The 62,315-nt window shown below is 37.6% G+C and overlaps 3 protein-coding genes across 3 annotated transcripts; all 3 read left to right on the top strand.

Moving 5' to 3' along the window:
* The first annotated feature begins 11,290 nt into the window (after positions 1-11,290).
* Positions 11,291-22,763, top strand: LOC116246051 (DNA (cytosine-5)-methyltransferase 1B-like). Its single transcript, XM_031617739.2, has 11 exons — positions 11,291-11,602; positions 11,752-14,699; positions 15,772-15,936; positions 16,101-16,290; positions 16,372-16,483; positions 16,845-16,992; positions 17,085-17,282; positions 17,828-18,106; positions 20,384-20,545; positions 20,834-21,052; positions 22,514-22,763. Exons 1-11 carry the CDS (start codon positions 11,509-11,511, stop codon positions 22,643-22,645), a joined length of 4,647 nt encoding a protein of 1,548 aa, XP_031473599.1. The 5' UTR covers positions 11,291-11,508; the 3' UTR covers positions 22,646-22,763.
* Positions 22,764-33,244: 10,481 nt separating this feature from the next.
* Positions 33,245-35,483, top strand: LOC116245626 (gibberellin 20 oxidase 3-like). Its single transcript, XM_031617085.2, has 3 exons — positions 33,245-33,712; positions 34,106-34,427; positions 35,089-35,483. Exons 1-3 carry the CDS (start codon positions 33,276-33,278, stop codon positions 35,380-35,382), a joined length of 1,053 nt encoding a protein of 350 aa, XP_031472945.1. The 5' UTR covers positions 33,245-33,275; the 3' UTR covers positions 35,383-35,483.
* A 21,061-nt stretch (positions 35,484-56,544) lies between these two features.
* LOC116245627 (gibberellin 20 oxidase 3-like) lies at positions 56,545-59,231 on the top strand. Its single transcript, XM_031617086.2, has 3 exons — positions 56,545-56,981; positions 57,315-57,636; positions 58,838-59,231. The coding sequence occupies exons 1-3, from the start codon at positions 56,545-56,547 to the stop codon at positions 59,093-59,095; spliced, it is 1,017 nt and encodes a 338-aa protein (XP_031472946.1). The 3' UTR covers positions 59,096-59,231.
* The last annotated feature ends 3,084 nt before the right edge of the window (positions 59,232-62,315 follow it).

The raw sequence follows: 62,315 nt of genomic DNA on the forward strand, positions 1-62,315 counted from the left end.
TCAATTGCCTACCAGTCACTAGCCCGAGCTGATGCACCAAAATCCCTGAGGACAAAATTTAGAGACTAGATTCTACCAATTAGGGTTTTTGAGTGTGGATCTTAGTTTGATGACCTATGAATTTCACACTGAATCTCTTGTTTTGATTAAAAAACAACATAATGCATAGTATCATTGAAATATTAAAATCGAACATGCCCTTAACAAGTGGCATATATAAAATGTTTTTGCAGGCAATAGCGGGGCTATGTGGGAGTTGGCGCGGGCCACTGCCTACCCCAAACCTTCTAGATCTCATTGAAAATGAGGCTGGACGTTTAGCTACATGCAGTGCCGACACGTAGGGGTGAACAACGCTCAAGCTCGGCTCGTGAACGAGTCGAGCTCGAGTTCATGAGTAGACTCGTTCAAATAATTGAGTTGAGTTCGAGCTCAACACATAACTGCCGAGTCGAGCTCGAGCCTTAATCAAGTTGATATTTTCAAACGAGTTTACGAGTTTGTCGAGCCTTAATCGAGTTAAGTTCAAGATCAACACATAACGATGAATATCAATTTTATTCAAACAAGTTTGTCGAACTCGAACTTAATACGTAATGATGAATATCAATTTTATTCAAACGAGTTTGTCGAGCCTTAATCGAGTCAAACTTGAACTCAACACGTAACTGCCGAGTCAAACTTGAGGTTTCATTAGTTGAGCTAAGCTGGAGTTGACTGAACTTGGGCTCGACGTGTTCTCCTCTGCCGATACGAGAACCGAGCATGTAAAGCACTTCAGCCAAAAAAATCCTAACTCCCCATTGTTTACAGGACGAGAATCTCGAAATATATTTGAAATTTTAATATGAGATTCACATTTTCGATTTTACACTAACTACTACTTCTAAATTTTTTTTTTCCCCTTTCTTTTCAAGGGATAAGGGAAAGAAGTGGATTTGATTTGAGCAAAAGCTTAGGGATGTCAAACAAGACATGGTTAGGTATGGTATCGCCAAATGCGCTCTTAAAAGTTTGGTGTTTATAACTTTATTAGACACTTCGACAGGGACGCCTTCATCGTTTACTTGATCAAGTTGCATCTGAAATTCACCCATTTCATACTCAACGTCATTAAAGGACATAGCAAGATTTTGGATTGGCAGAATGATTTTAGTCACGAAGACTTCCCAATATCTTAGTTCTGGCAAGTTTGTCTTGTATGGGACTCATCTTAAATCCATTGTTATAAAAAATTATAGAGTTGCAAGTAAGATAAGTGGGCAATTTGTGAATTACAAATCAGTAAAACGGGGAGGGATTAGATTTTAAACTTTAAGGGGCACCCACATGTAAATAAGTGAAAACTTAAGCAGATACAGATGTAAATATCCCAACTTGTGTAGGCTTGTGTGGGCAATTGTATACACCATCACCGGCTCCCGCTCTCTTCACACACTCACACATATATATTAAGATAGAGAGAGAGAAAATTGTAGGAGGTAGATAGCTAAAGAACAAACTCAGTTTTTGATATTTGTCATATAGGCGTTCGAGAGAAAAATGAGAATAAAAAGGTGATGGAGCATTTTTATCACATAGTATTAGTTGACATTATTGTTATTTTTTCTCTCTCAACCACCAATGTGAAAAAGATTAAAAAGCTGAAAATTATATATATTGTGTGTGTGTGTGTGTAAGTGATTGGTAATTACCATACCAGTTGGGTAAAAGACAAAAATTAAGGCATCTTAAATTTGCGTTAAGAAGTATTTAAAAAGAAATGTGAACCTCCTAGTGTATTATTTATAAACACTGATTTAATGTAAATGATGTTTAGTTCAAGCTATTTTTTTTATATTATGAGAGCTGTTTATTTTCAATTTATCAAAAAAAAAAAGCATTACTAAAGTAAAAAAAATGAGTAACTTAATTGTATTTCTCGCCAAAATGACTCTTAAGTTCATATCTATAAGGTTTAGAATGTAAAATAAATGCTTTAATATTTAATTTTAATAGGACTAGCTTTTTCTTTTACGCAAGTGAGCTGGTATTTAGCAATTTTCATGTGTTATATATACAGTCTCTTTCACTGTCCAACTCCATGGGGTCACAATTGGTGATAGAGGACTTGGCTTCTCTTGTCTTATCATGTGTCAATTATTGCCAAATCGGTGGAAGCTCATGCATCTGGCAGTATTTCATGTGATCATTGTAGCTGCTTCCACAACATGCCCATCAAGCAATATAAGATGCATTTTAATATATATATATATATATATATATATGTATCATATTTGCACTTTGGGAAATGGCAGTCTGATTTGGCCTAGTTGCTTTTATCTTTTTCTTTTATTTTCCGTTTCCTTTTTAGCGGCGCTTTCCATTTTCTATAAACTATTTCTGCTTATATTAGCATACCTTTATTTGTAAAGCATGCTAATGTTGGTTAGTTTCGTAGAAAGACATCTAACGATATGGCAACGATAAAAACGGAAATTAGGCACACCTAACCTTTCTCACGGTTAATGAAAATGTTTACTGTATTTTTTCTGTAAAATTAATTGTTAAATCAGTAGCAATAAAATTTTGTTGTAATTATTAGTCTTTTCAATAATATAAACAGTTAAATGTGCCCTTTTTTATTGACAATTCTTAAAGTGTGTATTTCAATATTTTCCCCAAGTCACGATATCACATTCATCTTTATATATATATATATATATATATACTTTGGGTTGGAACTCAACGGCTGTGCACCAGGCCAGGTCAGGCTGGTGCTCATGCCTGAAACCTGGACTCAACCGCAGTTTGGGCCTAGGCTCTGCTTGACCTGATTAAAATAAAATATATAAGAAATATATAATTTTAATTTATAAATATATCTAATTATAATAAAAATTTTCAAATAAAATAACATTTTAAATAAACTCGGGTTAAGAGAGGTTCGGTAAGTAAGACGGAGTGATGGATGCGTGATTGTGAAGTTCAAACATAGCATCAGTCGTTACCTATTTAATAAAAATGATCAAGAACTTTATTCTTTTATATACATGCTTTTCTTTTATTGATTTCACTTATTTCAAACAAGTTTTTGTTTCTAAAAGTATTTTTTACGTTTCTTTATTAAGTAGAAATATTTAAAAATTGTAAAAATGCAACAAAATGCTGAAATATGAAGAATATTTTGAATAATGCCACGAGTCATCCGGATCCAAATAAAGTCCAGATGCTCCTCCACGGGGAATCGGTGGATGGGTATTTATGTCATTTTCTCTTCGGGAGCCAGCGACTTATTGTTTGTCGATGGGCACCGTCGGTGGCGAAAACTCCGATGGGCGGGCGGCCCACCTTCTTCTGTGGGACCCGCCCATGCGCGTGACCGACGGCGGAAAGAAAATTAAAATATCGGAAAATGTTCACGATAATTTGAACATCCGATTTCGGAAAATATCGGCCCGTGTTCCTCGACCCGTTGCTTTCATTTTACAAACAAACAAATCGATATTTACAATTTAGTTCGTGAAGAATTTATTATTTTCGCCGACACCGGCTATCTCTCTCTCTCTCTCCTCCTGATTAAGATAAATAATTGATTTAGCGAGGTATATATGAAAAGTCGACCAACATGAAGGAATATTTTTTGCCACATTTATTTATGACATAAGCAAAAAAGCAAAGTGGGGACACTCTTTTATCAAATTTGGAGTTCTATATTGGCAAGTTATAGAGTGACGTGCCTACAACATGAATGATCTCGATATCACTCATATATTATTGTTACAAAATTTATATAAATAAGGGTGAGTTCAGTCAATTCCAGCTCGGCTCAACTAATGAAATCTGATGTTTGATTAAACTCCATCTTGAGAATAGCATGATGGAAGCAACTCGAGCTCGACTCGATTAAGGCTCAACAAACTGGTTTGAATAGAATTGATATCCATCGTTATGTGTTGAGCTCGAAGTCGACTCACTTAAGACTCGAGAAACTCAAATAAGACTCAAGCTTAACTCGACAGTTACATGTTAAACTCGAATTCATTCAAACGAGTCTACTCATGAACCCGAGCTCGACTCGTTAAGCAAATGACTCAGCTTGAATTCGTCCATGAGCCGAGCTTTAACGAGTCAAGCTCGAGTAGTTGTTCACCCCTAAATTAACTATTGACAAATACATATTTTGCATTGTTGGCAATCAATATAGGAGATTAATATAATGACATATATTTAAAACATGATATTGCTCAGTCATTGGATTTTATGATTTATCAATAAGTTTTAATTGTTTTATTTTAGATAAAATCATCTTGAGAGTCCAACCGAATATCAATTAATCAACAACCGCTCTCTTAATCTCTCATTCGTATATTAGAATAGTCTTAGTATCATTTTTTTCAAAAGAAAACAAGGAGGGCCTGTGCACCTCCCTTCTTTTTCTCTCCGCGTTAGGTAAGATTATTGAATCCGGTCCATTTTCAAGTCTGCCCACAAGTGCTGCTCGATCTAATATGAGCAGTATCGGGTCATACCCAAGTCATTGACTGGCCTAACTAAAGCAACATATGGATTTGATATAGATTGCATAAATAACCGAACCGCCTTAAATCAGTTGACTATGGAATAATTAATTAGAATATATTCGCGATTGAAAAGAGCTAATCCAATCGGATTCAGATCTGAATCCAGTTTTACTTGAATACCCAATGAATAATTTGGATCTTAGCTTCATTTATTAATATGGACCTCCGAATTTCAATATTCAAATCTATATGTGTCGTTGGAATTCCATTCCAAATGTACAAAAATTGCAATGCCAAGTCCATTAAGAAGGTGTAACAGCAGTTATGTCATTCCATCATTTGCAGGTGGAATGAGCAAAAAAGTTACTTTGCTGCATTTCATCTGCGATGTTAAAATACAACCTGCTCTTAATACTCAAATTGAATATCTTGCAGTTTTAAGAGGATCGAGTAAAATATAGTGACACATTTCATATATTTAAAATTAAAATTGAAATTTAAATAAGCTTGGGCATTGCGTCAGATAAATCTAGTTGTTAATATTTAGGTACTTGCGCGGCCAGTCTGCCTTTAACGCTTTGTTTGGATGGAGGGAAAAAAAATGAAAGGGACATGTAAAAAAAAAATGAAAAGAAATAAGTGATTATAAAACTTGTTTGGATAGAAATGAAAGTTGAAAAAATCATATTTGGAAAGAAAATGATAAATATTATATTACTTTACAATAATGCCACTAATATTCAATTATAGAAGTGTACATGGAACACAATGAACAACGACAACCCACTGTCCAATGGTGGCGATGGGGACTTGGGCGATGGTCGATATGGCCTGAACGAAAAATATTACCATCAAAGTCTTGAACAGTGGTGGAAAGAGAGAGAAAGATAGAGTCGGTGCTTATGGGAGTCTTAACCGGGGAGAGAGAGCCATGCAATGTCAAGGATATACACGGTACGAATAGCTTTTTTTTTCTTCTCAATCTTTTCAATTTTAGAGAATTAGATTCATATTAAAGCATTATTTTCATTCCCTTCTTTTACAACCAAACAACATTTTTATTTATTTTTAATTAATTAACCAAACAAGGATTGATTGTTCAATATTTCCCAAGGCCCAGCCCAGATGCCTGATTTTTGGTGCCCAGTATGGTAAACCACTAAAATACAATTAATTTACATTAAAAAAGAAAACTTGTCGTAAAAACAAAATTGAAAATGAAAAAACCTAAAAAAAAACTATACGAGAAGTTTTTTAGTAAATTACCAAAATGTTATTCTTCCTTTAATATACAACAATGTAACTTTCCCTCTTGCCTAACAAATCTCAAATCTTGTCAAGCCACGTGTCTCAAGAGTGACATGTGACAACCATGCTCGAGATTCAGACCTGTCTCTCGGGGCACGTGATGGTTTCGTTCGTCCTTTTTTTTTATATAATGCCACATAAAAACATACGTCAATAAGATTTTTTTTTTTTTTTAAATTAGAAAATGAGATCATTGTTGGGTACTTCACGAGTAGCCTTCAAACCTTAAAGCTTAAACAAATCTCTCTTTCCGTTTTATATATTCACTTGGAAGGCAAGAACATGCAGAGCAGGTAATGGAGAAGATCTATCAGGTACATGTTTGACTTGAAACGGAAACCTTTGTTCCTTCCAACGCGCACAACAGCGGCACCAAACGCGTCTCCGCATGTGCAGCAATAGCATTCAAACGGCGATCGGATGGTACATATCTCTTGTGTGCATGTGTATTTTATTTCAAAGAAACTTGTATAAGGAAACCCATAATAAGGCCACCTTGCGTGATGATGTGATTGACAGAATTTTTGTCCTCTTAAAATAATATATATGAAAAGTTCTTCGATCATCCTTACAGGGCCACGGAAAGGGAGGCTTCAGGCTATTGTTTCTTTTTGATGTTCGAAAAAAAAAAATACACTTATATTATTGAAAAATTTTAATTTGGTATATGTAAACATTTTGAAAAGTATAATTTTGGAAATACTATTTAACCTGTCTAGCTTCGCCCTTAGCAATAAGTGGAGATACTAGCAAAGGCGGAGTTATGATTTTTTTAAGGGCGGGCTAAACGGTTCGTGAGTCAGGCCAAAAAGAACGACAGGTCGGGACAAACTAAAAAAATTTAATTTTTTCAATATAATTTTTTTTTGTTGATGAAGGCCATCTGATTCAATAATTAATTGAAAAGTTGAAGTCAGTCAGGGTCCTATACTCACTCTCTCATTGAACATGCCGTGCATGTGGTGGACTTTATGCAGCTTACTGATGGGCCGGACAGAGTGTTTGCGGGTTTAATCACTCTGAGACATTTCAATTTCAGCAGCTACTTTGATACATGGGAAGAGATCACGCTGTGGCTTTCAGTCACTGGAGATCCCACATTAAACGCATGCCTGTTAACCCTCGCGAAGCTAAAGAATTAAACTAAAACTAAAACTAGTAGAGCAATTCCTTGTTTATTTGCTCTTTCATCCTCTCTCTCTCTCCCTAAAACTCTGGCTCCATCTAGTTTTCTCTGCTGTCGATTTAGATCGAGAGAAAGAGATTGTGAGTGTGTGTGTGTGGGGGAGGGGGAGAGAGAGATAGAGAGAGAGCCGATAAAATGAGCATTCATAGCAAAATTTTGAGACAATAAGCCATTTAAGTATATGAACAAACCGCAAAAACAAGAATAAAAGACAAATATACAAGACAATCGCACAGTGAAACGAAAATAAAAAGAGATGGAAAGAGAGTGGCTAGATGGCATAGCACAGTCACCCCACTGCAAACGAAAGACGACACCGTATCCAAAAATCAAAATGCACATCCTCCTTTACCAGAGAGAGAGATGAAAGAAAACAACAGACCGACAATCACAATAGCCGCAAGAAGCATTAACGTTGACATTGATTTATTGGAGTCGGTGTTCAAATTCTCTCTCTCCCACTCTCTACATCTATTGTTTATTTATATTTTTGATTCCATATATTGATCATTTTGAACTAAAATAGAACTATTTCTGGAATATTCACAGTGTATAATATCATACACTATGTATAATATCATAACTCTTAATAGTCACACATACGTCTACATGATTGGAGTTGTCAAAACATTTAATAATTTAATAAGGAGAAAAATAAAGAGAGTGTGAAACCATAATTCTCAAGTTTAGCTAACTTCCAACGCCAACCAAGTGGATATGAAAGTGAAGGGCCCACCTGCATGGATGGCCACCTAACTTAGGTGGTTGGATATGCATGAAATCCCGAACCCAAGTTTGGGTAGGGTGCAATTGTCTCAAGTCTGGTCAAGCCCAACAAATCCGTAGTTCTTAGTTCAGCGAACTTGACTACCCAACGACTTTTTTTTTTTTTTCTCTTTACAAGTCTTTGTAATTTGTACGTTGAGAGATAAGGGGTTGGGTGGAGGCTTCGGCCTTTTATCAAGTAAATTGGATTTAACATTTGGGGATCTTTGCCCTTTGTGTCTAATTTAGATCTAAATTTCATGAATGCAAAATTTTAAAATATTTGCTTCAAGTTCACCAAGCGACTAGGGTTTACTCGAGCAAGTTATAGTGCAGTCTTTCATTGTTAATCCAATTGCAAAATCAGCAAGTTTGAGTGCATTATAAGAATTTTTAGTGCACATTTAACATAAAAAAATTAAGATAAAATGCTTGTTTGGGACCGGGTAAAGATCAAATATAAGATATAATATAATGTTTAATACAACAAAAAAACCCTAACTGTGCCAACCTAGAAAGAACCATTATATTTACTCGTATTATTTCTATGTGATTAAATACCAATGAAGTCCAGTGTTTGACTAAAGTTGACATGATTAAGCAGCAACATAAGGCTGTCGAACTCTAGAATTGAGGGAGTGAGAGAAAGAAAAAAAAAAACTTCATTTACATAGATCTAAGAGGTCATTTGAACACAAAAAACCAAGTCATCATCATCATTGAGATGGTGTTTGATGGTTTAGAATTTTGATTAAAGAATTAAAATTTCAGGAACATAGTTCATCCTCAAACTGAGATAGAATCAAAATTCCAAGGTTCAGTTTTCAAATTCTGGAAAAAAAATAACTTATTTTGTTTAATAATCTAATTTATTAGAATTTGAGCATTTGTAATTGTAACATTTTATGATCCTTAGGTATATCAAAAACCCTCTAGGTGTCTTGACACCTGATTGAAGACCTAGTTGAGTGTCAAACCGATTTTTTTGTCTGCCGCACAGGAAAAATCATGTGCATCGATTGAAAATCGTACGGGGAAGGGAAGTTTAACGCGCCGTATGGTGAGTGCATCAAATGCCAAAATATTTCCCTCGCAAAATTTGTACGAACACGGAGAATTTAACTCGCAAAGAAGTCCAACGTCTAAGAGGTCGGACTTTTTACTGCAGAGAATTTAACCAATTCGCTGCCTCTCCTCTGTCACTCTCTCCTTCCTCTTCTCTCACTCTCTCCTTCCTCTCCTCTCTCGCTCTCTCTTTCCTCTTCTCTCTCGCTACCTCTCCTCTCTCGCTCTCTCCCGCTGCCTCTCCTCTCTCGCTCTGTCGTTCCCCTCCTTTATCACTGCCTCTCTTTTCTCACTCTTTTGTTCCTCTCCTCTCTCGCTCTCTCGTTACCATGCAAAAAACTACTATATGCACTAAACACAGTTAATTTTACATTGTAAAAAACTTCCCTCAATCAAACAAGGCCTCAAATTGAGAGAAGGTAAAATTTCATCATGTATTTTTTTCAGCATTCTTTTTCATGATAATTTTGCCACGTTAAATTATTCATTGCCCAAACAGGGCCTTAAAGAAAAAATTGTGTTTGGGTGACACCAAAACTAGGTTTGTGAGAGATTAAATGTCCCTAAAACATGGATATGACAAAACCTGGTTTTGTATAAAGGAGTAAAAAACTTGAACACTCCACCAAGTAAATTTTTAAAATTCATTAAAAAACTTGGTTTTCATAAAACTATGTTTTTAAAAATTTGGATTATAAAAGGGTGTCATCCAAACGCCCCCCCTTTCTTTTTTTTTTTTTAATTAAAAGAAAAGCGGGTTTTAGAAGGTCATTTTTTTATCATTTGTGTATTTTGTACTGGCTTAACAGAATGTTACCAGTAGCTAGTAAGGTCATTTTTCTTCCCAAAATGATGAGAAAAGAAAAAGGAAAGGATTTTTTTTCCCATTTTGTTATTATATTTTTAAAAATATTATAAAAAGGTGTGTAACATTTGAGCAGATAACAAATCATTTCCCTTATTCTAAAAGTTATTAACAAACATGCACTCAACTTTTGAAGATTTTTTTTTTTAAAAACTGCATTCCTTGTTCAAAGAATGTTAATATAAAACAACAAAAATGCCTTCCCTAAAGAAAAAAAATATTATGTTGTTCAAGAGAATGGCCCTTTAAAAGATGTATTTTGACATGTTAGATCAAAAGGTAATGTTCTTACTGGTAAGTGGCGCTTTGAGAAATTTTGTCTTATGATTTATGATTTATTATTTTATATATATTATGTTTGGCCATAGCAAGAAGCTGAAGATAATTTGCACAAACAAATTGTTGACGTTTTGTATTTTTTTTACTATGGGTAACAATTTAATTAGTTTAAATCATTCACATATATCGCTAACGGGTTTTAAACAGCGGGCATTTCCTGAGGTACTTTCGGGCAAAGCTGAAAATCTTGGAAAAAATTGGCAATAAACAAATCCAAAATATGATGAAAAAAAAATGAAAAAAATACAAAAATAACATGAAAAAAAATGATAAAAAAACGATTGTTTAGTAATGATATACATGAAGACAATAATAAAACTTAAGTTTTAAACTTTAAAGCAAAAACTAGGCAGACAAAACGTGATAAAGTTGCAGAAATTTCTTTTGGAGTTTTTTTTTTTGTTTGGTTGTAATAAACGAGAAAAAGACGAGCTTCATTTTATGTTTTCATCGAGCCTTTTTCAAAAAAGTTGGATTTTATGTGATAATGGCTTGAACAAGACCTCAAGTGATGCAAATACTTGTTGTTGTCTATTTTCTTGTCATGCTTAATACTTGGCAAATTTACTATCATAATCTTATTTTCGAATATTTGTTTTATAGATACAAATAAAAATCACAACATAATGTTTTTTTGAATCAATTACTCTTTCAGATTGGACTAACAATTATCTGTTCTAATCATTTTTGCAATTTGATTTTTTTTTTCAGTCTATCTACAAGAGATCGAAAGAGAGATGCGAAACCGGAAAAAAATGTAGTTTGTGGAATTTATTTTTTGAAATTAAGAAATTATTGTTTGTACAAGCCATCAATACCGATTTTTAAAAGTGGATTATAACCATCCAATTATTTTGTTAGCTAATTTTATTTCGTGGTAATTATTTATTAGGAAATAAAAAATATACCTGGCTTTATTTCATGTACCCCATAAAATAAGTAGCCAAAGAATGAAAACATTCAAAATTATGAAGACCTGCAATTTACCTTGACCATCATAAAAAGCATGACTACACACATATATTATTTAATATTAATATTCAAAGGAATAAAACAATTAATTGTTAATTAAATGAGACATAAATTTACATATTAGTTTGCTTTATATATATATATATATATATATATATATATATATATATATAGAGAGAGAGAGAGAGAGAGAGAGAGAGAGAGAGAGAGAGAGAGTTAACCAAAATTCAAAAAGGCGCGGCACTTCGTTAGCGGGGAAGAGGCGGAGTTTTTAAATCCGGAAATTTCGGCTCCCGCTGGCGGGAAACGCGACCCAACGGTCACACACAGAAAGAGAGAGAGCTCTGTCATGAACTCGATCGTCTCTCTTTACTGTTCTTCCTTTCCGTGCTTCTTCCCGTTCTCGATTTCTTCCGTCCGATCTCGAGTCTAGGGCTTCCGACGGAGCCCTAGTTCGGATTTATCCCCAAATCCGTTCTGGGGAGGTTGAATCGATCGACGGAAAGATGGGATCGGCGACGGCGATCGATTTGAGCCTCACGAAAGTGGATAAAACTACCAAATCCGGCAGCTGCGGTCGCCAGAGTTCTACGCGTTCAGGTAAAGCCCTTACTCAGTTTCTTTGCTCGCAGCAGCCTCGCTTCTTCCTTTGGATTTTGTTTCATCGTTCGTGCGTGTTTTGTTAGTCGCTTTCTTAGGGTTTTTTGTGCGTTTTGCTTTTATTGTTTATGCAATGGGGCGGAGAACAGGAGGGAAGAAGAAGTCCTCGAAGACGTCGCGGATTTCTGGCAGTAAGCGGACGTCTGAGGCGGCTTCGTTGGAGACGGTTCTTCCCCGGAAGACGCCTAGCCGGGCCGCGGCCATCGCTTCGCTGCAGAACCTCAAGGAGAAATCCATCCGGTTGCCGGAGAAGCCCGACCTTATCGTCGCCAAGACGGACCGGGTAGTTGAGGATGAAGTTACTGCCTTAAGGTTGACGGTTGATGGACCTGAGGATGATTCCGGCCTTCCCCAGAGGGGCCTATTTGATTTCATCATCCATGACGAGGATGGAGTTGCTCAGCCATTGGAGATGCTCGAAGTGCAGGATCTCTTCGTTTCTAGTCTCGTCCTCCCACAAGGCAAGGGGTCTGCCGATCGATCTTTGGGGGTCATGTGCGAGGGTTTTGGGCGGATAGAGATGTGGTCAATATCTGGATTTGAGACGGGATCACCAACCGTCTGGGTCGGCACCGAGGTTGCTGAGTACTCATGCCTCAAGCCGGCAGGCCTTTACAAGAGGAATTTCGACTTGTTCTTTGACAAGGCCTTGCTGTGTGTTGAAGTGTTCAAGAAGCTCTCGAAGTCATTTGGAGGAGATCCAAGTATAGGGTTGGAGGAATTGATTGCCGGCACCATCCGGTCGTTGACGGTGAACAAGAGTTTCTCTGGTGGGAACCCAACAAGGGAGTTCATCGTTTCCCAGGGGGAGTTTGTGTTCAATCAATTAGCGGGACTCGACGAAGATGAGTCTATGATTATGGCAACTATCCAAAATGGCCGTTTCTCAGAGATGCCTGCATTGATTGCATTGCGAGACGAGTGCAGGCAACTTGGATTTTCGTCATTTAGACCTGCAGGGAGCATAAAAATTAGTGAAAATTCCACTGGTGGTTCAGTTGATGAGGAGATGGACGAGAGTGAGAAAATGGCTAGGTTACTGCATGAAGAGGAGCTATGGAAGGCGATGAGGCACAAAAATGTGAAATGTCGTGGTCGTTCTAGAAAGAACGAGTACTATATAAAGATCAACGAATCTGAGATAGCTGCGGATTATCCACTGCCTGCATTTTACAAAGCGTCCGCGGACGAGACTGATGAGTATCTGTTCTTTGAGGATGATGTTTACATGTTCACTCCTGATATGCTCCCTCGGCGGACTTTACATGATTGGGCTCTTTACAATTCCGACTCAAGATTGGTTCCACTGGAGGTTTTGCCCATGCAGCAAGGAACTGAATCTGATGTGCTTATTTTTGGCTCTGGTTACATGCTAGATGATGATGGAAATGGGTTCTGTGACTATGAAGGAAGTGGTACTGGAGGATCAGATGCAGGTAGCGTGAAGGGGATTCCCGTTTATCTCAGTGCTATCAAGGAATGGATGATTGAATTTGGTGGGTCAATGCTATTTGTATCAATCAGGACCGATGGTGCATGGTATCGACTAGGGAAGCCATCAAAGCAGTACGCTCCATGGTTCCAACCTGTTGTCAAGATTGCCAGGGTTGCCATCTCCATTATCAAAATGCTAAAGAATGAAAGCCGGGTATCCCGCCTTTCCTTTTCTGATGTTGTCAAGAAAGTTGCTGAGTTGGACAAGTCTGATCCTGCTTTCGTTTTAAGCAGTCCACAAGCAGTCGAGAGATTCGTGGTTGTGCATGGACAAGTAATCCTTCAACAATTTGCTGAATTTCCTGATGAGACGATTAGAAAAAGTGCATTCATCAATGGTCTCTTGACAAAGATGGAGCAGATGCGCCACACCAAGCTGGCGATGAAGAAGGTGACATTGAAGAGGGAAGCTAATCAGAATCCTGTTGCTGGGTTGAAGCTGGACAGCGTCAGACGGAAGACAATGCAGGCAACTACGACAAAGTTGATCAATCGGATTTGGGGTGAATATTATTCAAATTACATGCCTGAGGAGGACGCCCAGAAAGGTGCAGCAGTGGATGAAGCGAAGCCAGGGGAGGAGGAGGAAATGGAAGAAAACGAGGATGATGAGGATGAAGAGGAGATAGCTGATCTGGCGCCAAAAGCATGTCTGAAGCCTTCTCCTTCATTAAAGTCATCAAGAACCAAGTCCAGAGCTAGTTTGGCCGAGTGGAAGGGAGTCTCAGTTGGAAATCTGAAATCCGGCGAATCACTTTATCGTGAGGCAATCGTTCGTGGGATTGCCATTGCTGCTGGTGGTGCTCTGCTGGGGGGAATTGATGACAGGTTGCTTATAGTGTTTATTGAGTACATGTTTGAGAAAGCCAATGGCTTGAAGATGATACATGGCAGGCTTCTGCAGAGAGGCTCTGAAACTGTGCTTGGTAATGCAGCAAATGGAAGAGAGCTGTTCTTGACAAATGAATGTGTAGACATAGAACTTGAAGATGTGAAGGAGACAGTAGTGGTGGAACTTCGACGAAGACCTTGGGGGCATGAACACCGAAGGGAGAATGCTGATGCAGATAGACTTGACAGGTTGAGAGCAGAAGAGAGAGAAAAGAAGGGCTTGCCTACAGAATATTACTGCAGGAGCCTCTATGCACCAGATAGAGGTGCTTTCTTCTGTGTGCCTTATGATACAATGGGATTAGGGAATGGTTCTTGCTATGCTTGCAGTTTCAGAGAGGCTTGTGTTGAAGACTTCAGCATACTTGCTGGAAAGTCAGGTTTTCTTCACAAGGGAGTGCGATACTCAGTCAATGATTTTCTGTATGTAAATCCACAAGAATTTTCAGCAGAGGCAGAGTTGGACCAGGAGAAGTTTAAGGCAGGTAGGAATGTTGGTCTGAGAGCATATGTGGTTTGCCAGTTCTTGGGGATAGAAGTCTGCAGTGGGTCGAAGCATGCCGATGCAAAGTCTACAAAGATCAAAGTTCGGAGATTTTTCAGGCCAGAAGATGTTGGGCAGGAGAAAGCATATGTTGCAGATATCAGAGAAGTATGATCTATGGACTATACTTTCTTATTTGGCTTGTGACTTACATGAGAGTGTTCTTGGTTGTCAAAACCACCGATGTCTGTGCAACTGGTCAATTTGTAGGAGACTGGGCTTGGGCCTGAAAGATGCCTGGGCCTAGTTGGGCAACTATTTCACCCACTAGATCCCAACTGGTCATTGACGGATAGTTGATTGTTTGGGCCCACCACAATTTACATTTGATTATTTTTTTTTTGCAAATTTTTATTTGCCATTTCATTGGGTAGAATAACTTTTAGTAAGACTTGCCATACTTTTTTTTGTCTTGTTTTTTGGAATGGATTCTCTCTCTCTCTCCCTTTCTCCATATGTATGTATGTATGCTGTGTGTATGCATATTATCCAAAGCCAGCCAGCTCACATGAGGACCATGCGATCCATTGTGATGGACATTTAAAAAAAATGAGAAAAAGGTGATGCCTAATGGATATTTTCAACACCTTTTTTCAATCTTGTTTTTTCTTCTAGTCCATCCTAATAGTTTGGATGACCCTTATGAGGAGCTGGGTGACCTTGGTTAGTTGAGTCACCATTCACTCTCTCTCCCCCTCTCTCTGCACACACACACACACACACACACACACATCATTGTAAATATATTTTAGGTCTCCTAATCACGATTAGTCTTTTAGAGCCTTGACTGTGGCTTTCAGTTTTGACAATTTATGTTAGCTCATTTGTTTGGTTTTTCCTAATGATCGGTATAGACCATGGCCATAGCTTGCATTTTTTGACATGCATGATTGTGTATTAGATGAGAGAAATTTTGCTTTTTAAGGTTTAAAATTCATTTCAATGTGAGGGGATGAGTTTTACTTGTTGCATTGCATTTATCTGCATAAAACCAAGAAATATATCTTCTTTATTGTTGGATGGATAACCAGAAATGAGTTTCTTGTGATTTTATTAATATTAGCATGCTTTGATGTCTTGAACTTTTGGAAAAGCTTTGGAATTTGATGTCTTTGTAGTTAGTACTCACAATGTGCTTTATTTACAAATCAAAACTGAACTTTCTCTGTTGCTCTTTAAGGTTTACTATAGCAATGAGACACGAACCATCCCAGCAGAGAGTGTTGAGGGGAAATGTGAGGTCAGAAAGCAGCATAGTCTCCCTGATACGCATGCTCCTGCCATCTTTGACCATGTATTCTTTTGCCACTGTATCTATGATCGTGCCAATGGCTCGCTCAAGCAGGTAAAATTTTTGCTCAGCATATTTACTGACTCTAATTGAACTTCACCCTTGGCTAATGTGCTTTATCTACTAATGTTTAAGCTTGGTCCAGATACTGGGCTTTTCCCTTCTGATTAGGTGGTTTTGTTTCAATAATGTCATAGTTGCTGCTTGCCTTTTTGCAGTTGCCTGCCTCTGTGCGGTTTGAGTCCTCTAAGGCCAAGGCGAAAGACAAAGGAAAAGGCATTCAGGGAGAAGAAGAAAGACAGGCAAGTGGCAAAGATGTAGAGGGAGATATTGAAACATCAGAAAGGTTGGCTACCCTTGATATTTTTGCTGGCTGTGGTGGTCTGTCTGAGGGGTTGCAGCAGTCAGGTAATTCTTTGAGGAAGAAACCTATGACATTGTTCAGTTGTCTTTTGTGAGTTGCAGAATAATTTTTCTGTTGTGAATCAGGGGTTTCATTAACTAAGTGGGCTATTGAGTATGATGATGCTGCTGCTGAAGCATTCAAGCTTAACCACAGAGAAGCACAAGTTTTCAACAAAAACTGCAATGGGATACTGAGGTGACTTAACTCCCCTGTGCTTTTTTTGATTTTTCTTTCTTTCTTTCTTTATTAGAGGTTGCTGGAAAAAGGAAGGTAATGCACACTGCTAAGTTAACTGTTACATGTTCTTTATTTCTGTTTGGTAAATACTGTGCTACCATTTATTGAAAGGGAGATTTGAGATTTTACATATGTGCTCAGCTGTCTTTGAATTTTCCTGATCCTCAGCTGGATCTGTGTATGTTGTTCGATATACCTACATTTCAAATTTTGTACTGCTATCCATGTATTAGATTATATTAACTTATAAGTGCATCAAAACGAGCACACTCGAAAAATCCTATTTTTGTTCCACAGTCATTTCAAAGTCTTTTGGCAGGGCAATAATGGAAAGGTGTGGTGATAAAGATGACTGCGTTTCTACTCCTGACGCAGCTGACCTTGCAGCCAAACTGAGTGAGGAACAGAAGGAAAACCTGCCTCTTCCTGGTCAAGTGGGCTTCATTAATGGTGGCCCTCCTTGTCAGGTTTCTATTTTTGTTTTTCTTAAGTCATTTGTTGATCTTGTTCTCCATATACTTATGGGAAATGGAGCGAGTGCTGATATGTTTTTTTCCAGGGCTTCTCTGGAATGAATCGTTTCAATCAAAGCACCTGGAGTAAGGTCCAATGTGAAATGATCTTGGCATTCCTCTCCTTTGCTGATTACTTCCGGCCAAGGTTCTTTTTGCTGGAGAATGTAAGAAACTTCGTTTCTTTCAACAAGGGGCAGACGTTCAGATTAACATTAGCCTCACTTTTGGAGATGGGCTATCAGGTGAAAATTATATTTGTTACTAAATGTTAACATAGGATTTCAGCAGGGAGTCAGATAGCGCTTAGGGCAAGACTTCAACTATGCGGTACACACCAACTAGTGAATTACAATTGGTTCCAGCTTCCTAGTCAGCATAAGTTTGTAGCCGCTTATAATAAGCAGTTGGATCTCCAGCAGTAGACAAATATGCTCTAAATTATGTTGCACCAGCCAGTCTGATGTGTGCTGGTCCGGTGGCCCTACAAATATGCAGGACTGCTATGGATAAAGTTCTTGCTAAAATATAACACAAGTCTTGGGGAACCAAAATACCTTGTGAATATGTTAGTGGTCAATTCTACAAGTTCTTATCAACAACAGCTTGAACATATCTCTAGATGCATTATACTTCTCCCTCATACATCTTTAGGCATGCATTATCTTACGGACATCTATTCTTCAAGAAAATTTCAGTGGTCATCCCGAGATTTAACTTCATCTTGGATGCTTTCTCTTAAATGATTCAATCAAGCTTTTGACTTTGGAAATGTTTTCTCTTCCTTCAGGTAAGATTTGGTATCCTGGAGGCTGGTACGTATGGTGTTGCTCAGTCTCGTAAACGTGCATTCATTTGGGCAGCTTCTCCAAAAGAGACATTACCAGAATGGCCTGAACCTATGCATGTATTTTCAAGTGCTCAACTGAAAATAACACTTACTGAAGGCTCGTACTATGCTGCTGTGAAAAGTACAGCAGGTGGGGCACCTTTAAGATCCATAACTGTAAAGGACACAATTGGAGATCTACCTCCTGTTTCAAATGGAGCAAGCGATCAGAAGATTATGGTAAGTGCATTCTGGACAATATTTTTCTTTTTCATTCTTCAAAAGGAGCATTACACCTCATTTTGTGTTTGATTTTCAGTTATAAGTTTTCACTTCTAAATAGCTTTTGCTAAATTGACTAGCTTTCATCTACTCCATGCATTTATTTTGTGCACACTGTTCTCTTTTGTTTTGTCTGTTTGCACTTTGCACGTATATTCATGTGTGATGCTGCATGTGTCTGGTGATGAAATGCTAAATAAGTTCTACAAATCAAAATTAATGACATTCTAATTCCTTCTTTTAGTACCTCAATAGTCAAAAGCATGCTTAGGCAGGTGCTGGGCACCATGCCTGATAACCAGTCAATTTACCAAGGCACCATTGTAGCTGTGGATTCAAATTTTAAAATTTTGTAAAGTGTAAAATTGGGGAAAAAAATATAAAGAGAAATCAAGCCCTCCCTCCCTCTTTCTCTCTCTCTCTCTCTCTCTCTCTCTCTATGCTATTGCTGCCACTGCCCTTCCATCCATTGTTGCCATTGCACTACTGTATTCAGTTTCCTTTCTGTTGTCTCCCTTCTTCCTTCGCTTCTTCAATTGTTTTTCCTTGTTATATATGTGAGAACTTGAGTCAATACGGATTGATGATCCTACAAATATCACTATGGAAGTGTAGTGGTCCATAATGACTCCCAAGATCACAACCTAGCTTTGATACAATGTGAGATATCTCCAGAATCTGTTCACAACAGGTCAGAAGGAAGAGAAAAAGACTGAAAGCCACACCTTCCAATGTTGGAATTGGTGACTGCTATATCATTGTAGAGGACAATACCTTAATATGAAAGTATCAAATATACAACTGGACAAGTTTGCCCTATAAAAGATGAATATCTACAGGATACCAAACCAAACATATTTAATATTGATTGGACTGAGTTCAGATCCATATCCAATTATAACAACAAACATAAGACATAATGATATACGTGTTCATGACATGTTCCTATGTATTTTGGTTGGCCTCTTCCTATTTCAATGTCGATAGCCTAGGGCTGCTTACTGCTTTTGACTACTAGTCATATTACTCATGATATTAGCCATATGACTGCAGATATGTTCCGTAAACAGTTAAATGATACTGGTCATGGATTGTATGTATTTTACATGGAACTTGACAAGACCAGCATTTTTAAATAGCTTGGTTATGGTTAATGTTTTTGAGGATGGGTACTTTTGATTGCACTATTGTTCACATACTGCAAAAACCCTTAAAGCATCACGTCACTAGTTTGAAAGAGCACACCATAGTGAATACACGAAGGTATGTTTTGAAATGCTTATAGGAAAGGTGAATCAGTAGGATATGTATAAATGGACACAAGCATGAGAACGTATTTGATTATTGGATCAAACTACTTCTGGTGGTACTATAAGATTATGTGTCCCTGTGGATATCAATATGTCAGGTACTCTTTGGATTGTTTTCTTAATTCTTCCCAAGATAAAAATCCAAAGGTTAGCAACTAACATGGGTTCGACTCTCTTAAATGTCTAATGGATGTGGATATGGCTTTTGCACTCAGATCCCTATGTGTCAGATTTGTTGAAAAAAGTGAGTGCGATATTTCAGATGCACTCCAAGCCCAATTGTTAGTATTGACTACATTTGTATTCTACCAAATCCAATTAAATGTAGACCATTGATCTGGATTCCAACTGTTAACTACACATATCCGAAGGCTTTCTATAAGACTTCAGGGTCATTTACAACTTGTAGACTAACCATGTCCATCAATAGGTAAAGCTTTTGAACTATTGCAATTCATCCTCCTAGGCTCACATTTGAATGTTTCTGAAAAAGTATGCTGTAAGTGTAAGAGTACAGGATGTTTATTTATCTACTTGTTAAAGTGAACCAAAGCATGTTACTTACTGCGAGTTGAGGCCTGTTTCCAGAATCATTAGGACGCTGAATTATATTCTGAACTTAGTTAGACAATTTATCTCAATCTACAGTGGTTACTTTAGTTTCTTATTTGATTTAAAAATGAACCGGAGTAATATTCTCTATCTACTTGTTTAAGTGAACTAGATCATGCCACTCATTGTGAGTTGAAGTCGTCTGTTTTTAGAGTCACTGAGAAGTAAAAGTCTATTCTTCACTTAATTACATAGTGTATGTCAATCTACAATGATTACTCTAGTTTTTTATTTAATTTAAAAATGAATTCTCTTAATTTTCTGTCTGGAACTTGCTCTTACAAATAACTTTTTTTTTTGGGTTTATCAATAGTATGGAAATGCTCCAGTTTCATGGTTCCAGAAACAAGTACGCGGTGAAATGACTACTCTGGTTGATCACATATCAAAGGAGATGAATGAATTAAACTTGATTCGATGCCAAAGGATTCCAAAGCGACCTGGTGCTGACTGGCATGATTTGCCTGATGAAAAGGTTAAACTTTGTTTCCTACTAAGACACAACATGTACCCAATGGATTCACCCGGTTTGGTGGTTAGGATTTAGTGGAGGCGGCCCGAGGTTTTTGGCTAACCATGCCTTCTCATGCAAGCTTTATAGTGATACAGTTTTCAAAGCTTCAATCCTTGGCCCTATAACATCTAATCAAGCCTCTCTCCTTTGCCATGGGGAACATGACTAGATGTCATCATTTGATGATGTTCAAGTGGACCAATAACCACTGGATCATTCTGAAATTTTCTCTCTCTTCATCTGGTGCAGGTAAAATTGTCTTCAGGGCAATTGGCTGATCTTATCCCATGGTGTCTCCCTCATACAGCTAAAAGGCATAACCAGTGGAAGGGACTGTATGGAAGATTAGATTGGGAGGGTAACTTCCCAACTTCCATTACTGATCCCCAGCCTATGGGAAAAGTGGGCATGTGTTTCCATCCAGAACAAGACAGAATACTAACTGTCCGTGAATGTGCCAGGTCGCAGGTAACACAAAGCATTTCTACTCATTTTATAGTAGTTGACATTAATATAAAGCACCGCACTTTAAACACAATTTCTGTTTCCGTGACATAATAACTTAGTATAGCAATCGAAAAAATACATTTTGTGATTCAGTCAAGGTTCTGCATAAACCTGTTTGTGGATGGTTTGGTCATAGTCAATCAAGATTGTACAGCTTCATGCATGCAAGCATTTCACAATGAAATTCGTAGAAGCTAACTGGTGTGTGAATACAAGAGCTATGGATTAGAATAGCCATTCTAGAATGTTCCAAAGAGTTTTCATGGCATGGTTTCATTGAATATAGAATGTGCCTAAATTGTAAAAGGAAGTAAGAAGTAGGATACAAGTCTGTCAAGGCCCTACAAGGTTTAATTGGGATTAGTCTAGAGTCAAGACTAGTCTGTCCAAGTTGATCAACTGAAATAAAATTAATAAACATATACAAACCAGCATTTCAAGTGCCAAAAGTAACAACAAACTTAAAAACGTCCCTCCCAACAAACATATACATACATATATATATGTATGTATGTGTAGAAGTGGGGAGACCGAGACAGATGTATGCGAAAACACTAAGTATATGCATAAGCATGTGTTAACAACATAGCTATAAATATCATTCTTGCTTTTTCAAGGGCGAGGTTTTTCTTGGGTATTTTTTCTCAAAGTTGCTTTTCTTGGTTCCTTTTGTTTTCTATCATTTCTCCCATTAATTTGTGGCTGTGGTTAACAAATACGTTAAAAAACCTAGGCACACCAACAAGCATTAAAACATGTATATTAATAGGTTTACAGGTAAAACACATATCAGATATATATATATATATATGATATGTGTTTTACCTGTAAACCCATTAATGCCGCAAGAGCGGTACCAAATCGAGGCAAACTCTAAATACTAGATATGACCCCAAAACAAAATAACAGGGGTCAAGGTCGGCCAGTGAGACGATGGGGGATAAGCTTCATCGTCGAGAGGGAAACAGCCTGGATCACCAGCTAAGGCCCCTAAATGACCGCTCAGTGATAAAGGAGGTAGGGGTGCAGAGACAGCCAGGAGGTTTGCCTAGAAGCAGCCACCCTTAAAAGAGTGCGTAATAGCTCACTGATCGAGCGCTCTTGCGCCGAAGATGAACAGGGCTATATCTATATATATATATATATATATATATATATATATATATATATATATATATATATATATATATATATATATATATATACTGTTGGGAAAAAAACTTAAAAAATTAGAAGCGACCTGATTGGGAAGGGAAAAAACCAAATAATGACTTAGTAGCTGGACTACCTAATTGGTTGACTAGGCCTGAAAGTGGATAAACACAAGTACATGCTGAATTATAAACACAAGTACATGCTGAATTACTTGCCCATGGAGGAATTTCTAGGTCTTAATTATGCTTCTTGGTTGTTTATGTGCAGGGTTTCTTGGATAAATATGTTTTCTGGGGAACTGTCCAAAACAAGCATAGGCAGATTGGTAATGCAGTACCACCTCCACTGGCATATGCACTTGGTCGAAAGCTGAAGGAAGTGGTGGATAGAAGGCACTGAAGATCCAAGTGCTTATATGTAAATTTTTCACAAAATTAAATGTAATTTGACAATTGAACTTATCAATTGTACTTATTCTCCAACTAAATTGTGCATATGAAGCTTTTCTTTTCCTTCATATATGACCAGTGATTGATATTTTCAATGTTGTAATTTATTTTTTGGAAATGAACGACCAAGATACTTTACAATCACTTCTATTAGATATGTTTAAAAATCAAGATGGAGGCAAGTTTTAAAAATTAGTTTGAAAAAAGATGATTTTAATCCCATATTTTTCAAAATAGACATGTATAGTATGATACGGGGTATATAGCACTGTATCATATGATACAAGCTGTGTATTGCACAATGCACATACGATATTTCATGATATGCAGTGTTTTTGTGTAGGTAACATGTTACTTGCACCCGGACAACTCATGGCTTTGGAATGTGAAATACAGATCACCTAATTTTGTACTCAACCTGTACATTCATATCTAATCATCCCTGGTCTGTGCAATACAATAGCTGCTTTCTTTTAAGTTGATTATTTTCCAAAAGAAAAAAAAAGAACCTTTAGTCACCTATCTTCATTACCAAAGCTTTTTGTACAGTCAACATCTTTCGATTTTTTTTTCTTGGGAGATTAATGAAAACTCAGGTGCTTCTATAATTTCTATAAAAACCAAAACGTTTTCCAAATTGTTTGTGGTGAAAACATGGTTGGTTAGAACTCAGTTTAGTGCAGGCTTGTCTTCGTGTTGTGCTTTCACAATAATGTCAAATTATTTACCCTTCCCGTGAGGGCATGCACAATATTCCCAACATTTACATGATGTTTTCTTAACTTTCATTTTCTTTCGTTTCAAAATCGAGGCACACCTTTTGAGAGTGTGCACAAATTACCATGCCTTATGAGTCAACATCACCACATGCATGAAGAGAGATTCCACAGCTTGAAGCCAGTAGTTAAGTGATTCCAGTCACTGCCCATGATGTTTTCGAATCGCTGCCAATAATGTGTGGGGTTCTATCAAGTACTGTTGAGCACACCAAACGCACAGTGCTTTTATAAGGGAGAAAACATTTGATTATTGGGTTTGAGTGATAGATTCTGTCTCCCTTATACTGTGGTGATGCGCAGTGACATCTGCTTTCCTGCACATTGCTCTTATTATATATGTAATGCATTAAGTGATCTCAAGAATATGATTGGACATGGAAGCCTTTAAGTGGAGAATGGAGATTGAGAATTTCGAGGGAGAGAAGCAAAAAAAAAAAAGTGAAAGTAAGCATAGGAACTCACAAATTTGGAAGGCCTTATCTGCCACTGTGCCTTTTGCATAGGGGTGGAGCCAAAAAATTTTCATGAGGGCAGCTGATGTATAGTTTTAACATCTTAACATATGCCAAGATGTAAATTTTCAATTTTTTGTATAGAATAAATTTATTTTTTAAAAACATTACAGCCAATTTGAACTTTTGGACCCTGAAACTTCTACTAAAAATTACTCTCCAGTCTCCATCACATTGGTGAAGCTAGAATTTTTTGACTTGAGTCAATTGCATGAAAGAGAGCATTCAGTATAATTGAACCCAACTTTGTATTGAAAAATAAGTGGGTCCATGTGGCAGTTAATTTCTCGTTCATGCCTATACCTAGATTAAGTCCGATCTGCTGGATCAGGTTTGCACCGGCCCGTCCTGACCCATATTCGTATGAGTGGAGGAAGGTGTGGGCAATTGTCCACATGAAGCTACAAAAAAAAAAAACTTATTTTTATATTGATACCTCAGGGTAATTTTTCTCATTTACATAGTTGATGCATCTCAAAAAGTTATATTATATTGTTCAGGGCCAATAATACAGGCAATTTAGGCTTCTCAAGACGTATGTCACATTGGTAGTTAATTTTCTTTCCTTTTCACTAGTCAAAAGAGGGACATGAGCAACCCAATCGGTCGGTAAACAAAAAAAGCAATGCCCAATAATATCGTAGAGAAAGGTACAGCATCTGATGTAGTTTTTTTGAACAGAAAGGAAAAGATGGATGTCGATGGTACAAAGAGTGAAACTAAAGGAAAATGATGGATGTTGATATGAGCACAGCAATCATCTAGATCCTTTAGCTCCCCATGAAATTGACTTCTGCTATTTTGGCAAGTATGATTGATACACCTCAACCCAGATTGGGATATGCCTAGAAGAGCTCCATTTTTGTTAGATGGTAGCCAATCTAGAGAGAGAGAGAGAGAGAGAGAGAGAGAGAGAGAGATTTGCATGCATGTGACTGGGTCCCCTTCCATTCCAATCTATGTGGGCAGTACATTTGTGACCACAATATATAGTAATGGCTTTTACTGTACTTCTTCTCCAATTGCTTTAGATATTACACTAGAGTGGCAAACCACAAAAGCGACCTTTTATGACAACTAAAGTGGTGCAACTTGAGGGTAGGAATGTTAATGGGTAGTCTGTAGTTGGGATCTAGGGCTGAACGTTCTACAGCCGAGCTCGGCTCGACTCGCTGGACGATGTCAGTTCGTGGTCCGCATGGTAGACTGAGTTGGAACTCAAAAATGACTCATATAGGCTCATTCTCCAATGCCCATTAAATGACAATTTTTTTTTGTTTAATTAGGCTCATTTAACCAAATCTATTGAACATCAAACAAAATCATAAATAAATATTACATCGAGTCGAGTTGAGTCGAGCTTATTCGAGTCGAGTCAAGACAACTCGACTTAGCCTTTAACCTTTTTATGACCTCGAGAGCGACGACTTGTTTAGCAAAATAGTCGGCTCGAACTCAAGAGGAGCTTTAACTAGTAGAGCTCGAGTTGCTCGGCTTAGCATTGTTCAGCCCTATGGGGACTCATTATTGCATCTCGACGTAAGTTAGGCCTGGAGTTTCTGATTTTTTTTAAGTCCTTTAGTTATACGGAAGAATATTCTAGATTGGATTTGATCTTATGATTTGGCTATTTTGTTTGTAATGAAACTATATAGACGGTTAGTCCATGTGCATGAACATGTATTCACACATATCTTATTGTTATTATTGTTTGAAATACGACTAAGTATGGCCAAGTGGTTCATAGTTGATTTAACTACTTAATTTTTAGTCTTATATCTGAAGTAATTCAGTACATAAATTTTAGGCCATTAGACTGTCCAATTCTTCACCTAACATTGTGATGCTTATAAAGAAGTCTTGGAACTTCAAGTTGGCATGGTGGAACGATCTTCAAAAACAAGCGGGTAGTCATACTGCAGATTGATACTATGAGTCAATTTTATGTGCAAGCTGATGTTGTGAAGGCGTTTAACGAAAAGTAAACAGTGTACACAATACAAATTTCAAGAACACCATATTCTTGCTCATGAATGTTAATATAATGCCATCATGGATGTTCTTGGTTGTGAATTTAAAACTTAAATGCTAGATACATAATCACACTACATTTTTTAAAGCAAGAGCATATTCTTTTAAAAAATGTATTCAAAAAATGCATTAATCTTGTTCTTACCAAACGCCCTTTAAATGTACCGCTGATCCCCAGTATCAAGAGAAGACAATTAAAGGCGTGCTTTCAATGTTGATCTTAGAAAAATTTAGATTTGCTTTCCCTTTGAACTCTCTTGAGCAAGACAAAAAATAATTCGGTTTAATTTGGGAAATTATGCCCTTCAAACATAAGGATCCGAACACGAATTCAAGTAACATGGTCAACTTGGATAATTGGAACATAACCAGAATAATATCTGACTCGAGTTGGCAGCTAAATCACATGGACACTTTAGTATTGTCTATGTACCTTTTTTGTCGTACCTGTACTTAAATTGGGCACTTAAATACACTTGAACACTTTTTAGCTAGAAGGTATGCAAACTATTTAATTATACTTGATTTAATTTTTTTTCTAGCTCAGTTTCGGTTCTGTTTTTAGAGTTATTGTTCGTTAATATATAATGTTCTCACTTGTTTACTTAAATGTTGCTTTCATTTTATTTTTTTTTGCTATTTTACTATTTTACACACACACATATATATATATATCTTCATATGCACACTTTTTAAAGTTACTATTTATATATATATATATCTCTGTAATGTGAATGGTACCGGTGTGACTTAGGTGACAGTTTTAATTTACAGAATAATATATGATTATTTGCAGAAATGAGATATGTTCTGGCCTTAAAGATGTTGAATATAATCAATATTCTGTATCTTAACCTTGTGGTACTTCTATGATCAAAGCATGTGCAAATTAGATGAAATTTCCACACATCTGTCGGGAAAAAATCGTGAATAAGATCTCTTCACGTCAATTCGTCATGGTAAGAACGTGGTAGGATCAAAAGATATTGGGGATACATTGACTCCGTATATAACATGAACTCCCGATGGTCATGTCAACCACATCTTGCACGTCGGCCATGGAAATGACATTCATGCACGGTGGTCATGTATCAATCGCCCTATCCATGCTCCTTTTTTATGTCGAAATCTTTACATGTCATGGCCCACCATGCGTCTCAAACATCATAAGAGAAACACGGTTGATGGTGGATTCCACATAAGCATGTCATGGTGGTCCTATCATGAACTTTTTTCTTAACCCTAAACCATAGTGATTTTTGTGTCATGTTGGCCCACCATGTCAACCATGGTAAGAGAAAGCACGGTTTGATGGATGACATGCATGCTGAAAAAAAGCCACCACGATTGAACACCTGCAAAAGAAGAAGAAGAGCAGACCTTAACTATGAGATGCACTCCATTAAGCTCCTTATGTCATTCATAGGACCAACTTTCATGTTAGGTAGCTCCTATGGCAGGGTTTATGAAGATTAGGGTTTACCTCAATCGACTAAACAGTTGAAGAATTTAGATGAATTGGTCACATGAATCAGCCGAGTACCTCGTGTGGGTTGGCTCATTAGCTTCACGGTAAAAGTTAGTTGACGGGTGAGTACGCATGAGAAGTATTTCATCCTACCATTCAAAACAAGTTAAAAATTTACATGTAAAATTTTAAAAAATTTCACTTATCTTATATAAAAATTTTGAAAAATGGTATTTCAGTCCATGTCGAAATTTAGAAACTTTAATTCCGCCATACTCATAAAAAATTTCTAGCTCTGCCCTCGTTGAAATCTACTGGCTATCACATGACCAAACAAAAACATTATCAATGCACTTATTAAGAGGGTTTCTAGCATTGGAATTTAAAAAAACACATGACATATATATATATATATATATATATATATATATATATATATATATATATATATATATATATATATATATATAAACACGTCCTTGGATGTGGTTTTATTTTTCATAATTAATATAGTTCATGCGTACACAGGTGCAGAATCCATGAAAATATATAAATGCAAAAATCATGAAATTTTGATTTTTTTTGAGTTTCCTACTTCCCGTGCCAGCCAGCCGGCCCCTAACGTGAGATTCTGCTGCTTGTCTACCGTAACTTAGATTAGTAACCTGGCCCTTAAGACAATGGTGGAGCCACCTTGTGGCTGCTCTGGGCAGTTGCGGACACCAGTCTACAGAAATTGCTTTAATTATATATATGAACTTTATTAATTTTCACTTTCTTATATATATGACTGCCCTTTAATTAAAGTACCAGTGCCCCCTTAGCCAAAAATATCTGATCCGTTACTGTCTTAGGCATAGGCCTAAGGCCTATGCCTGTTCAAATTTGTGTATGGAATTGGATGCCCATGGGAGTGAAATTGGTTTTTTGAGAAATCATAAAAGTTTGATGCTTACATTGGAATTTACAAGCCGAAAAACACAAATAATTAACTCAAACAATTCTCTGCGGATACCTTTCTCTTATATAGAGTGCTCACTGTTCTTTATCAATAAATGTGCAAAGAAGACGCAGTTGGCATCATGTATTTAACAACGACATGTTGGAATCTAATATTTCGCTCTCAATGTTGTCAGGTTTGATGGAATGTAATATTCCTTTCAGTGTTAGATTTATCAAAAAATATGAAGCCATATTGTACGTACGCTGTCATGTTTTAAGATCTCTCTTTCTTTCGGGCAACTTTCGTCATTAGTTTTTGGCAGATTTAACCATATAAATGAATGCAAATGGTTTAAAATATACTTTTAATTAACAGCAAATCATCAAAATCTAATTATCGATAGATCAGAATTCATAATAAAATGTTATTCGTTGCTAAATCAAATAAACTAATACATCACTCATGTCTCTACTTTATAGTTGAATGTTCTTCATTGAGTATCAAATATCTATAATATATCAGTAAAGAAACAACTCATTAAAATTAAATATTAAAGCATGACAACATCTATCACCAAATTTTAGGCAAGTCAAGCTAGCTTTTGATAAAATTAGGCTCTTTACTGCAGTGGCAGAGCCAGAAATTTTTGGCTATGGGGCACTATATACTAGTACCTTGGGCTGGCGTGGGCAGCGCCCATGCCAGCCCCACGCTGGCTCCGCTACTGCTATAAGCAGTTGAGTTTCTTTCTCGTGCGTGTGGAATGCCCATAATTTTAATTTTATGGAAAGGAAAACGGAAGCCGAAGCCGGTACATGCAAGAACAAACTTGAAATAAAACAAGCAAAAACATGGAGCTATCTTGGGCCACGCTGGCTCCGCTACTGCCTTGCTGGCCCTATGGGTAATCGACAAGATATGTCTACAAAAAATTTCTATTTTCATATTAATATTTCAGGAAAATTTTTATTTATTTACATATTGGTACTACTTATTTTTTTTTACAACTAGTATCCCTTAACTAAAATTTTCTGGTTACAGCCCCGCTTACTAGGTTCATCCAGAACGGATTGGGCTGAGTGGGCTGGGCTCAGTTGACTATTGAAGTACAGTTAATTTCGCAGAAAATGTCTAAAATTCTGGAGATCGCCCCCCCCCCCCACATATATATATATATATATATATATATAGAGAGAGAGAGAGAGAGAGAGAGAGAGAGAGAGAGGTGGTTTTAACCAAATTTTGATGTTGTTTTGAGGACGAGCAGGTGGGATCTAGGGAAGGTGAACCTGACTCGCTCTGTTGTTCCCAGTGTGGTGGCTTTTATTGGATTAAGTTGTTTCTTAACTTTTCTTCTGTGGGCCATCTTTTCTCTCTCTCCTGTGCAAGATCCTTTCCCTACTAAAAGAACAATACTGGAAAGCCCCTGCTTTCTAGAACTCGGACACCGCTGCTTCTTGGCCACTGGGTCCTTAGCATGCCAGCTTAGTGAGCACTGGGTTCAAGTGCCGTGCGCACCTAAGGTTTCTCGAGCTTGGGCTTGAACTCACAGAGATACTTATAGCCAACAACGTAAAGTAGCTAAGATCCTATAGCCAATAACGTAAAGTAGCTAAGATCCAGGACAACCAAAAACTTAATAACAAGATGTCACAGGAATCGTATATATTGATGTAGATAAAACACCAGGATCCACCTTGGTAGAGAGCCTATCTCCCTACGAACCTTCATTGGGACATCACACTAATTCTGAACCATTTGCAATTAGGGCTGTACAACAAGTCGAGCCCTCGACTTGAACTCGCTCCAAAAAACTCGACTCAAGCTCAACTTGTTTATAAATGAGTCGGGTTCCAGTTGAAAGTTATATCCAAAATGTTAAACAAGTCGGTTAGAATTGTAAGAACTTGACTTGTTTAAACTCGGTATAGCTCGACTACGGAAAACTGGTTCATTATAGTTGAATTAGTTAAATGAGTTAAACAAGTCGACTAGTTAAAGAAAAGAACAAGATAAGCTAACATAAACAAGTTAAATGAGTTAAGCAAGCCGAGTTCAAACCAGGCTCGACTCGACTCCTGTGCAGCCCAGTTTACAACCTTATGTGGGTCAAGTCAACATGCTAAAAGGGTAATTTTGTCATTTTATTCATGAAAAGGGGGTGGCATGCTGTCAACTAGTCCTACTCCTGCCCAATGGAGCTACACCTACACATACTTTTCCAAAAGGACAGGTATGTCCCTGAATCTGTTTGCATCAGCGCCTATTCTCACAGTAGCCAGGGACCCACAAAGTCTGCAACTGGAGCAAGCTTGGCCCACCACATGCATCTTCAGATGACCCAAAATCCCAAATCCATAAACTACATTGGTTGGGTATCTCCAGTCCACATCAGACTTGGATCATCAAGTTAGTCCAGTCCATATCAGAAGTTGGATAAAAATGCAAGCATAACTCTACATAGATATATTCACCGATCTTTATGGATCAGACACATATCATAACCTAATACAAAGCGGCCGAATCCTGGAGTTTTAAGCGAGTCAAATCTTCAGTCTTATCAGATTCTAGATCGAGTGAGTGCAGATAGACACACGAAAATGTGCACTCAGAACGGCTCTGGCCATATGGTAGGAGACACCATGGCTCATTGGTGCACATTTTCCAAAGCTGGTTATATGCTTATTATCCAGGCAATTAAAATGACAAAAATGCCTTCAAAATATGAAAAGAGAGTCCTTATGAGCTGACAGGTTGCTTGATATTTGGCCCGGACTTGGCCCAAGTCTGGCCTTAAATTTGGGAATTGGGTCGATTTGACTTGAGTAATCCCGAAATATCCTTTTGGATATTCTTCAATCTCCAGTTTATTCACGGAACATGTAAAGCAGATGAATAATCATTTGTTTCTGAAAAAGTTCTAGAATTTCTTACGAATCCTATAAGATCAATTCGTTTTTTTTTGTCTCCATGGTTAGAACTTCATTGATTTCTAATGCTACTGAAAGGTTCACAAAAAATTGTTGAAGAAACAACAAAATGCTTTTTCTTTACAACGTGGTAATAAAAAACCTAACATAATCACACTAAACTAAATAACGAACTGAGAGTGGACGCATACATTATTGCTAGCTTACCAAGTCAATATAAATACCTTTTTTTTTTACTGTTCAACAATAGGGTCCGTCCAAAAGAGGATCATAAAACTTAGGTAATCTCATCAATCACTCTTTCATCATGGGCAGTAAAAGAGGATAAAGGTTAGAATTCATGATAAATTTACTATTTATTTTTCCTTCGTCACATCACGTTTATTTCGATTTTTTCTTATCATTGTATCTTGGTACCTGGCAAAAATGGAAACTAAGGATTCAAACGTACAACCAATTAGTTAACAGCCGACTGCTTTACCACTGAGCTATTGAGGAACAACAGGAGATTAAATCTCTTAGAGTTTAACTCCCGTTCTCAACCCATGACCAATATGAGCCCCAAGCTTCCTTTGTAACTCCAGAAACTTTTTGGTAGTGGCTTGGTTCCATGCCTCATTTCATAGAGAACCTCAATGTGGCTCTATTTCATTAAATTCCATCCGTATCCCAATTTCATTGAGTTCCCTTTCTTTGATTTGAATGTCATTCAATCAAGAAGATGATATAATTGACATAGCAGATGTCATTTCTAGTCTATCTGTTTTTATTTTTTATATTGTATAATATACTATTATAATTAAGTATACTTGCATGTTATATTATATTTTTTTATATATTATGTTACATTTTTCATACATATTTTATTACAATCAGGCCCAGCCCTATCCTTAAGCATAAAATGAAAGTAACAAGTCATTTTTCCATTTCCTCAGCTGGGGAAAAAAATGGTTTGTGTGGAGGCCCTCACAACTGTTTGCCATGAGTTGAACACAAACCACAGACTAAGCATGCTATTTTCAGGTGCGTATCTTTTTTCTTTCAATGTATTCTAAGTAAATTTCTATTAGGCAAAGAAAAGAAGGGGAAGATGTTTAGGTGTGTGCACGGTACACAGCTTTCTGACATGTGGACTCTTCGCAGGTGGCCATAGGTCACTTTTAAGGGACAGACATGCCTGCGCACCTTTCTGTTAATGTGTACATGATTATGCATATAACTACCTTAGATAAAAAGGAGAATCTGGAGTTCTATGTCATTTCTAAACAAAGGGTTCCGCTAAGACTGGATTATGTCCAACTTAAATACATGGCCAAGTGGATAAGCGAGCCAATTTCTCAAAGGGCACTTGATCCCACTCTCACAACTTGGCCCATTTGCTGCATTATGAGGCAGACACAAGATTGTCTTGTCAAGGATTAGCCAACACAAGCTGTCCACTTGTCTAAAATTTGGAAATCCTGTTGATGAGTTAGATCCACTATTCACCTTGTAAAAGTATATCACATAGGTTGTGTTTGACAGTCTTGAATCTAGACTGATCTAAAATCTTTTTTATACGAGACCTTTAAAAGTAAACAAATATTAGATTTTTCCATTATGTAAAATGATAATTTGAGAACTTTAAATAAGTGGCCAGCAACGGTGGGTCTGACCTCAAATCGTTGGATTCGACATTCTCGAGGATCTCAAACACACACATATATATATATATATATATATATATATTTTATAAGCATCTCTCACTACAGAGTCACTACACAAATCCCAAAGTAAACAAAGCACAAAGGAAGGCAGGACACTTGTGTCAAGGGCATGAATGTCATTACATAGAGAAAAGAGGGGCAGTAATGAGATGAAGGCCCCTATATAAGCCCCCCTGTATATCTTTCACTCCCACCCCAAGGAACACAAACAATGGCTCCAATTTCTCATGCAAAGCTGCCAGAAGCCTTCGTATGGCCAGAAAGAGATCGGCCGGCCTTCGCAGCGGGGCAGCCGCTCAACGAGCCGGTGATCGACCTCGCCGGGTTCCTCGCCGGTGATGAGGCCTCGACTCAGCTTGCTGCCGAGCTCGTCAGCTCGGCCTGCCGGAAACACGGTTTCTTCCAGGTGATAAACCATGGAGTGGACACAGAGCTCACATCTGCGGCACTTCATCACATGGATGAGTTTTTCAGGCAGCCGCAGCATGAGAAAAAGAGGGTGAGGGGCTTCTCCGATGGTCATTCCCACCGTTTCGCTTCCAAATTGCCTTGGAAGGAGACGCTCTCCTTCCCCTTCCAGGCCTCTGATCCAACGCTTGTGCTGGACCATTTCCAAGCCACCATGGGCCATCATTCTTTCTCATCAGGGTAAGCACATATATATATATAGATATATATTATACATACATGCACTAGTAAAACCATATATATATATCTATATATATATATCTATATATATCTATCTATCTATATATATATATATATATATATGGTCAATACACTAAAAAAGGAACTCAGCAGTTGGGCATGTGCTACTTTTTCTGTTTTTTGTCTGATATGTAAGAGTGGGGGAGATGTAACAGAGGAAGAGTTTATTGTGTGCAGTGGATGATGATCTGGTGACTGATTATCTTTCTTGGTAGTGCTATTTCTGGATATATTGGTTCCAGATATATACAAATAGGTGCACAAAGATACCAATTGTAGCATGTTGGTTTAGAATTTCTGTTCATTTCGAGAAGTCTGCTGCGTTTGGTGCAGGTTGGCATTCAAGGAGTACTGTGAAGCGATGACAGAGCTTTCATTGAACGTATCAGAACTGCTGGCCATCAGTTTAGGGCTGGAGAGGATGAGTTTCAGAAGGTTCTTCGAAGACAGTTCGTCAATAATGAGATGCAATTACTACCCTGCCTGTGAGAAGCCGGAGCTCACTCTGGGGACAGGGCCCCATTGTGATCCAACCTCTCTCACCATTCTTCACCAGGACCATGTTGGAGGGCTCGAGGTCTTTGCTGATGGAAAATGGCATCTGGTCTCCCCTAAGCCTGCTGCTTTGGTCATCAACATTGGTGATACTTTCATGGTACATTGCTTACCTTATTTTTTTTTCCCTTTTTCTGTCATTAGGATAGTTCTTTGAATATTCTGTCACAAGAAAAAGAATAAGAAGAAATAAACTCCTCCTGCCAAAAGATGGGAACAAATTAGACTTCGATAAGACTAGATATAAAATATATGTGTCGACATAGACAGGTGTCAAACTGATTCACCTCCAAGAATATACTGCGGTACCAAACATGGTAGCAATACACATAGTTTCTTTGACTATAGAATTGCATGCTTGTAGTTCCTTTAAACAAAAGAACAAATAAAAATGTGTTGCTGTTTTGGACTGTATAAGCTGGTTGGCTCTTGTCATAGACACCAACTGTCCGTCTGTCTACTGAATTTAGTTGTTATATGCCATGATTGGGAGAAAAACCAGAAAAAAATTTATAAACTAATACTACATGATGAAAATACCTATCACATTTTTTCCTTTATTTTTCTCTCAACAATTCATCACTATAAATTAGATGATCTTTATAAGTGACCTAGTAGCTGAAGTCATCAATATTCTTTTGTACTAGATGCCAACGTGGGTGGCTCCCTGCATATGTATAAGACAAGAAAAACATGCAAGGTTTGATGCAAGATTGAATACTAAGATAAAGATGGTACTTAAAATTAATTACTTTTGACAGGCATTGACGAATGGGAAGTACAAAAGCTGCCTGCACCGGGCGGTGGTGAAGAAGGAGAGCGAGAGGAGGTCGTTGGCTTTCTTCCTCTGTCCCAACAAGGAGAAGACGGTGGGGCCGCCGGAGGAGCTGCTGCGCCGGGACGGCTGGAGGAGGGCGTATCCGGACTTTACCTGGGCAGCCCTCTTCGACTTCACTCAGAAGCATTATAGAGCGGACACGAACACCCTTGACGCTTTCAGCTCTTGGATGTGCCCTGAATTAAGTCCTTTCACTAAACAATATACTTCGAGTTAACTATTTTCTACCTTATTTCACCTCAATATGCTGTTGTATGTGTATGTTGAAGTGAGAAATTTTCTCTTCAATTATATAACCTCTCTCTCTCTCTCTCTCTCTCTCTCTCTCTCTTAGTGGATGACACTACTCGGGTGAAAAAAAAGTACCCTGAAGGCCTCCAAATTCTTTAAATCCAGAGTTCACGGTTGCGTTGGCATCAATAATAACAACAATATACCTTACTTAGGTAAAATTTTCTACCACTTGAGATGTAGAAGGATAGTGCGTACATGAATCAAATTAGATACATACAATTTCACATGTCCCTAGACCGACCAGCTAATTGTGCCCCTTTCTTAGTAGCCGGAGCCCATTCTCTTGCAACAAACCCCTTTCAATTGCTTTCTCTCATGTACCCGAAGGGGTTGTTTAAGGGGTCAATTCTTTGTATTGCAAAAGAAGAAACCACGAACTTGCAAGTTGAAGCGTGACACATTTGAAGACAATAATTGCATACGTTGGTTGATTGTGATAAGAGCAAAAGCTGCTTAAGTAAATGGTGTCCATGGACATATATGCGTATATGGTCTAGATGATTGGATTTGAGGGAGGATATATAATTGACCTTAGACCAGGTTTCTTAATATATATAAAATCTGCCTTTTAAATTCCGAAAACTGTAGAGTTTGCAACTTTTGGCTTTGACTGTAGACCATGTTTCTTAATATATATAAAATCTGCCTTTCAAATTCTGAAAACTGTAGAGTTCGCAACTTTTGGCTTTTGAACTTTCGTCGTGTATGCATATGATTAAAAGCGTAAAGTTGATATGCAAAGGACCATTGCATTCCTGTACAGTCTTTTACATATATATATATGCAAGCTTTTACTATGTCCCAACTATATGAGGCACCGTTGTATGCCCTCCTGGGCACTGTGGATGGACCCCGTATTGCAGGACGCACAAGGACCGGGGCAGAGCTACAAGTTTTTTATTTTTTTTCAGTGGGGAGACTATATTTTAAAAAATCTGACTGATTCCCCTGCCCACGGCGGGCTCTACTCCTGCCAACAGCAGTGGCCCTGGTGCATGCTATGCAACTACATCATTTTCAGTACACTAAAGCTTATCTAAATGTCATTGTTGTCATGACCCCACAGAAAGACAAACATTGTCTCTTACCTTAAGGTTTTTATTTTTATTCATATATATATATAGATACTTTTTTGGGTAGGGTGAGTGGTTCGTTTCTACCACTCAAAAGAAAGGCAACTGTCTCCCTCTTATGCTTATCACCCCAAGGTTCATAGAGCTGACATCGGGACCTGTTATGGTCTAGAGGATGAGAACAATGGGTCGTTATAGCGTTCACTAATTTTGAATCTCATACCCCTTTGAAGTAGACTGCCTTGTTGACCAGTGTGCTACAACCCCTCGGGGTTATAGGGTCTCATTTAATAGAAAAAGATGACATTGAAATGTGAACGAGCCAAATTTGGATATTGTATAGGTTGGATTTGGTATACTTTGAAAAACCAAACCCCGGCCTTAAATAGCGGAGTACAGTTATATGTTATGGTTCCTAGTAAAAAGCAAGTATTATAACTATCTTTACTAAAAGAGGAATTTTAAAAAATTTTCTCCCAAAAAAAAATTACCAAAAATACCCATATGGTAAAGCGTAGGAACATGCTTCCCATGTTAAGGACATGGCATGGGAAGTGCCTTCCTTTAAACAACCTCATCCCCATGCAATGACGTAAAGTACCACTCCAGCAAAAATAGCACATAATTTTGAACAGTTTGGAAATTAGAGATGTTCGGTATAGGGATGGGAAATTAAAGTGTCTTTTTAATTTGGTGATTGTGTGTGGTCAATGAGAAGTAAAAACAGATGGAGACAAGACAATAAGTTGCAAAAATAATTTTGTTTTCTTCTTTACTTATTATTATTGTTATTTAAACTTATGTAAGCATATTAACAGACAATAGCATGTGGAGTGTTGCAAATCATCCAAGCATTTTAGACATGCTACCATTTGCATGTGCTCAACTTGTAATCACTAATGTATCATGAGTATAAAGATGTTAAGGGATCAGATTGGAATCAATTATACACTTAACCATATACATTTTCAGATATTCATATATTAGAATTCGAATTCTGATTCAAATACGAACAAAGAAAACTCATATCTAAATCAGAAATCCGATCTCACAATCTGAATCCGATCCGAATCCAAATCCAACTTTTACGTTCACATCCAAGTTCGAATCCAAATTTTGAACCGAATCTGACCGATTCTCAAAACATAAAAACATTGGATATATGATATTTATTCAAAACTAAATCTAATCCGATCCCATTTGTTAATCGGATAACCTATTTTTTTCCATATCCAATTTTATCGAAACTGTTCGGTCCGATATCCGATATAAATAGATATATTGACACACTTGGAGCTGAATTTTTTCTGATTTCCTGCCGCGCCATTCTTCCCAGGTTAGAAAAGAGGTGTCCTCGACTATTCAAATCTCTTAGCTAAATAGGCGTGCTTGTAAGAGGATGTAATTGGACTGTGGTCATCCAATTGAAATCTGGATTTGGATCTATGCTTAAATACTGGTTTAGATATGAGTTTAGGTTTGGAAATGGGGTTGATTTGGGTTTGAACATGGTTCAAAACTGGGATTGAAGATCTCATTTGGGTTTTGGATATTTTTGAAATGGATTTCGATTTGAGTTTGATTAAAAATTATAGGTTTGGATCAGGTCTAGGGAATGGATCTCAAGTAGGTTGAAGGTATGGAAGCAGGTTCTATCCGGGAACCACTCGGTTGCTTATCATACGTGCATCACTGGGTGAGTCCTCCATCTTTTCCTCAATCAATGGTGTGGGGCCTCTAGTGTGGTTCTTCCAAATGGCAGCAAGTATTATTGCCGCCACATGGTCAGGCTAATGGCCACATTGGTTTCTGCTTTGGCCAACATTGGTTTTGCTTTTGATGGCTGCCAGCAGAGGTGGAGTCAGAAATTTTTCATGAAAAGGGCTGAATTATAGTTTCACAATTTTAACAGGAGTTGAAATATAAATTTTCAAAGTTTTTATATAAAATAAATGATTTTTTTAAAAAATTTAGACATAAGTTTTTAATTTTTTTTGGGCCCCTGCCGCCCACTGGCTCCACCTGGCCTGCCGGTGAATATTGAAATCCGGGGCTTCACCTCTCTGATAGAGTCTTCGCCAACCATGGGGTGCTTCTTTGCTCTCATTTGAAATATGGTTATCTCCTCCGATACAGATCTTTTTGTTAGATTACTGTTGATTTTTAGCAACCACGCTTTGATGGAATCCATACTTTCTTGCATCCGATGATATCTTCAGTCACACATTCATGCATATCAAAACGGAGATCTGATACCAATTTGATGCAAAAATTTTGAGTTTTCCTTCTCCAAAATCTAAATTAAACTGAAAAATTTGAAAGAACTGTGATAATAAAACAAATGAAAGAGAAAGGAAATACCACAAAAAAGGTTTTATTAAACTGAGGACTGAATATAAATATTAAGAAGAAGGGCTACTGCGACTATAAAGCCCCTTTATATAGGCGAAAAAGAGAATTCAAGAATCTGGATCAAAATAAAATCAAACAACAAACATAAACCAAATTGATAACTGTATCTCTTCTGCTTCCGCTCTTGCGTCAGACCTACACCAACTCTAAAGTTCTAAACATGTCCAAGTGAATATTATTTTGTAAAATTTAGAAAGAGCATTAGTTTCTCATAATTGAGCGCAAGTTTCATTACAGGAGGAAAACCTTAGTGGCCTGTCTAAAGGAAGCTTCTATTCAGAAACCTGGTTTTGACATCCAAACTAGTTGCCACAGTATTCTGTGTGTTTGTGTATGATGAATGTTGAAGCCTGATAAATAAAAGAAGTTGGGCTCCACTGGGCCGCAGCCCATGACCACAGCTGGGCCTGACTGCCTGAAACCTGAATCCAAGGCTGGCCCGGGCCCTTAGAATATATCTTAATATGATTTAATATATATATATAATCAATTATAATATATATATAAAATAATGTTGAAAAATAAACTATCGGGCCTAGTTGGGCTGGCCCAGTGCCCAAAACACTCGTATGCCCTCAGAATGTGGCTTTCTTTGAAACCCATGGGTGTCATCAGTTTCCCATGTAAGCCAAAACACTCTCAGGCCCTCAGAATGTGGCTTCCTAACCTCATATGCTCCCGGGTCAGAAACAGATGAAGTCTTTCAACATGTTCTCGATTTTCGGTACAATATGCAACCAAAAAAAAAAATTTCAAAATAATAATAATCACCACCCGGGTAAGAGCCGAAGCCCCTTCCTCTCCAGATCCTGGAACCAGGCTATGGCTGCGCTTGGATTGGATAATATGCTTGACTCTTTGGTATACCTCAGGGTTGCTCTCAAAAAATAGTTGATGTACCTCAACTCGCACATTGAATTGCTCTACCTTCCTTCATTGGGTTTCTCACGATTAGTGGTATAAGTGCTTAGTTTAGTTTCGTATTGAATATTGTAAGAAATTATTAAGGACTTAATAAGGGGTTATTTAAGTAATTGGTTGTCATGGTTCATAGTTACTTTTTTTTATTTTCGGGCTGAAACCAAAACTGTTGAGAGCAGGTTGCTAGATTGTTAATGGTATCAACACACACATGCGTATGCCTTAAAGGCGTGAATTATAATGCATTATTTTCAGAGTTTAGTCACGTATTGAAGATTATTTTATTTCTCAATCAGAATTTAGTCAGGTTATGTGCATGACTGTTTTCCTATTTCTTAACATTTTTTTTCCGGCTTAAACCGACTGTTAGACGGTAAATTGGAATCGGCCAGCCAGACTGTTATGGTACCCATGCTAGCTTGAACCAACAATCAGTCGCCGACCAGCTGCCAATCCCAAGCCGGTCAGCTAGCCTCCGTCGGAACAATGCACGGACTAAACTCAAGTGATTAGAGAACAATAACACTAGAGCCATCACGAGTTGTTTCTTTTGGTTGGACCATTTTCATCCGAGGATATTCTCTAATCTTTCAAGCAAAATTCTGAATTAAATGAAATTAGGGCCCCATTATTCATCAATCTACCAAATTTAGGTTTATGGACCCTTGCAATAATAATGCAGCAGGGTATGTATATATATATATATATAGCAACCTAGCCAACTTTAGTTTCCAAATTAAGAGGACACATATTAGTGGATTAACCTGAATATGGAATAATATTAGACCATATGGGTCCAACTGACGTTGGACACGGTAGGAGCTATATATGGCTCTCATTTATCCTTTTGCACTCCAAGATGATCCAGGTTAGACCGAAAGGCAACCTAGTTATTGCTGAGTAATTTGTCTTCTCATATACAGAACATACTGCATATCCAGGTCATGCAGAACCAAGTGGATCTATGCTTTTTGCAAAATAATTGAATTTGGATGTATTGCGCCCCTTGTTTCTTATGCCCTCTTCTGCTTATTATTCATTATTCCAAACGGCTCAGGAACTTAAGCTCGTCAATTTGTTGATCTTTGGAGGAGCAATATTTTGAATTCTAACAGTTTGTTTTAATAGGCCGACCCCTACTGTATTGGTCAATTGTTGTTGTCTCTTTCACACACACACACATGTATATATACTTATATAGTATTACCCAACCATCTAATTGAGGCTGTCTATTTGATGCAGATGAATGGTTAAGAGAAAAACATAGAGAAAAAAGTGGGAACTGATACTATATGTTGAAATGCCCATCACTTTGTTTTCTCTTATTTTTCTCTTAACCATCCATTATGATGGATTAACGACATTGGTTAGATGGCTGAGTGAATCTAAAAAAGTAGAGACACCATTCAATATATATATATATATATATATATATATATATATATATATATATATATATATATATATAATGACTCTAGTTATTCAATATCACCTAGCTATCTAACAAAGGCTGCCAATTTGATGTAGATAGATGGTTGAGAGAAAAACATAGAGAAAAAAGTGAGAGCTGATACTAGATGTCAAAAATGCCCATCACCTTTTTCTTCTTGTTTTTATTCTTCACCGTCTGCCATGATAGATCTGACGGATTCGACAGCCTTGGTTAGATGGCTGAATGAATATAAAATGACAGAGTTATATAATATATATATATATATATATATATATATATAATATATATATATATATATATATATATATATATATATATATATATATATATATATATATATATATATATATATATATATATATATATATATATATATATATATATATATATATATATATATTACGAGAAACTAATAGGTGATAGACATTTAATTTGATGCTACATGGATAAAAAAACAATCTCAACGTTAATATTTACCACGTTGGCTGTTGGCAAAAAAACAATAAAAAAATGTGTGATTTAATAGTAGATGATAAAAATGTCCCTCAACTTTTTCTCATTATTTTTTTCTCAACCACCTAATTTGAAAAAGATTAAGGGATGATATTATTTCTTGTCTGACTAGCAGATAAGTAATCCACAAATTGAATATTGCCCTCGAAATGTGGTGCGTGACTAATTGATGCAACATTAATTTATAAGCTTGGATTGGATTGATTAAATTCTTCAACGTTAATTTATAAGCTTCCGGTATAAAAATGTCCCTCTGCGAATTTTCAAATTAAATTTGGATCTGTTCCCTGTTTTGTAGGGGCTTATTATTTCCAACCTTCTTTCTTTTTGATTTGAATGGAGATCTACATCTAGCTGTTTCTAAGTTTTCCCTTTTATAGGTTCTAAATGTGAAAATACAAGTGCCTGTCCCACTAAGGACCCAATTAATCTGTAAGCATGCTGACAGCTAGTTGGCTTGGATTAAAGCTTCCAGGTTTAAAGAGGTCTGCCTCAATGATTGACATGCGTCCATTAATTAGTGCAAAGGTAGAATAGGAAAGTTTTTCACATACTGATGATCAGTTTTTTTTTTACTTGTCTTCTCACCAACAATCACCAACAATTGAAGGAGACTACAAGTTCTCTAAGGGGCTAGCATAATTTTAGTGGCAGGGGCTGATAATCGGTTAGTTACTATTTCAAATCCCTAAGACATCAATCCTTTGTCCTGCAAAGAAAGCCCTTGACATACAAGTTAAAGTTTGGTGGAGACAGTGCCATAGGACACCAAAAAGCATGCTTTGTACCATAAAGGGCAAAGAGTTGGGTGAGAGTTTTGACCGTCTTTTAGGTGGTGAGAGTAAATACTATATATATATACATGAAATTTGGTAAAAACCCACTTAGGTAAAATCTAGACATATTAAAATTAAATAAGGTTTCTTTAATTGGATGACTAATTTTTTTTTTTTGCAAAAAAATGGGCATTAACGACGAGATATGGTGCAATATTAAGGGCATGGTTAGCAAACTCATCGAGCCATATGCTTGAGTCGGTTAGAATCATGTACTTACTGCATCATAAGTGGAGGTTCCTGCAGACTTACCTTCTTCATCTATTTATAGAAAATACACACTATAAAAGTTTATGATCTAATCCAGCCAAATCATCGAATTAATTCTTCGCTCCGATGCCCCAGTTTTTAACCAACTTGAGTCCGAGTCACCATTGAATTTTCCAACCATGATTGAATGTTTATACTATTTCTATCAGCTGTTTAGCATTTAGTGACAGATATTATTAAATTTTAGCCTTCTCTATCTCTCCCTCTCTCACACACACAGGTACAAGAGTTCAAATATGCTTTATACCATACGTGATGTTGCTATATGGTTAAAAAATAAATTGAGTTACTGACATCATCATTACTAAAATACTGTGAACTGTTCCTGCACCATAGACCCTTACCAATGCTCCTACAACAGCTAATTTTTCGTGATTAATTTTTAATATTTAACAATTCAGGAACGTCCGGGCAGATTTCAACTCTCCCAAACATATGTGTGTATGAATGTGTGCACATTTGTGTGAAAAGACAAAAAGAGACATCGCCAAACGTTTGTCATAGATGCCAATTGTTATGCAGTGTTGCTGCGTGTAGATCTCAATTATTAGCTAGCAATGCTGCGGTATGAACTTGTGCTGAAACCACTCTGCTGGACATTACGCCCCCTACTTTATTCTTATAAAGACTGGTAAACCAAAACAAACAATGAAAACCAGTAGGAAGTTAGCATAACTTTTGCTACTTCCAAAACTGGGGCCTCATCCAAAACTCTCATTATTATATAGCTATCGGTTTTGATGGGTAGTGCAACCGGTCGGGTTATTCTGATGGTATTGAAGAGTAGTATTGATCTTGAGATAAGAGTTGTCATTATAAGGCCAAGTGGACCGGTTCTTGTCCCCCTTTCTTCTCCCCTCTCTCTCACTCTCTCTTTCCGTCAAGCTTATCATAGATGAAAAAAAAACTATATCCCCTAAGCCTTGAAGCTAAACAGCCACAGGTTTTTTAAGAAAGAAAAACCTGATCATTTGAGAAGCCTCTTTCAATGTCACATTGTATCAGAGCATTTTCAGGAATTTAAGATGCCAACTTTTAATCAATCTGATCTTTCAGATACTGTAAATTATTTTTGCCAATGCATGTGTCTCTCTATGAAATGTCATTTTCAACTTCTCAAGTGTACACTTCTGTATATAAAACGGCGTATGTACTATTGGCAACATTCCACTCTTAGTTACAACCAGTTGCATCTATATGCATCATTCCTTGCCGACAGGTTGGCTAAGCAACTGTGTTTATTGGAGCACCCAATGAACAGCCGACTGTAGCTTATTCTGGCACCGAAGTTGAATACTGTGCAATAGCCTCTACGGTAATAGAGATTCAAACATAATTTTATACTCGTGGACCTTAATATTAGGGGTCATTTAGAAATTAAAGGCTCATACTAGATCAATTTGGTGACAAGATTTCGTTCCGTGTTAATTCATAATAGGTTTAAGGACATTTTCATCACTTCCGGGTGAGCAGGAGTACGCTGAGACCGAATCCCCACCCTTCCCCCATCTGCACATTTTCATCACTTCATTTGTGAGAAGGTCTTGAGTTAAGCTTTTAAAATATGTTAAAGGACATTTTTTATAAAGTATGTGATCATCATAAGAACTCTTTATCTTATCGGAACGGAAAATCCAAGCATCAGGCCTCTTAGCTTTATGCTCAATAATTTCTTGCCACTTGCTATATGTATGTGGGGGAGCCATAGCTGATCAAGGCTCTAGCTCATCCAAGTTGACAATGAGGCCAACGTTAGAAAGGCTTCAGATTTGTGTCTAGTGATAAGGCTATTCTCCAGGGAAATGATAGGGCCAATTATACTCAAACCAAAGAAGATTTGTGTTACAATGTTGAGGTCACTATGCCGAGTTCAAGGACTTGCTGTGTGTTTGGGATCGGATGCAGCATTCAAAAACCTTTCTCATTTAAAATGTTTGAAACTGAAGTGACAAGTAGGCCTTGCATGTGACGAGGGATTGCATAGTTTATGACTGCGGAGTGAGTGGGAAGGACCTCTGCCTGATAGAGAACTGAATCTCCCACCAAATCCGCCTTTAGTGCCTTGAGTTATGACACTCACTGTGCTTCAAGTTATGCAATCAGTGAGTACCATTCTTTTGCAACACAGGAGGTTGGCTAACAATCAAATAAAGACTGCCGCCTACCAGCCCTCACCTCAAGCTGTTACGCTAACCCCTCCCGAGGACTTGCATAGTTTACGACTCATGGCAGTAATCCAATTCTAGCTGTACTTGTACATAATGAATTTAGTACAAAAGATATGTTCACAATTTTCATGCTTAGGCAAGCAAAAAATGCATACAACACCATAATTGATGACAAAATGAATAGCTTAAAACTAAGGCATGCATGACTACTAGTGTAGAAGCAATATAACAATCTGTGCCTCAGGTTTAGTTGTAATGGGCTTGTTAAAGCGATCCACTTTGAGTAGGAATATAAATGTTTGGTACATAGCCCCCCCCTCTCGCTCTCTCTCTCTCTCCGCGACCAAAAAAGAGGTTTTTATCGACATGAGAGAAACATAAATCATAAATGCAAATAAGCAAAATATCAACAAACATTTTATTATGAATGTCAGCAAAAGTAATGTCATTGATACTTTCATTGATGTTTCCACACTACATCACTGAACATTTTTTATTGATGAGAAAGAGTAAATGTCGCATTAACAATGATAGACATATACCAGTGAACATTTTCCTTTTTATAGGTCTCCTATATTTTCAAAAAGAAGCTCACACAGCTATTCTTCTATTTTCTCAATAGAGAGGGTTTTAGATCTTCGGCTACTTGGCTGCTAGCTTAACAAACAACACAAAAAAATAAAAAAATATTAAATGACATTAATAACAAAAATAATGAGAAAATTAAAAAAAAAACAACAGAAAATAAAAAAGGAACTCACCATAATTTTTAATATCCATAGTTAAAATGGCAAAAGGCATCCCTTTTTTGCAATATAATCTAAAAAGAAGATAAAAATAAAAGGATAGGCATATAAATACATAAAGAGAGAGAGAGAGAGAGAGAGAGAGAGAGAGAGAGGAGCATGCCTTTGAGCGGGTAGGAGTAGGAAAGGAAGAAATGAAAAAGAGAAATTATAAAAAAGGAGAAGGGTATATCGACTTTTACAAGGCAGCCAGATATTTAGTGATGCAAATGTTTTCATGACGTTAGAAGATTAAATAGGGGTGGAAAGGAAAGATAAAAGAAAATTCAAAAGTTTAACATTTCTTAAAGCGAAGTATGGCGTCACAAAAGAGTATAGTTTTAAAATAAAAAAAATCAAGAAATCAAAACTTGAAATGTTTACGGGCAATGCCAATGAAGGTCATCATTTTTATTGATGTTTTTCAAAAAGTTGTTACTGAAAACCAAAGAAAGATAAGATTTTTTACAGAATTTTTTTTGGAAAATGCCACTGATAAATGAAGAACTTTAGTGATGTTCACAAAAAACGTTATTAAAAACTTCGATTTTTCCATATGCATTTACTGATATTTCACGGCAACGTCAGTAGTGATTGTCTTTTACCAACACTTCGTGTCGTTGAGAGTCTTCATTGCCGCAGACCTATATCGGTGCATAGCCTCACACTGTAGACTATCTATTTGCTTCTAAGTAAACACAAAACTAACAATATTGAACTTTCAATAACATGGATCCATGCTCGTCGGCACAGGCTCACACCTTTACTGAGGTTTGGCAAATATCCTGTCAATAATGAATGACCTTCACTAACATTCTCATTGAAAGTTTTCACAGCAATAGGCCTATACTGGTAAGCAATTTTATTGCTATAGCCTTTTTGATATGAACACTACAAAGAAAAGAAGTTTCAATGACAGAACTCCACTGCACGTAAGTAATGATTGACCTTCATTGACGTTCAGACGGACATGTTAGTAAAGATATATGGTTACCGATAGGACTTTTTCCACGCGTCAGTAAATACCTGTTTATACGGAAACATCATCTCTCGCTGTCTCTGTCTCTCTCTCTCTGCCTCCCCCTCTCTCTTTTATAGTTATACTTGTATGGTTGAAAAATCATTACCTTTGTTGATTTCTATCAAGCCAGAGATAGATGGAAGAGATCAAAATAAGCATATAGGGCTCCCACAAACCTCAATGCCACATATTTGGCATAGACAAATCAGTGTGATATATATAAGGCAGTTAGATGATTTAAAACTATGATCATGTTCATTTTTTTCCCTTTTTAACAAACATGATTTGGCTTTCCACAAAAAATCTTCTTAAAAGGCAGTTGAATGAGATACTTATTAGATAAAGTTTTTTTTTCCTTTTACGGGTTTGGTAGGCTGCACTAGAGCCCTTGGCGCTTGCTATCAAATCATATGAAGACAACGGTTACAGCTTATCCTTTTAGATCTTGAAAAAGAAAAAGCAAAAGCAGGCCATCTCAACAATACTTAACTTCTTTGATATATATAACTCCGAACAAACCAAAGTAGGACAAACACAAGAATGGTTCTCATAGGCTTTTCTTTCACACAATCCTCTTCCAAACCTCACAGATATCTTGAGTAAGAAGGGGAACTTAAATTCTAGACCTTAAACCGCATACCCATGTGGTATTGCTGAAGGATCTTTGGTCCGATAACATTACCCAGCAATATCATTCAATACTGATTGCATGTTATGTCAATACCCTATCATTCGACATGCCTGCTTCCATGCCTTATTTTGCTGTCAAGAGCCAGCAAGGCAAGTGGGTGCTTACATGCATCTCACGTGGAGATGTAAAATTTCATGGAGACAGAGAAAAAGCCTATGATCATTTGATTATGGAGTAGGTGAGACTTGAGAGATGCACCATGCTGTCTAGATTTGTTCATCTGCCAAATCACTCTCTCCTGAGGAGATTTTATCACGTCCACCTTAAGTAGTTGAGATAATATCTAGTTATTCCCATTTTCCTTTCTTCCACATGATTGCAGAGAAACAAGAAATACAATTTTTTTAAATGTTTGGTGGATAATCAGAAATGAATTCCTTATGATTGTAACATTAGCATGGTCTTGTGTCTAGATCTCTTCAAAAGGCTGTGTAAATTGGTGTCTTTAACCTGTTATGATGCGCATTATTGACAAACAAAAGCAGAATTTTCTGTTTCTGTTGAACTTGAAGGTTTACTGTAGCAATGAGACATGACATCCCTGCAGGGAGTGTTTGAGGGGAAATACGAGGTCGGAAGCAGCACATTACTCTTCCTAATATCAATGACCCTACCATTTTGACTAGGGGCAGAGTTAAAATTTTTTTATGAGGGGGATGAAATTAAAATTTTTAAATTTTGATATGGGCCGAAATATCATTTTTCAAAATTTTTATATAGGACAAGTAATTTTTTTTAAAATGTACATGTAATTTTTTTTTTTGAGGTGGGGCCAGACTGTTGTGGGCCCTACCCTGGCAAATGCTCTATAAGGCAGGCAAAACTTTTTCTTTCAGCATCTTTATCAGCTCAAACTTCACTAAGCCTTTGGCTAATGTGCTTATCTACTAGTGAATGAACTAGGGCCCAGTTCTTGGGCTTTTCTTTTTTGATTTGGTGGGCTTGTTTCTTGATAAGGGGAATAATTGCTGTTTGTCTTTTTGCAGTTGTTGCCGTTATGTGATGTGAGTCGTCCAAGGCCAAGGCAAAAGTTGAGATGGACTCGCCTCATGTGAAGACTTCAGGCCTTAAGGGTGAAAGCTAAGGGTTGAGAAATCCTAATACTTATGATTTGTGAAGGACAAGCATGGAGGCTGGTATTCTTGATAAAACCAAATCGTAAAGATCGGCTCCTTCCTAAGATAGTGGATAATGATCAATATCAAAACTGTAACTGCTGTTATATTAAGCAAGATCCTAAATTTATAGATTTGATTCGTAACCACCCTCTATTAAACAAATAAAGCTGTCTTTCTCACCGTGTGCGTGAGAGTTAGAGAGAGCAAGTCTTCATTGTGGATGTAGGCCAGCACCAAGGGCAGGACCACATTAAAATCTGTTTCTCTTGTCTCTTTTCATGGTATCAGAGCCATCTCTGATCCCTTCCAGTTTGTTCCATGGCAGCACCCAACTCGTCATCGTCAACAATGTTCAGTCTCAGCCCTATTGGACCTTTAGCTACTCAGTGGAACACATTTTCCAGTTTGATGTCTATCAAGTTAGATCAGACAAACTATCAACTATGGTGCTCCCAAATCACTAGTGTCATGAAGAGTCAAGGGATATGAGGTATGTTATGACACCATTACTGCTCCTCTTGAGTATCTTGATATTGATCAAACCAGAGTAAATACTGATTTTGAAGCATGGGAATGGGCAAACCAATTAGCCTTAAGTTGGATTAAGGTTACGATGTTCAAACATATTTTACCACAGTTAATTTCATATTCCACTGCTAACTTGGTGTGCTTTAGAACAATAGTATGCCTCTCAATCCAACTTGCGAATCATTCAGTTAAAAAGGGATTTATAGAACGTGAAGAAAGGAGATATGATGATGGCTGATTATTAAAATCATGTTAAATTTTTATATGATTCATTAGCTGCTGTTAAGCATAAGGTCTCTGATACTGATTTGGTTCTCGACACCCTTAATGGATTATCCACTGAATACGAGGCCTTCATCACTACTGTAACTACCTTCAAGACATTAACGGCTTTCTTTGAAATTTTGATATGCTCATTTCTCAAGAGAATCGTCAACAAATTCTCTCACCACCTCTTGATATTTCCCAAGAAACCAACATGGTTACCATGGTTGCTCAATGTGTTGGCACTCATGGGAATTCTTATGGTGAGGGAAAGGAGATCAAAATAGAGGTGGTCGCAGCAACTATTGTTCAAACAATTGAGGTGGTCACAATAACTATGGTTCATACAATAGAGGCCACAGGAATAATAGAGGCCATCGGAATAATGGAGGCCGCGAGAAGTTCTCCAACTACAAAACGTTTGCTGGAGTTACTTGCCAATATTGTGGTCACAAGGGTCACAATGATCACGAGTGCTATGACATCCCAAAGGCTTTTATGACCATGACTCTCAATACAGGAACAAATAATTGTGCTGCTACATCATTAGCTCATTTTTCTAACATGGTGGATAGCAACCAAGAATGGTACCCGGATACGGGTGCATCACATCATGTGACAAATAGTGATCAATCCATGGAAGGCAAATCCTTTTATCATCCTAAAATCTCTCTTATTGTTGGTAGTGGGGAAAAATTGTTCACTAAAAAGATAGGTAACATGTCTTTATCATCCAAGCATAATAGATTTTTGTTGAAAAATATTTTTCATGTCCCTATGATTCATAAGAATCTACTTTTTGTTGATAAGTTTACTGGTGATAATGATTGCAAAATGGAATTTACTCCTCATAATTTTTCTGTAAAGAAAATACAGAAGGGGGAGATAAGGCACCAGGAACGACTTAAGGATGGACTATATACATGGACAAGAACTAGTAAGGGCAATATAACAGTCTGCTCACCTGCTGAAAGTAAATTGCTTACTGAAAACAAATTGCAGACATGCAAATCTTATCTTTTCCTTTGCAATAATATTGATCAAGTTCCTAGAGATGCTTTTAAGCTTTGGCATGAACGTTTGGGACATGTGAATGATTATTTATTAAATCGCATGATTTCATCTAAGTATATTGCTGCTGGTTCAAAGCCTAAAAAACATTCTTGTTTGGTTTGTGCTTTAGTTAAGATGCAACGGTTGCCTTTTGTTTCAGTTGAGTTAAAAACGTCTTCTCCATTAGAGTTGTTACACACAGATTTATGGGGACCTTCATCGTGTATCTTTAGAGATAGATGTGAATATTATTTGGTGATAGTAGATGATTTTTCCAGATTCAACTAGATTTTTATGTTAGCAAAGAAGTCTGAAACATTCTCTTGTTTTCATAATTTTCATAGGATCATAGAAAAAGAACTTAAGTACAAGATTAAAGTTTTTCATAGTGATTACAGAGGCAAGTTTATGAGTGCAGAATTTTAAATGTATCTTGCTTCTCAAGGCATTCAATGAAGACTCTCTTGTTCCTATACACCACAACAAAATGCTTGTATGCCAGCTTCTTTTTGGACTGACACCTTTCAAATGACAGTTTACATTATTAACAGGTTACTGATTGATGCACAAGAATTAACTCCATATGAAAAACTTCTTGGTACTAAAGCCTCAACTAGAGAATTTTAAAGTATTTGGATGCACCATATATCCATTAGTAAGTCATCAAAATAAATTTAAACTTGCCCCAAAGTCGCATGCATGTGTCTTTCTAGGCTTCCTAAAATGTTTTAAAGGCTATATATATGTTACAATCCTTTGAACAAACAAGTCACTGTTTCAAGACATGTCATATTTGATGACATCACTTTTATGTACTTTGGGACACGACCACTTGCTACTGCCTAAGAAATCATCTATTGGCTAGATAAAGACCACTCTCAGTTGACTATCAAGTACCAAATTATCAATTTAGTGAACCCAAGTGAGTCTTCAATCATCCCCACAACCAGCCATATCTCTCAACAATTTAACACGGAAATTCCTGACTTTTCAACCATGACAAACCTAACTATTTTCCCTAAACTTGAAAATTTCACTCGTGTTATAAACCACCCTATGACTACTCATTCTCAAGTTGGAACCCACATACAAAAAAATTTCACCTATCTTAGTATGACTGAACCACTAGACACCGAAACTAAACATGTTGACCTGCAAGAAGCCCTAAAAGATGATCGATAGAATAAAGCTATGTGCAAAAAGATTGAAGCACATCACAACAATAAACTTGGTACTTGGTTCCTTGTATGCCTCACTACAATGTAGTGGGCTGTTGATGGATCTACAAAGTGAAGAGACATGTAGATGGATTTGTGGCACGGTTCAAAGCACGACTCGTGGCTAAAAGATATAGCCAATATGAAGGGATAGATTACTTCGATATTTTCAGTCCAATGGTGAAGCCTACTACGGTTCACCTTGTTCTCTCTATTTCCACTAGTCGTAGATGGAAAGTCTGTCTGGATGTTAACAATGCTTTCCTCCATGAGACTCTAAAGGAAGAAGTTTACTTGAGTGAGCTCTAGGATTTGAGCATAAGAGCAACCCCCCTCATGTGCAGATTAAAGAAATCTCCATATGGCCTCAAACAAGTTTCTCGGGCATGGTTTGAAAGCTTAAGCACATATCTTATATCCAAGGGATTTAAAGGATCTAAATCTGACTCATTCCTGTTCATATATTCATCAACATTATACATTGTGTACATTCTTATCTATGTGACAAGAAGCACTTCATAGAAATTGCAAAATTTTGTCCACAATATAAGCAATAAGTTCTCCATCAAAGACCTTGGGTAAATTCATTATTTTCTTGGACTCGAGGTCAATCACTGAGCTATTGAGCTCTTTTTGTCACAACACAAGTACACCAAGGATCTTTTAAAAAGATTGCAAATGGAAGAAGCCAAGGTGGTAGTCACACTAGTCGCACCCAATGCACCTCTATCCAAGTTTGAAGGAGATAAACTTAAAAATGGAACTTTGTACGGAAGTATTGTGAGTGCTTTGCAGTATGTGACACTCACGCGCCCACATATTGCATTTGATATCAACAAATCTTGTCAATTTCTTCATGAACCTACAAATATACACTTGACTTATGTGAAGTTAATACCTACCTTTAAGGAACTCAACATTTTGGGTTACATATAAAAAGGGCTTCTCAATGAAAACTTGAAGCTTATTTTGACACAGATTGGGCTGGATGTCATGATGATAGGAGGTCAACAAATGGGTCTATTACCATGCTCGGAAGAAACATTATATCATGAGAGTCTAACAAGCAGCATACTGTTACTCGCTGAAGCACTGAAGTTGAATATAAAGCAATGGCTGTAGCTGCGGTTGAATTAATATGGCTGTAGCATCTTCTTAAAGATCTCCAAATTCCAATACAAGAGGCTCCAATACTAAAATGTGATAATCTAGGTGCAATATACCTTGCTACCAATCTGTGATTCATGCCCCTGCCAAATATATAAAAATCAATTTTCACTTTGTTAGAGAACAAGTGGCAACAGGAGAGATTAAAATTGAGTTTGTCAAATCTGAAGATCAGCTTGCAAATTTCTGACTAAGGCACTGGCCGGACCAAGGTTTCATGATCTCAAGGACAAACTCAACCTTGTTCACACAAGTGTTGGCTCATGGGGTAGGTTGAGAAAGAGATAAACCAAATCCTAAAGATCGGCTTCTTCCTAAGGCAATGGATAATGTTCAATATCAAAACTGTAAGTGCTGTTATATTAAGCAAGATCCTAAATTTATGAATCTGATTTGTAACCACCCTCCATTAAACAAAGAAAGCTCTCCCTCTCATCGTGTGTGTGAGAGTTAGAGAGAGCATGTCTTCATTGTGGATGTAGGCCGGCACCAAGGGCTGAACCACATTAAAATCTGTTTCTCTTGTCTCTTTTCAGATAAAAGGAGAATGATTGAAAGTAGGAAGGATAAATGGATGACCACATATTATTATTACAAAGGCAGATCATGAATTAATGCAAAAGCCATTCAAATGGACAGTCATAACATGCTTGGTTTAGGATATTAAGCATTGGAGTATGAATATATAGAGAGTAGTTTATGTAGTCTGTGGAAGAATATAAGAAACCCAAGATTTTCGTTCTTTGGAAGAGACATGTTTCTTGTTCTCGTAGATAGTGAAGCAAAATTGTTAACTGTGCTCAAAAAAAGATATTGGAAACCAGGATGAAGTGTTCTTGTGGCTAGACGCTGGAGGCCAGGAGACTCTTTAAAAATTGAAGATAACTTTTGGGTTTCCATTTGGGTTAGGCTATCAGACTTGCCTCATCTTTTGTGGAGCATATGAAAGCAGTTGTTACTTCATGTAAAACAAGCAAATCAGTTTGCAAATCGAACACATCTTAGATAAAGTCCTCATTTAATCCATCTTCATTAGGATGATTAGTAAAACTCTTAAAAGAAGCTGCATGTCCATATTGGCTAAAAACATCTGAAACAACCTCTTGCATGTTTTCAACTTCGGCATCATTGATACAATCAAGTGATTCTTTCATGGATTGGGTCCTCAAAGTGTTGCATTTCATGCAATGACACTTCATTCTTCCGTCTGCTATAGCAGTATTCGCACTAACAAAGTCTATTGAACCATGACAAAAATTCAACACTATTTTCTCTCTTTGTAATCCAACTTCGATCTTTCAAATGTATTCTTCTTTGATCTATCGCTAATTTTGTTCAATAAATTAAGCCAGCATTCTCTCTCTCTCTCTCTCTCTACACACACACACACACACTAAAATCATACAACCATCTATCCATCTGGATGTCACACCCAATGCATACATATAAGCATAAAAACAACTTAACAAATAAACATTGAAACTTGAAATTAAGATCATTTATTACCAAAATCTTGGGAAAGCTTTTCAAAAGGTATTTAAAATTTCTGGAGAGCCACCTTGTCGCAAGCAAGAGAGGAACTGGTTTTAGTTTTAGTTTTGATGTTCATTGAGGACAATGAGCAAGGGAGGTGGGATCTAGGTAAAGTGAGCATTGGCGTGGTGGCTTTTATTGGATTAAATGGCCAGCGAACCTTTTCCAGTGGAGTGGGGCCATCTTTTCTCCATCTCCCCTACAACATGCTCTCCATTTAAAATGAAAATTATTGGAAGGCCCCCAGTTTCTTGCCCTTGGATACATCTCCTCCCTCATATACTCCTTTAGAGTCTTTGGCTAGCTTGGTGCGCTGTGGGTTCAAGCTAGGCCAAGCTCACATACTTCCATAGTGCTTGACAAGCTCCCACTTGAATGCACTAAGATAAATGAGTGGATTAATGTGAGTTTAAGCGGTATCTCCCATGTTATCAAATGGTTAAGAACCAGGGCAACCAAAAAACTCAGTAGTCAGATCATATTGTACGCATCCTACCTTGTACAGCTGAAATTGTGCCTCTGGCAATGCAAAGGGTGTTTTTGTCATTTTAGGTCATAGGTCATTGTTGTCTATTAGAAAAATGCAAGGCATGTTCTCAACCTCGCTTTACTCCTGCCTTCCGGAGTAACACTTGCACATATTTTCAGAAAAACAAATATGTCCATGGATCAGCTTGCATCAACCAACTTAAAGTAGGGACCCACATACCTGCAATAAGGCAAAGCCTGGCCACCATATGCCTCTGAAGAGGACCCAGAATGCCACACTCATTAACTCTAACATGGTTAGGTACGTATAGGTCCAGTCCATGTTAAAGTAAATGGATCTGGATGGACATATATCCACCAATGTTTGTGGGTAGAACCCATATCCAAACTCAAGCCAAGCTGCCAAGCCAAGGATCTAGTTTTAATGATGTCAAATTTTTTTAGTGGACCTGGATGGATATATCCAGCAATGTTTGTGGGTAGGACCCAAATCCAAACTCAAGCTCAAGCCAAGCTGATAAAGTCAAGGAGTTTTAACCGATGTCAAATCTTCTGTTTCATCAGATTCCCTAACGAGGGAGTGCAGATAGACATGTGAAAATGTGCACTTATTAGGGGTGACTTGTAAACATCACTTAGTTGACATTGTCGCGAGATTATCTGGGTTCATAAAATTTTCTTTCTATAATACCGTACATTTATCATTTGCAGTTCAGAAGAATAGTGCTCATAAGAATCGAATTGACCATGAAACTTCATCGGCCCCTCCATTCGTCGATTGCTAGATGCTTTGAGAGGACCAGAAGATTTATACAACGATGGTCGAGTACAGCATCGACAGTGCTCTTGGAGATTTGTGTCAATGCAAACACTGGACAGAGGGTTCGGGCGTACTACGACAAACTTAAGTAGTCAAATGGAGGGCGTCGGATAGCCTGGACAAGCAACTTTGGTGCCCGGTCCAGACCTGTTAATTTAGCTGAGGAAATTGATCCCCACGCTCACCACTTGACCCATTTGCTCCATTACGACACATGAACAAGATTGTCATCGCCACGACATGCAAGGTGGCCACTTGCAGTGTGAAGTTGATCGGACGCTCTTCTTCCCTTAAAGTTTTTGGGATCACCATTTTGTTAAGGGTATTTTTGTCATTTATTTTTTGCACTTTTACCACTTTGTCCTTTTGGGGAGATTTCTCATGCTTAATATCTATGATCTTTGCCCAAGCCACGGTCTGATTTTTCATATTATCTAATTAGTAGGAGGAAGATTTTGATGTAATACCTTCAAATTTTCTTATTTAAGTTACATAGAAATTAATTGGCGGTATTATAACTTGTATAAGAAAAGAGCGAAAAAAAAGAAGGGCAGACGTATTTCGTTTAAAAGCATGGGAATCCGGCCAACTTACACATAGAAACTTAGCCCACATAATAATTTTTTTGGTTATGTTAAGGGCATGAATGTCATTTGTGAGAAAAAAGGAAGGGCAGTAATGAAATGAAGCCTTCTGTTCTGTTCTGTATAAGCGCTTTATATATCTCACTCCCACGCCAAGGACAACACAAACATGGCTCCAATTTCTCATGCAAAACTGCCAGAAGCCTTCGTGTGGCCAGAAAGAGAACGGCCGGCCTTCGCGGCCGGCCAGCCTCTCAACGAGCCGGTGATTGACCTTGCCGGCTTCCTCGCCGGTGATGAGGCTTCGACTCAGCTTGCTGCCGAGCTAGTCTGCTCGGCTTGCCGGAAACACGGCTTCTTCCAGGTGATCAACCATGGAGTGGATGCAGAACTCACATCTGCCGCTCTTCATCACATGGATGAGTTCTTCAGGCAGCCGCAGCACGAGAAGAAGAGAGTGAGGGGCTTCTCCGATGGTCATTCCCACCGTTTTGCTTCCAAATTGCCCTGGAAGGAGACGCTCTCCTTCCCCTTCCATGCCTCTGATCCTATGCTTGTGCTGGACCACTTCCAAGCCACCATGGGCCAACATTCTTTCTCATCAGGGTAAGCATATATACGTGCACTACGAAACCATATATATATATAGTCAATACACTGAAGAAGGAGCTCAGGAGTTGGGTATGTGCTACTTCTTTTTTTTCTCTTTCCTGATATGTAAGGAAAGGGGAGGGGGGGGGGGGGGGGGCGGGGCTAACAAAGGAAGAGTTTATTGTGTACAGGAAGTGATGATCTGGTGACCGATCTTCTTTCTTGGTAGTTTTATTTCTGAATATATTGGGTCCAGATATATACATATAGGTGCACAAAGATACTAATTGAGGTGTGTTGGATATAGAATCTCTGTTTATTTCAAGAACTCTGCTGGTTTTGGGGCAGGGTGGTATTCAAGGAGTACTGTGAATCGATGACAGAGCTATCAATGAAGGTATCAGAGCTGCTGGCCATCAGTTTAGGACTGGAGAGGATGAGTTTCAGAAGGTTCTTCGAAGACAGTTCGTCAATAATGAGATGCAATTATTACCCTGCCTGTGAGAAGCCGGAGCTCACTCTGGGGACAGGGCCCCATTGTGATCCAACCTCCCTCACCATTCTTCACCAAGACCATGTTGGAGGGCTCGAGGTCTTTGCTGATGGGAAATGGCATCTGGTCTCCCCTACAACTGGTGCTCTGGTCGTCAACATTGGTGATACTTTCATGGTACATGTCTCCTGACCTTCCCTGTTATTAATATTATGTCAAAGAAACAGCAAAAAGATACAGAAGGAACTAAACCTCTTTCCTTGCAAATTAGAATTTTATAAGGCCGGATATAAAATATATGTGTGACTATAGAGAGGTGTCAAAGTGATCTAACTCGGAATATACTCTACTAAACTATTACCAATATAAAATCGATACGTATAAAGCAAAAATTTTGATAGCATGCAGGCTGGTTATATGCACCGTTTGGTGTACAAAAAAATGTGCACCGGATGGTATAATGACCAAATACCTTTAATCAGTATAAAGGGGAGCCCTCCTTATAAGGATAAAAAGGGCAGTGAAAAAGTTAAAAATCTAAACTATATATATATATATATATATATATATATATATATATATATATATATATATTATAAAATCCTCAAAATACCCAAATTTCCCCCTTCCTTTTCTTGGTGCATATTTATTGTGTGCATCACAGTGGAGCAATAAACTCACTGATATGCAGACAACCGAAAAAGTATCCTGACTATATACTTAGTAATTACAGTTCTGCGGCTAATCCCATGCATATTATATGAACGCCTGGTGGAACAATTCGATAAGACATCATAAATAATTGTTCTTTGTATTACCCATGATCTGCCGGGACAATTATAAACAAAGCGAGATCCTTGGTATATTATGTTCCATACTGAGATATTCTAATGAGACCAACAAGTTGATTCGAGGTCCCTCCATGAATGCCTTGGCCTAAAAAACATTATATTTCTCGATGAAGTCAGCTGATTATGAAAAATTGTATCCGTTCATTAAAAAAAAAAGGTAGAAAGAATGTGTCAAGCACTTAAGCTAGTTGGCTCATGTCACAAGCACCTCTCTCTCTCTCTCTCGCTCTAGAGATCTCATATCCTGATCTCTTTTACATGAAAATTGAAGTTTCTATCTGGAATACCAATTTTTTTTTCTGTGAGAAAAAAAACTTTGGAATTTTTAACACTTTTACGATTTTGTGCATAAAAGGGAGGTGGGGAAGCTTGTTTTGTCATGCTTTTTCAATTCACTCCGGGGACACAGTCCGACTGAATGTGACTTGTGCTAACGTGTGGCTAGCTTTTTAGCATATAGGACAAGATATGTATATATAATAAGGTTTAACATAAAAGTTGGTTTGAATTAAATATACTTTTGACAGGCATTGACGAATGGGAAGTACAAGAGTTGCCTGCACCGGGCGGTGGTGAAGAAGGAGAGCGAGAGAAGGTCGCTGGCGTTCTTCCTCTGCCCCAGCAAGGAGAAGACGGTGAGGCCGCCGGAGGAGCTGGTGCGCAGGGACGGCCGGAGGAGGGCATTCCCGGACTTCACCTGGGCAGCTCTCTTTGACTTCACCCAGAAGCACTACAGAGCGGACATGAACACCCTCGACGCCTTCAGCTCATGGATCCTTAATTAACTCCTGCTTCCGCCAGCAAATATATTTCATTTTAATTCCATATTTCACCTTAATATGATGTTGTATATCTATATTGAAATGATCAAATTTCCCTTCAGTGGTCATTAGAGAAACTCCATCCCCTTCTCTCACTCTCTCTCCAACTTGTTTCATAGGTCGGTCAACTGAGATCTAGTAAAAGCCTAATGGTGTAAAATGGTCACGGATATGATCTACATGATTGATTTTCTGAAGAAATACTTGATCTTATATCATGTTTCTTATTAGCCAAAATTCTGAAAATATGAATCTTTTATGAGGTTTGACTCTCTCTCTCTCTCTCTCTCTCTCTCTCTATATATATATATATATATATATATATATATATATATATCAGAAATGAATAATGTAAGCAAAGTAGATGTCAGAAATTCAAAACTGGAATTATGTTTGTACTGTTGTAAAAGACACTATAACTTTTGTACAGTCCTTTACATATATAGGCTTTCAATATTATGTCCCAACTATATCTTTGGGTAGTTGATTATTGTCGTGCCCCCACAAAAAGTCTAATGTTGTCAGCTAGATATCGAGAGGGCCCATTGCATACAGTAATCTTCAGGAAAAAGTCCATTCAATAATATCTTGAAAACAGAAAAAACTGGCACTATCGAGTCGGATAATTAATGCATAGAATAGCAGTGCTAGCTGCTACTGCAACGTAAGGCGCCTCTAACAAAAATGGCACATAATCTTGAACAGTTTAGAGATGTGAAATGTTTCAAAAAGGAAAACAAAAGAGACTGATGAAGATGCTACTCAAAATTTTTGTGGTAAAATTCCGGCCTCCGTCCTAGAGCCGGCATCCTGATATTGGCCCGGCCTCTTCTCTCTCTCTTCCTGAAATGAAAGCTAGAACTTGAGAGCATATCATCCATGCCTACCGGGAAGTCTCCTAATTACTTTGGTTTAAAGGCAAGAATACTGTTTTAGTTGTCCTAATCGAGGCCTAGCTTCTACAATGAAAAGGCCTCAGTTCCAAACTATATCTCACAGATCTGCAATTGTGTAGATGACGATATTTTGTAGCTTAAGATGTCAAATGGTTTACAAAATCCAAGTCCATTCCCCACCTTTTTGTCTGCCCTTTCTTCTGCCTGATCTCTGGCCTGTCCTTTCCTCCTCCTTCGCAGATAGTCCCTTTTTCTCCCCAGCCGCGGAGCCACATGTGGGCATGTGTGGACAGTTGCCCACACTGTCCCACAACTTTCATACATTTTTACATTAGTGCATGCTCTCCAATAATTTGTTAATTCGTATACTAGTAACTCTTAATCATTTTATGGCATCTAAGAGTTTTTGAAATGAGTACCGTTTAACTAAATCTCTCTGGCTCCTTCCCACGCTTCTCCCATTAGCTACTTCTCTCTGCTTACCCTTTGGCTTTTTGCTTAGTGCTCTTGGCTATTAGCTTTTGTTGGCAGATTTGAGAAGAGTGCAATAACGCGTTTCTGCTCTTTCCATCTTTTTGCTACTTGCTCAAGAGCGACATCAACTTGGCTCTTTGAATTGGTTGGTCGCTGTCTAGTTCTCTCTCTGTCTCTCCATCCCCTCTCTCTCTTACTTTTCTGTATATCTTTTTCCTGTAGCTCTGTCTGTACTTCGAGACAGCTTGTCACCCTTTTCTTAATTAATTTCTATTTTGTCGGCAAATGGTGTCCGATTTTAGTTATTGGAGCAAGACATACAGGCTTCTTCCATAAGCCTCCGAAAGTTGTTTCATATTGTTGTTTCTTAATTACACTACTCATCTTGACAGTCGTGATCCTTTGATCCCCACATCCCATTTTTCTTTTGAAAATGAAGCACACAAAGAACTTGCTTATGTGCTTCCATGTATAGATTGCACAAAGGACATGACAAAATTGTCTTATCATTGCGTTATCAATGGATCAATATCTTAAGGATGAGTTAGCACTGCCATGGGAAATGTATTTTGTTGATGAGAATCAAGGTTGGGAATGCTTTTAGTGATTGTCTCAGGTGAATGGAAAATAAAAACAAAAGATGTAAGGACTAAAATATTTAGATGCTCAATAAGATCAAGACAATGCAGGTGAGCAAATTAAAGCTGATCTTGGCCAAAAAGATTTTTTAAACTAGAAAAGCAAATTGCCCTTTTCTTTATTTTATTCTTTTCTTGTTTTTATTCTGATGTAAGCATGAAGGCACATGGAAAGATCGAAGCATGATTCATACAAACAGACAACAGCATGTGCGTTGTAGCAAATCATTCAAGAATGGTAGAGATGTTAGCGTTTGCACGTGCCCACTTGAAATCATTAATGCATCTATGAGGTCCATTCTGTGGTTGGGTATTTCAGGGAAGTTGCTTCTTCTACTTTGCTTGCTTGCTCCTGAGAAATCATAGTCAGTATTTAATACTATTACAAACCAAAATCAAATGGCCGGGCTCATGGACCATGACGAGTTCGAGCCCACAATGCCCATTTAATTGAAACAATACACAAGCATGAATTCATTGCGCCGCGGTGGCATGAGGAGATCTCTTTTGATCTACACTGACTTGTAAGTTCTAGGTGAGTAGGAAAAGTACGTATTTCATCACACCGCACAGCTGAGAGCAGAAGCCTCCACCCATTCTCCCATCCCTACACTGATTTGTAAGTTAATATCATCAAGTTAATATTGATCCATGAAATCTTGTCTCTAGACAAACACAGCATTTGTGGAAGTTGATCAGCATAGTGTCCAAATTAGGAACAAAATTCTAGTGGCAGCCTATTTGAGGATGCTATGATGCCATATGATCAGAAACCTGGTAATTTTAGCATCAAAACGAGTTCAGAGTAGTTTATGCATGTCGCGTATGAATGTCGAAGCCTGATGAGCTAAAAAAATACTTCCTGCTAAATACTATGCCAGGAAACTACATGTACTAACCATGTATTAATGTCGAAGCTTGACAAGTTGAAACTTATAAATGGAGCCTGATCAAAAGTTAAAAATATACTTATTTAGTAAAGACAATAGTACAGAATCCCAATGTATTATCCATTAGCTTTGGATCTTGATAAGGTAAAATGTGTTTCTTATGTGTCAATGCCAAACTGTATATCATAAGTTAAGATGTATTGCTTACTAAGTACATGCTAAAAACCAAATGTGTTACCTGCGGTAATGTAGCTAGGTGTATGTGGGCTTGTGGGGAGTTGCCCAC

The sequence above is a fragment of the Nymphaea colorata genome, chromosome 1 (genome assembly GCF_008831285.2).
Source record: "Nymphaea colorata isolate Beijing-Zhang1983 chromosome 1, ASM883128v2, whole genome shotgun sequence".
In the NCBI taxonomy this organism is placed as follows: domain Eukaryota; kingdom Viridiplantae; phylum Streptophyta; class Magnoliopsida; order Nymphaeales; family Nymphaeaceae; genus Nymphaea; species Nymphaea colorata.

Excerpts from the sequence above, each read along its gene's own strand:
- LOC116246051 (XM_031617739.2), top strand. The coding sequence starts at position 11,509 with ATGGGATCGGCGACGGCGATCGATTTGAGCCTCACGAAAGTGGATAAA. Across the intron at positions 16,291-16,371 it reads TGAGGGGTTGCAGCAGTCAG|GGGTTTCATTAACTAAGTGG; the intron begins GTAATTCTTTGA and ends GTTGTGAATCAG. Across the intron at positions 17,283-17,827 it reads TTTTGGAGATGGGCTATCAG|GTAAGATTTGGTATCCTGGA; the intron begins GTGAAAATTATA and ends CTCTTCCTTCAG.
- LOC116245627 (XM_031617086.2), top strand. The coding sequence starts at position 56,545 with ATGGCTCCAATTTCTCATGCAAAACTGCCAGAAGCCTTCGTGTGGCCA. Across the intron at positions 56,982-57,314 it reads CAACATTCTTTCTCATCAGG|GGTGGTATTCAAGGAGTACT; the intron begins GTAAGCATATAT and ends GTTTTGGGGCAG. Across the intron at positions 57,637-58,837 it reads ACATTGGTGATACTTTCATG|GCATTGACGAATGGGAAGTA; the intron begins GTACATGTCTCC and ends TACTTTTGACAG.
- LOC116245626 (XM_031617085.2), top strand. The coding sequence starts at position 33,276 with ATGGCTCCAATTTCTCATGCAAAGCTGCCAGAAGCCTTCGTATGGCCA. Across the intron at positions 33,713-34,105 it reads CATCATTCTTTCTCATCAGG|GTTGGCATTCAAGGAGTACT; the intron begins GTAAGCACATAT and ends CGTTTGGTGCAG. Across the intron at positions 34,428-35,088 it reads ACATTGGTGATACTTTCATG|GCATTGACGAATGGGAAGTA; the intron begins GTACATTGCTTA and ends TACTTTTGACAG.